A 72,089-nucleotide genomic window follows, 5' to 3' on the forward strand; every position below is an offset into this window, starting at 1 on the left:
TGTTTATTGTAAGATCTACCATGTTGCCAAGCAGCGGGCCTCCACTGTGTTTGTGGCGAAGAACGTGATGGAGCGGCAGCCGTCGCAGTCCGAGACCTGCTTTGTGGGCACCGCCAGGACTTGCCAAAGAAAGGGAACCAGCTGCGGGAAACCCCAGTACGAGCTGGACAGCCCGCCACCTGCGAAGCGACACAGCTCCTCCAATGTAGACAGCAACAGCAGCAGTCACAAGAGAGGAGAGCTGGATGATATTGCCTTAGAGGAGAGGAGCTGCGAGATAAAAACATCCTCATCATTTTCTTCTTCACTCCGCTTCCCCAGGAGAGCCGGCGGGAGGGTGAAAACAGAGGAGGGAAAGGACTCTGAGGGTACAGCAAACAGGTTGAAGCCTCCTCCTTCCTGTGCCTCCATATCATGGGCATCATCTGACCACTGCTCCCATCACTTCCTCCTTTCTTCTCCTGTGCCTCTCCGTAGCCGGCAGATGTCTCTGTCCAAAAACAAAGTGGCGCAAATGAGGGAGAAGCGCTTCACGTTTGTTCTGGCGGTGGTGATGGGGGTTTTTGTTCTCTGCTGGTTCCCGTTCTTCTTTACTTACAGTCTCCACGCTGTCTGCAGAGAGAACTGTACGATCCCCGACACACTCTTCAACCTCTTTTTCTGGATCGGTTACTGCAACAGCTGCCTGAATCCCATCATTTACACTATTTTTAACCGAGACTTCAGGAGGGCCTTCAAGAAGATTTTATTCCCAACTCATAAACGAACATAAGATGTGAATGTACGTGTGTGTGTATGTGTGTGTTTGTGTGTGTGTGTGTTTGTGTGTGAGTGCCTTCAGCTCATTCACATACACACACACACACACACACACAAACACAAATGTGTGCACACGGTTTTAATCCTGTTTTCCACTGTGCTGTCATACCGACATTAAAGGGCTTGTCATACAGCCTGAGTATTGATTTATTATTCAACTACTCTCTAATGTATTAAATAATCACTTTCTATTCTAGTTTAAAACAAACCAGAGGAAGGTGATTATGACATTGATGCTGTGAAGGCAGGTCGATGCAATAATGGTTCAACATTACAACTTGTGTTTTGCAACTTGAATGTTAATTAGAGGAAAATAGCCACAGGGCATTGAACTATGTCCCCGCGGAGCTGCGAGATGTCTGTGCATATAGTAAGGAGGCTAACTGGTTCTGCGAACCCACTATTGACAGAAAAGCTGATTTATATGAAACTGAGCTAAACTGGCTGCACTTTGTAAAATACACAATGAGTTCTTAATAGATTTCTGCGCCTCAGAGTATTTAAACACCAGCAGCACCTAAACTTTAACATAAAGAACAGAGGCAAATGAAAGTTACCAGTTTTTTCACACAGCAGCAATGTTCTGTTGACACTGCACAGCTCGGGGGCAAAGACATTAAAAATTCATGTGCAGCTAGCAGATGGGCTGAGCCGCTATAAACAGAAAGAGAGAGGACAAAAGAGAACGAAACGGAGAGAGGGAAGAAAAGAGAGAGTCTAACTATAACCGAGCCTCTGAATAAATATAATCAACCTCGGGCTCAGACAATGATGGATAATTATCCTCTGACGCTCAGGATGAAATAACTGGGCGGATCTTCGCGGGCTGGATGACCCAGAGCTCACATCTCTACCGTCACTGGAAAAGTCGCACCTGACGGGACCGAGCGCTGATCCATGACCTGACCGAGCACAACCTGGACTCAAGCTACAAGAGGAAGCATAAATAATTACTGATTTAATCATTCACGTAATGTAGATTGTAGAATAGTTTGTGCAAGGAAAGTTCATGTGTTGCTTTTTCTTTGAGAGGAGACTGAGATAATAATCAGGCATGATGCATCTTTTCAAACACAAAGATACGAGTATCGGCAGCAGTGGATGGAGCAAAATGTCCAAGGCCACAAGTGATGTTATGTCATTCTGGTTGCTATGCAACACCACGTTTGACAACGGCTCAAAAGTTGCGTAATTAATAATCTCACCTTAAGTAATAAAGAATATGTGGCTGGTGAAAACTAACAAGGCCAAAAAAAACAACAACTGAAAGACCACTGCTCAGGATTGTAGCTTTCATATTTGTGAGGTCGAGCACAAAGTGAAGAGAAGCACATCGTTTTACAAAGCAACTAACTACAGTAGGATGCTACAGATGCTACAGACGATGCTCTAATGTAAATATCACAATATTACATTTCTAACCGCATATCTCTGTCTACTCTCATGTTTTCTATCAGGCTTGAGATTTTTTTTTGTAGTAGTTATCCAACTGTGAATTCAGAGATGCACAAAAATGAACTTTTCCATCCAACATGGTTGTTATTGTAACCATGACGATGAGCATCCCCTAACCTTAAAGCGCCTACAATCAGTATTTTTTTAATAATACCAATGTATCAAATTACAATGTGTAATATTTGAGGTGTGTGGCTCGTACTAATGAACCTACAGAGAATTATCAGTGACTCTGCAGCTCTGCTCGGCTTTACGGAGCTTTATAGTGAGTTTCAGCTCATTGTTTAACTGTCACTCTCAGCGCTCTCATAGCGTCGTTTGCAGTCGCAGCAGGCAGCTGTTTTCAGAGAAAAAGCTCTAAAAAGCCTCTGTACACTACCTGCTCGGCACCAAATGGCAAACAGACACAGTTAGCTGTAGACTAGCTGGTGAACATAGTGGAGCATTTAGCAGCTAAAGAGCCAGATATTTCCCTCAGGAGTTGGTAGAGAGTAAAAACAGAGTAAGAGAGCAAAAAGAGAGTGAATATTGGACTTACATTCACCAGATGGACAGAAACATGACTCCGAATGAATGGTAATGTTGCTCCGTAACTACTGGATGAGGAAATAACTGTTTGCCAACAAGTTCAACATATCATCTTAAAAGGTGACGATATGTCAGTGTTGTACTTGTTTCTGCTTGAAACAAGTGGCCAAAAAAAAGCAGGTTTAACAAAAAAGTAGTTTGACCCAAACCATAGTATTTCTGTAAACCTAACCAAACCTTCAACATAGCATTGTCACATCATAACTTTATTTTTATTTATTTTTCAGCAGTGATTTCTAATGGTTTTATAAGGCACAGACAAATGATATCATCCTGTAGATCAGAACGCTTCTATGTGTCGTTCTGGAGTTCATAGTTTGGAAAACGTTTTGCCAGACTACTAATGTTTCTTGTCCCGTCTGACTTCTTTCCAGGGAGGTCACTGCCCTCCAAGATCCCAACTGCTAACTTTGTGAATAAAATGTTATGATGGCCGACAGAAACAACGGCCAAACCTTTGACAATACACATCACTGAGCCTGAAATGAAAACATTTGCTCTGAGCACTTAGAGAGTGTATGAAAGCATTCATGTGATGTGTCCTAACCTTGAAACTGTGATCACTCAGCTCTCGTTTGAATGCATGCAAGAAGAGCTGGTTATTTTTAAATCTGGCTGTTACTTGGTTTGCTAGTTCGGGGGCACACAAACCACAGCGAAACACACAATGGCTCTCCTCCTGCCAGGTGGAGCGATGGAGACGAGATCCTGGACTCTGTCCAAGGGTTCACACTGTTGTGTCTCACAGAAGCAACACAGCTGTCACTCATTGTGTGGGTGTCAATGAGGCCAAAATGAGAATATGTTAATTTACTCTTCATATGAGAAGTTCAGTTGGAAGACTGAAATAAAGCAGTGCAGTGTTTCATGTGCAATGGTTGTAATATAGTTCTGTAGACTTGTTTAAATAATTAAATTCACGTCATCACATTATTCATCATCAATCCATCCTTTGGGAACCATTAATGCGTGTGCCACATTTTGCGCCCATCCATCTGGTAGAGGTGGAGATATTTCACTGGATAATTAAAAGTCTTGACTTGGTGCTAGATGAACAATCAGGGTAGTGCCAGGCTCATTAGGATTTATCCTCTGGGGACCTTGAATGCACCAAATGTTAATGGCAATCCATCCACAGTTTGTTCAGATATTTTAATCTGGACCAAAGTGATGCCCCTAGCGTGTTTTAAAGAGGACACACATTTACACATCTATATTTATATTCTGGGGCTCCACTGAAATATCTTTGCATGATTTGCAATTTTAAAAAAATCCTTATTCATCTTATGCAGCCCCTCAGTTCAGCCTCTGTCTGAAACAGGCCGTTTAAGCTCCTGTCCCTTTAAGGCCCGCCTCCTGATGACCCCACTCTGTTCTGATTGGTCAGCTTCAGGAAGCTTCCTCCAGCTTTGGAGGCTACTTAAACAAACTAAAGTAGCAGGATTTCACTTCTTTTTCTCGTTCTTTCCTTGATATGGAAACTTCTCAAATACATCCCTACATATTGGAGCATGAATCCGATTTGAAATAGTGGACAACGTGAACAACACATTAGCAACAAAGACTATTGAACAGAAAGTATTTCATTCACATTCCTGTTTGCATGCTACAGATCAGCACCCAGTTGTTTAGTGAAAGTATGTAAAATTTGTTGTCACAACTGATGTTGCAATCGAGTTTGTTCGAGCTTCAAATTTTGCAAAAACACTGCTCTCGGCTGTTGCTTTTACAGATAACTGAGTTATACAAGCATAGAATCTATTGTCAAAGTGTTTGATTGCTGAATGTGTTGATAAATGCCACAAAAACACCAACGGTTATTTTGTTTAATTAAGATGTATCCATGAATCTGTTATCACACTCCATTTTAACTGATAGTCACATCTGGAGATTTGGGTATTTATCCATTCATATCATAAAGATCACACGTCAAAACATATTTTTTACTCGTTTTCTGAGTCGCTCAAAAGAGAGATAAGAGTCGTGAGAGCATGCAGAAGGACAAAGTGTGATGCTTTGTGTGCATACAAATAGACAAAGTAACCAAAGTGGCAAAGAAAAAAAAAGTGCAGTGATCACCACAGAGCAAAAGCAAAGAAAACATCAACCCCCTGCAGTCTGCTTCACAAAGACCAACTCTCTCTGTCTCTGTGAAGCATCTCTGGTGAATAAATATGTTTGCCACAGAATGGGTTGAAGTTCTGAACTTAAAAAACACAAGATAAATGTTATGACCGGGGGAGAGCAGGGAGCTCAGAGAATACTAATTTTTGTTTTGTATGTGGATGGAACGCCTTTGTGATTTCAGCACAATAGACAGAGACAAGGAGCACATATTTGAATAGAGATAAATATACAATGTGTCCCCGATAAGTGCTGAATATGAGAAGATTAACACCAAACACTTTGATTAACAAATGCAGTGGTGAAGTAACAAGTACATCATGCAGACTGAGTTTCTTTGACATGACTGTTATTGCTAATGGAGCTCTGACTACCTACAAGGATGTAATTCCCACTAAGGATGGAGAAGAAATTTCTCCCCCTTTTTAAGGTTTCAGGTTGGTTTTCTTACTAAGAATCTCTCTTAAACAGCTTACTGCCCATCCACAATAATCCAGATGAGAGGAGATGCTAAACTCATGTGAGTAGCTTTCATTTATTACCATGCTAACTCCACAGGTTTTCCATGTCAATGTGTGTTTCCAGGTTTTGAGCAATACAACTGCATATGTGAAAAAGTCTCTGCTAGCATAACACACCCAAATCTCTGTCTGCAGTCTAGTTGCATTGTGGGTAATGTAGGCACCAGTACTGGGCTGCACCAGCTGTTCATAAATCCATCACTTTGATTGTGACTAAAGCCCGTCTTAACTTCTTTACTACTGGCTAGTTTCAAACTAATGGTTTACTTAATCAGTGACTCAGCTATCTTTAGCACTGATGAAGTCACATGACCAGAGAGAGATCTGAGGGGAGTAGACTGAAGGGGAAGTCTGCGGAAAAGCATCATCTCAGCATTCACAGCACTTTGACCTCGTTATTGTGATAATGAGGTTTGAGGGCTTTGACTGACTCATTAAGAGTCAGTAAGACTGTGTTATGTTTCAACTAAAACTTGAATTATTTGCTGCAGATACAGGCGCAAAATTAAAAGTTTCTGAACATTTCCCATCATTAAAATATCAAATTAGGAGGACTGTGCAGCCGCGTATGAGCTCAATATGGTATCTAATGTTTGGGAGTAATTATTGTAGATATGATAATACAGGGAAGGAAGCCCTGATAACTCAGCTGGATAAGAAGCAGATTTGATAACAAAGTGGGTGTTTCAAATAACTTTACATCCTCTATGTGTTGAAACAGTGAAAAGTTCATTTCTAAATAAGAGTCTGACAAACCTAACTTTTTTTATTAATGATTTTGCTCTGGTGTGTGCTACTTACGCCTAATGCTTTAAAAACAATGTAAATTCAATTGACGTCGTTATTAAAGGATATGTCTGGCGATTCATTCAATTTTTCTTATTGTCAACAAATATCGTGTGCAGAGACAAACCAACAATGAACTGATGTTGACAGGCATGCACGCAGTCATAAAGCCTGACAACAAAGAAACAGCGCCAAGTCAAACAAAAGGAGTCCAAAACGGACTTCAACCCCCATCATGCTTTGCTCAACCCACACCTAGCTGTGAAATCCAGCAGATGGGATTCCCCCTCCCGGCTGTGACATCACTGAGAGTATAAACACCTGAGACAGTCTGTAAACTGCGCCTCCAGCTGTTCGCACAGCCGACGTAAGGAAGTAACTCCCGTACGTACGTAACTGTAACTAAGCCACACAATCTCAACCTTGCTGGACGAGTAGAGATTTTCTCCGTGTTCAACCGAGCACATTATTGGATCTGAAGAAGAAGACGCTTCACAACCCAGCGCTCTTCCACGAACCTCTGTGCCCCACTCGCCTTTAACTCAGTCGACTCTGCTGTTTTCTCCGCTCCGCCGCCGAGGATCAGCTGCCGCAAAACCCGCTGACAGAGCAAGACGACGACCCCAGTCAGCATCCGAGCCCAAGGAACCAAGCCGGACCAGAGAAATGAAGTGAAATACACCCTACTCGCTCCCTTAAGCGACACAAGTAAGAAGTTTAAGTCTGGGCAGAGATAGGTTATGAAAGTGTGTGTGTCAAATTCAAACCTTCACTGGTCATCCTATAATGTTAATACCTCTCAGATGTTGACATTCTTGGATGAGCACCCCGTCTTGAGACAATATTCACTGTTTGATTATTGGTCCCTGACCTCAGGGTGCTGCCCTGTTATTCCTTCAAGAATTTTATTGATTATCTTCGATAATTAGTAACTATTGCTAAGAACAAAATCTGCTCCTACTAACAAGTATTGTGGCTGATATATTGTTGTGGAAAAAATCCCTCAGATAGGCCAGTGAACCTTCAGGTCACCTCCAACAAATAATTACTTAAAAATGGTTAAAATTCCCCAAAAATCAGAAGACTAAGTCAACCAATCAAGAAATACACTGAAACATACATTTTCATTGTTATGCAGACGATACCCGATTATATTTATCAATGAAGCCAGAAGAATTCAATCAATTAATGAAACTACAAGAATGCCTTAAGGACATAAAGACCTGGATGCCCTGCATTTTTCTGCCACTAAACTCAGACAAAACTTAAGTTATTGTGCTTGACTTTAAACACCATAGAAACATATTTTCTAATGATATTGCTACTCTGGATGACATTGCGCTGGCCTCCAGCACCACCATAAGGAATCTGGGAGTTATCTTTGATCAGGATATGTCCTTTAACTCCCATATAAAACAAATTTCAAGGACTGCCTTTTTTTACTCACATAATATTGCAAAAATCAGGCACATCCTGTCTCAAAAAGATGCAGAAAAACCAGTCCATGGATTTGTTACTTCTAGGCTGGATTATTGCAATTCCTTACTATCAGGCTGCCCTAACAAGTCTCTAAAGACTCTGCATGTTAATACATGTTAATAACTTGGCTTCTTCCCTGGAGTCTTTGTGCTCTCTTGTCTCAAAGGAAAACCGGATGTCAAGGGTTGCAGTGATGGTGGCGTGGTTCTGTGGATTTCCTACCTCGACACCTTCTCCTACTGTTATTGCTATTATTATTACAAGTCATATTATTATTATTATTGTTGTTATTGTTATTAGTGTTGTTATTATGCTTCTCTGTGTCTCTTTCCCCCCTCCCTCTTTCTTTCTCAACCCAACTTGTCAAGGCAGATGGCCGCCCACCTAGAGCCCTGTTCTGCTTGAGGTTTCTTCCTGTTAAAGGGGGATTTTTCCTTGCTGCTGTCACAGGGCCGCTCCTAACCATTTGGAGGCCCTAAGAATAATTGGTCATGGGGGCCCTGAGTCGAGTCTGAGTCGAGTCCCGAGATGGGCTCCAGTCCTTTAATCTGGCACGGTCAAAGAGCTGACATACAAATAAAAAAAGTCTACATTTAACAAAAATGACACAGCTGGGATTTCATATTAATATTAATGATGCACTGATTGCAATTTTATTGGATTTTTGGTGATTCTGATTTTCTTTGTAAGAATTAAATAAGTTTTTTTTTTATTTTGGACTTTAAGGTATTACAAATTGTAAGCTTTGTGTCTTCTTCACTCACGCTTAAGAACTTCCATACCATTTTTATATACCTCTTTTTATATATTAGGTAAAAACATCTAATTTGCCTGAATTGAGTAAATACAATGAAAAAAACAATGTTGGGCCTGTCCATAACTAATTTAGATATTTTTTCAATTTGTGTTAAAATGTAATAATGTGATAATTATCATGACATTTTTATCAACCTTAATTTTGGGGGCCCCCGTCTGGTACTTGAGGCCCCATGCGCTCTGTGTACTCTGCGTATGCGGAGCGGCGGCACTGTGCTGTCGCTAAGTGCTTCTCATGGGGGGACGATCTCTGCTCTATGTGAAAAGTGCCCTGAGATGACTTTGTTATGATTTTGCTCTATATGAATAAAATTGAATTGAAAAAAAAAAATTAAAAAACAGGCAGAGTTCAGTGTAATAACAGATTTATTGTGTATCAAGTGCAATACAAGTAAACTGAGGGCTAGTTCATGAAGCAGCACACTGAAACCAAATCTGAAAGCTTGGTCTTATCAATTCAATAAAATTGAATAAAATAAAATAAAATTCTTATTCAAAATCCAGGTATTTTCCACTATCAGTTCTGGCAATCTGCCACAAATAACTTCATAGGTAAAGAATGCTGGAAATGATTCAACATGATTTTTAATTAGCTACTCTCATTTCTGAGTCAGTTTTTACAGTTAAAATTAAAAGGTGGCCCATTCACTTTTAATCACACGTTCTGAATCATACATTCTGACCTTTAACAAGTTATCGTCACTTATCAGACTTACTATCACTATGGTACATAATCTCATGATCGGTGAGTCACTGGTGAATCAAAGTCATACCCTGGTGATTTAGAGTTCCACTTTAATATCTTGTAATTACCAACTTATTGACAATATCTTATTCCTCTGTGCCGTAGGTCTTCATTGTTTTCCAAAAACTATTAAAAACACATCACTGAGTCACACCCCTGCACTGGGTGACATGTTCCTTCGTCCCCAAAGACGGTGGTTACTAACTTGTTTAGAAATGGCTCCGAAGAGTAAAAGAAACAATAAGATAGAAACCCTTAGGAGTGAAGCTCCTAGTACGGCAGGCAGACGCCACGGCGCATGCATTAGAACGCAGGTCTACTCACGACCTCTTGACTTTGTACTACTTTATAAATTTCTCAAAGAACTTTAGTACAAAGTCAAGAGGTTGGGTTATGTAGCATGACAAGCTAGTGAAGCTCTGTAAACAGAGCCACGTGTCTGTGCATGCGCAGTGGCCACTGGTTACTATCTTATCACTATTTTTATCTTTGGAGCTGTTTCTAAACAAGCTACAGTAACCTCTGTCATCAGAGATGAAGGAACATGTCTCCCAGTGCAGCGATGTGACTCACTGATGAGTTTTTAATAGTTTTTGGACAACAGCGGAATAAGATATATCAGACTTTGGATACACACATTGCACATGAGAAAAATGTAGAAAATCTCCAGCCTTATCCTTTAACAATGTACTATTTTAATTATAAGGATTCATTTGTTCTGGACATTTAAGCAAAAGAGTGAAAACCCACTATCCTCTACATGTCCATGGTTGCCTGAAATGCTAGTCCTACTAAAAATGAAATCCAACTTTATAGCTTGTTGCTGCTTCCAGCACATTGTTTGGTTTGCTCGACCATATGGTTGAACCCCAGCAGCTCTCAACCCCCCATGTAGAGAGCATTAGAGCTTATGTTCCACTGATATTTTATGAGTCTTTCTGAGAAGTTGAGAAACATGTCCCTGTGGTTTTTGACCATATGCTGAGCCTAATGGGTAACATATGAAAAATCTTTAGAAAAACATTTTACTTTTGTTTCATTGACAGAAACATTCTAAAATTAGTTTTATTGAGGTCCACTGGTGTAAGTCTTGTATTATTTCCTGTTAGTACAAAACTTTTGAAAAGTAAGCAATCACAATTAGTATAAAGTACACACCGTATTTTATTCATACATAATATGGGACACAACATGAGAAATGACTGAATGCTCGGGCCCGTCAGAGAGCCGTAGTAAATGCTAAAGAGCTGGATATTTTTCTCAGAAGACCAAATCAGAATAGACGAAACAGACTCCAATAGTACAATACTCTCTGCTACATGTGTAAGTGGGAGTGTTACTTTTACACTTGGTTGTATGCACATAGAGCGTGCACAGTTTTCATCTGAGTAACGTCTTTACAGCAGGAAGTGACTTTTTTGGCGTCATGCTCCATTGAGCAACTTTCATGGGAATGAACGGGGCCCCGCCTCCGATGCTGTATCCCGTTCTTTTTATATATCCATGCTACATTCAGGTGTCATCTGATAATAGTTTCGTTCAGAGCTGGAGGGTGTGTGAATCATGCAGCTGAGGTCGGGAGTGGTAGGTGCAGCGTGGTAGGTCTTAAACATCAACAACAACAACATACATACTCATAAAGACCATGCATGTATGTACACAGACACACACACACCTATAAATATTATGCACATAAACACATCATTGCCACATGTGCACACACACGCAACACATAAATTGATTGATATGTGATGTAAATACTGTTGTTATTGAGAATGTCACTATTTATTATGAGCTCTATTTAACTAATGTATTTCTGGTAATGATATGTTATGACTATTTTTAAGTAGAAAAGCCTAACCAGGGACAGGGGTTTAACCTGTTGCAATGTTTTTTGCATCGTCCCTGACAAATAACCTAATAAATAAATAAATAAATAAAAGTCCTGCCACCTTCAAATGCTGCGGAGATTTAATGAACTGTAGGAGAAACTTTTCATACGGTATAAAGCAGCTGTGGACAGCAGATACTGCAAGAATCACCCGCATTCATTTATAGATCACTGCAGACTAATTTGCTTTACTTTCCTGCTTTAACCTCATTAAACATTATTTTCTGTGCCGATTTCGGTTGGAGAATGTTTAATTGAAATAAATTTGACATTTTCAGCATTAATCCGTTGTTGCAGCACATCTGCAGCAAGTATTTACTTTGAAACAGTGGCAGATACTGTATCAGTAGTAGTGACATGTAGCCTACAATATCTTAAAAATGCCAAAATACACTGGAGGGAGGCTTTAAGGAATCTGCAAAAGAAAGAGAAGAGGTGTAAGATGGAGCTCAGACAGAGGGAGGCAAATGAAATAGATAGAGAGAAGACCAGAGCCATAGAGGCAGCTGAGAGGGAGGAGAGGAGACAGCATGAGGCTGCAGAGAGAGAGGAATGTTTTTTTAAAGAGATGAATGAGAGGGAGGAGAGGAGAGACAGGAAGATTGCTGCCAGGGAGGAGCACTTCCTGACAGTCCTTGAGAAATTACTAAACAAATGATAAAAAAAACCTCATTATCTGCTCTGTCTGTCTGTTATTTGTATGACTCTAGATCTTTAGTCAATCACACATAAATGTTCACACACATGGCGAGGCAAATTTATTTGTATAGCACATTTCAACAACAAGAGTGCTTTACATAAAACATTAAAAGCATTAAGACAAAGTGCAAAAAAACACATTAAAAAAAGGCATTTAAATACTTCTGCTCCATAGATGGTGCCTTGAGGTAGTGGTTCTGGTTGGTCCCCTGCTGTTCCCTCCACATCAACATCTTCTGGCTCCGACTGGTCCCCATTGCTGAGACAGATGTTGCGCAGAACTGTGCAGCAGGCTATGACCTCCAGGACATAGAGGACGTCCAACTCCAGCGCCTTCAAGAAAATAGACCTTCACCTGGTCTTCAGGATGCCAAAAGGTCTCTCCACAGCACATCTCGCTTTAGACAGGTGACTATTAAAATGAACCTGGAGTTTGTTATGAAGAGACTGTATGTAAGGGGTCATGAGGGTCATGGATTGATTGAGGCAGGGGTAGCCACCATCCCCAGTGATATAGAAGCCTGGTGGAGGGTATCTCTGTAGATAATAAATGGGCCTGTGCTTTAACACCCTCGTGTCACGCCCTGACCCAGGGAAACTAATGAACATATCGATGAACTTGGATGTGTGATCTGAAACTGAATTGGATAGAATAGTTTTCTATTCAGGTAACACGGTGCATCCTCTGTTGGTGGCTTCACGTGGATGCGTCAGCCATCAATGCTGCCAACAACCCTATTAAAGGCTGCTGAGGTCCTGCCGAATGTGCTAAACCTGCACCCAGTTGAGGCAAATCCTCCTCAGATGGAAGGCGGATGACCTTGGGGAGGAGAGAGAGGACTTTTCTGTTGGTCTTGTGGACTGCCCATTGCATGGTGGAATGGGACATATCAAAGGCTCTGGCCAGAACACAATATGAGGTACCACTGGCCAACTGAAATAGGAACACAAGGGCCTCAATGACGGGTCACACAGAGTTGTTGGAGCGACTGCTCGCCCTGTCCATGGTCCATGGTCAGCAGGGGGGATGCACTGCCAGTATTTATGATTAGGCGTTCCGACTAGGCTACCTCTGTTGTCTTTTGGATTACAGTTAGAGTTATGGTTATGATTAGGGTTAGTATATGCACTAAAAAGCAAACACTTTGTAAAAAAGTATCAAGCGTTTGCACATCTTAATACCTTAAGATATTAAGGGCAAAAAATGGAAGTGTGTAAGTAGACCATTTAACCGTGCTGGCAGCGTGGATCTAGTAAAGGTAATATCAGTTTGTTGGTCCATCCCTTTTGTCCAAACTGAAATTTGGTCCTGATTGCTCTGGAAATTTGTGCAGACATTCATCTGTGAGATATTTCACTGTGAAACAGTGAAATATCTGAACAACTATTGATGGATTGCCATGAAATTCAAAAGGAGTTAAATGTCCCGAGGGAATACATTTTTGACAACTTAGTTTTTGGTTTTCCTGCTGCAAAAAGACACACAGGACCAGGATTAGTAATCTGCACCATCCTCGGTGCTTGAATTGGTTCTTACAAAACATTATCGGTGCATAAAATGATCCATGTCATTATATGTGTAAATTTGAACATCTAAGTTTGTTAAGGAAGCAAGTCAAAAAATATTTATGGAGGAACATTTTGAAAAGTGACATATTTCAAGGTGCCATCAATCAGCTGTTGTTTGACCTTTCTGGTATTAAGTGCCTAAGACATGTCAGAGGCAATAACCTCACTTTCATTTGATCTTTCAGATGAATACACTGCTGTGTGATTTCCTCTGACAGTTAAACTCAGCAGTCTCAGAAGTCATTACAGCGTACTGAACCAACCGCTTTGAGCACCCTGCCTTGAACGTTGAGTGTCACCTGTGGGACACAAGGAATGAAAGCCTTTCTATTTGTTGGTTCAGTAAAGACTTGACATGATTACACACATTTTCTTTTAAAACTTTTGACTGCAGTCTGTTTTGTTGTTAAATCTCACAGTCCATTTTCATCAAGGCTCTGCACTTTAGCCCTGAGTGTGGCAGATTAGGTTTTCTCCTTTTTTCTGGCCCCCTAATTTGTCAGCGGGCTGGATTCAGTGATTCATCAGTGCCCTAATTACTGGGCAACAGTGTTTAGAGCTATATCTAGGTGGTGACTGCTTCTCAGATGGACGTTTCCTACTTCCTACTACTTCTTCACAATCTGGCTTCCCTGCAATTGTAAGATATGCATTTTTATAGTTTTCCTGTATTGCATGCACTAGCATGTGCCACTGGCATTATATCTGCCTCTACTCCCTTGCTTTACAGCATAGCTGGCTCGTTTCCTGGATTTGCCGATCTGGAGTAATATTGCCCTGATTTGATCCCTTGCTTAACGCAGCTTTATTTTACTAACTTTTGGCAGCTTCTGTCTGGCCTCCAGCTAAACATAACTCTTTTTTTTTCGGTCACTGGTCTGCTGTCAATAGTGATTGAGCTGCAGCTTTAAGGCTTTCACCTTCCTGCTGTTTGGGAAGCTGCACCTCCACTCTGGTATGTATATGCAAGTTTGCATTACTTTTAATTCAGATGTAGTTCCCAGTTGGTAATTTTAGTGTCTTCATGCACCCTGCAGGTACTTGTAGGCCACTGTGCATCATGGTACCTGGCCTCCGCTCCCTGGCACAAGTGCTGTTTTGTCTCTACGCCTCTACTTTGCAGTCATTGTTTGTATATCTAATGATTTGTCTTATTTTGTTTTCAAAGTGATGAAACTTCCTAAGAATTTTCTTGGAGTGAGAGACTCCTGGGGTGGCTTTGTTGACACCATAGACTGTATAAAAATATGGATGTAGTTACCATGATGTCACCCGTTGGTTTCTGAAGAGCGGTTTTGAAGCTCAAAGTGAACCGCTCCGGCCGTCACCATCTTGGCAGTACGTGACGCTGCCTAACTCCCAGCCAATCAAAAATGGGCAAGTAATAACATAGATATTACCATGGTATTACCGTCAATACGGAGCTGGAATATGATGTGGTAACAGTCACTTTTCATTGTGCTATTTGGTTAAATGTCTATTTATTAGCTGTGCTGTATCATAGTAAAATGTACTTTATACATTATGAAGTCATATTTCCATAGAACTACAGAATAACTGAATAGAGTAGTGTAAACCTTTAATAACTGTTAAGTGGTTGTGTGATAGTATGTGTGATGGATGTTATAGGCAAAAGTTGGAGGGGCGAAAGAAAGAAAGAAAGAAAGAAAGAAAGAAAGAAAGAAAGAGAGAGAGAAAGAAGCTCCAGGACAAAGTGAAAGCTACAAGAGGCCTTAGCAGCTGAAAAAAGAGAAAAGAAGCGATATATAAAAAAAAAAAGGTTCCAATAGGTGCTGATGAGGTCAGGGTTTCCAGCAACAAAAGTGAGATATGCAAGGCCAAGAAACACTCCAAGTGCAAGGAAATCCCTGTATCATGACGCATTGATTGGAGACCTGGACACCCTGAAAAACCTGCACAAGAAAAAACTGATTTCCTTGGAAAATCTGCCAAGTATTTCTTGGCAGTATTTCAGAGAATGGTAAACTGATGCCCTACTGGGTGGTGCATCAAACACTTTATGATAGAGAAACATGCTTGTGCAAATTGCATGAGAACTAGGTTGTAGGTGAAAAGCTTTGAAGTTGCTCCACACCACTGAACTGGAAAAGTTGATGACAGAGATATGTGACCAAACCAACAAACAGTGCATGTACAGTGACTATGGGAACCGCAAAGAGAGGGATCTTCCATTGCTCAGGGAGTGAAGGCTCCACCCAAGTGGCGTACGTGCAGTGGGTCCCAGAGGACACGAAAGGACAAAGAAAGGATAACACTGAAACAACCCTCAATAAGACAGTCATACTAGATGATCTCATCAAGTTCTTCAGCAGCATGCTTGTGAAATTCAAATACCATTCATTCAACATCTGACAACAGAACAGATACGGCAGGGAACTGAAGAGGAACATGGCTAAGAATTAATGTTTCATACATGTGTGACTTCTCTGAGAATTACATATGTAATTAAAGCTGCAAGCAGCGTTGGTCGGGACCTCGCACTCTGGCCCGTCGGGATCAGATCATTTTGCTTTTTAAAAAATGAGGGATATTTCTTACAAGTGTGGTGTGCTTTTATTTTGAAAGTTTGATTGACAGTATGAGAATTTTCTGCAGGGTGAGACATGTCTGTCTTGCTCACGTGTGTCATCAAAATCATGTACGTGTTGGGCCCATTCACTTGAATTTCATTTAGTAAATTGAAAACTCTTGATGAGTTTGTGTTTAAAACAAATTCATTTCCTAATTTTTATCAAGTCTTTTTTTTTTTTTAGAAAAGTAAAGACTTTTAACCCACATGACCTGGTCAAAGTTTGATTGACATGTGTACTGTCAGGTGTGTAGAGACAATAAGTAACTGCAGCTGGACACAGAAAAATACTCATATTTGAATGGAGAGTGTGAGCGAACCCACATCTTTTGGAACATTTACTGCTTCCACATAATTTTAGATACAGACTTCATTTGAACTTTAAATGAGTCACGAGACTTTGACCTACAAATTTTGAATTTACATGTGTTTTCTATCTTTTATTGTTTTTGAGATATTAAAGTGTGAGTTTTAAAGTCTTTTCTTGCTCCTCCTGTGATTTTATAATGAGTGTGTATTGCGGAATGTTTCAAAGCACTGAGGGAGTGACATCACCAGGAGCAGTTGGAGAGGAGGATTTTAGAGTACACTTTTTGTGAAATCTCCTCATAAATCCCATGACTTTGGAAATCTTACATTAAAAGTCATATTTTTTAGTAGGGAATTTCGTGGCGAAACCATTGATACAGGTTTAAAAGTGGTCAGACTTATAGTTTAGATGTCAGAAGCCTCTGTTTGACACAAAGTTCATGCCCATAGATTGCCTCCCCATTGTTTTACATTGTAAGGGTGATGTGGCACTGCAACTTTCAGGGCTTATAAAATCCAAACCGTTCAAGTTATTAAAACGTTTTTAACAACTTTTTTCAGCATAGTGTCATAAGTCACCTATTAAAGTTTGAAGCCGATACCGTTAACACCCTCAGAGGAGATAGCGTTTGCTTGGGGGCCAAAGTTGGGGCAAAGTCTTATTTTGAAAGGCTAAGTGCAGACTTCCTGTTGGATTTAGGTCAGGGGTGTCAATGTATGATTTGTAGGTCTTGATGAGACGAATAATTGAGTTTTGGTTTGATCTGTCTATGACATTCCTATGGGCCATGGTGGCCATTTTAGTTACATAGGTGGTGCTAGAGAGCACAGTTTGGCACCTTGGGGGTTGATTTTTACATTTTATCAAATTTTCACCAGACCTGATGTGCGTGCCAAATTTGGTGAGTTTTTGAGCATGTTTAGGGGGTCAAATTTAGGGTTTAAGTGGCATAATAATAAAGAAAGAAACAAACAAACAAACATGCGAAAAATAATAGGATCTTCTCCTTTAGGCAAGGACTACTGTTTTACAGTAGTCCTCTGCCTTTTGGGCTCGGTCCCTAAATATGCATCTGAGATTCAGGCAGTGCACGTTGGTGCATCCCATGAGCAAGCAACACTGCACACTGGAGTTTTATATGTAGGACCAGATGCTGAGTCAATGTGCTTCAGCACCTTTTCGCCCTGTCTTTCCTATGTCAAGAACCTCTTCCCTGCTGTCACAGTGGTCCATTTACTCAGAAATGGACCTTGTAGTCTATGCAGTACTGCCAGAAGGGGAACTTCTACTTCTTCACCTCCCTCCTCCACAAAAAGGGATTCCAAGTTGGGACGTGTTATTTCTACGAGGCCAGCCATGGAAAAGGGGTGCCAGATGGGGTTGGCGGTGTTATGAAGAAGAAGGTAGATTGGTTGGTGAGCCATAGCCACAACATCCACAGTGCAATGTACCTGTTTGAGGCCTTTGTGCACACCAGCCACCACTCTTAAATTGTTCTACGTAAATGAAGTGTCCATTGACAGGGTAATGAAAGACATGCCAGACAGCATCCCCTAAGTCCCATCAACAATGAGAGTACACCAGGTCTTCACCACATCTCCTGGGCAGATGTTGTACCGGGACGTGAGCTCCATGTGGACTGTTGACAAGATTCAGTGTGCATGCTTTAACACAAAGGCATTCAGCGTCAACACACCAAGCACACCAACAATAGAAGGGATTGAATGGGGTCCAGAAATCATTCAAAAATGGTGCGTCATAAAATATGATGTGGACCTCTACGCAGGCATCATCACCACCATTGATGAGGTTCAGGTGCAAGTGAGATGCATGCACCATGTGGGAGTGAACTGATTCTTCTGGCCCACCAGAGAGGACATAATCTGGTACATATTTGAGGATGTCATTTGTTTCATTCCACCTCCTCAACCTGCAACCACCCGTCACCATGAAATCCAAAAAGACATTTGGGCAAAGCTTGTGGAGTATAAGGATTAGACTACACCCGCGCACACGTAGCACAAGCAGGGGTTTTTGTTTTCACTCTTGTCTGTGTTTGTGCCATTCTAGTCATTCATTGTTATTGTTATTGTATCTGGCCATGTTATTGTTAAATTAATTTTGTCTAATAAATTGTTAATTGAAATATGTTTTTACATTGAAATATTCCAAAATTAGTTTATTGAATTAAAAAGATGTTTGAACTATCAGTTGTCAGTCATATTCTAATGAATTAGGTCCTTACTATAGGTGCTTAGCTGAACTTTACTATATTAGTCTAAAATTACATCAACATTAAAATTATAATAATAATTTAAAATAGGAATGTTTAACAAAACTTAATTAAAGAACACAAAACACAACTTTTACTGCATCAACAAAATCCATAAAGTCAGTCCTGTCACACAGGACATTATGACATAAAAAGTGAGAAAATATCGATGAATTAATCTCTTTAACTGTGTAGATGAAGTTTGGGGTATATTACATTACGTTTACGTTACATTTTTGTAAAAATCTCCTGTGTAAAGGTAGGGTTTTTTTTTTTACAGCTGTATGAGTGCCTGGCGGTTATTCTGTGCTTACCATCCACTGTCAGTGACCGAAAAGTTGCTTATATTTCTTATAGGAATTACAAAACCATGTTAGATACAATCAGGGACATGTGGAGTAAGAAAATACTATTTGTATCAAAGAAATTCATTAGGAAACAATTCTGACATGTACAGATTTGTCTGTTACAGGGCCTGACATTTTAGGTGTGAAATGCATATAAAAATGTATTTTATTCAGGCATAAAAACATCCTGAGATGGTATGATATGTGTTTCTCATAGTTTAACATGTCCTCTATACGCTCAGAGTCAAGAATCTTTTTTCCCAAAGTTTTTTAGAAGTGGAAATTTATATTTCTAGTAGAATGTCCCTCATGTTTACTTGAGAGAGATGAAGCTGGTTAATTTCACTGAGCTAATGAGAGACGGAGACTTAAAGGAATCTTAATCAAATATGGATCAAGATTCTGTTACTGCATTGCCTATTTCTCGCCTCAAATATTTTCAGAAACATATTTTAGTGTACTGTTTAGCTGTAATATGAGAAAGTTAGTGACCCAGCCGCCATGTTGAAGACGGACTCAAGGAGGCCAGGAAGGGACTCATGCACTAACATGCACTGACATGCACTAACATGCACTGACATGCGGCTGTCAAAACAAGCAACAGAGAGGCTCGGATGACAACACACACAGAGGTAGTGTGACTTCATTCTCTTCTCAAGTCACCACTCCGTATCTTTGCATAGCAAATAGTTGTTTGCTGACATCTGTGGGGGCTGAATGTCGTATATTGCACCTTTAATTAAGCAAGGCTGAAAATACTGAAGACAACACTGAAATATGATGACTCATCTTGTCAGCTGAAGAAAGCTTTTTCTCTGTTTTCTCCCATTTTTGGATTGCTCAATTCCCTATGCTTTCTGGTCCTTGTCACTGCTGAGTCTACTGTTGCAATACACTTCTTTTCACCTGTCAGCGAGGAGCTTCACCAAGAGGGGAGCAGGTTTGCAGTAGAAATGATTTTGCTAGATGTTTGTTATATGATCTTTATTTAATCAGGTAATCTAAATGAGATCAAGATCTCTTTTTGTGAGAGAGGCCTGAGACCAGCAGAGAGAAGTAAAACAAGCACAGCCAGATAGACAAAAGAGCATAACAATTACAGACATCACTACACAGACTCAAGGTTAGGTTTTAATGCTCTTGTATTGGGTGGAAAGATGCTATCAGGCTCAGTGTGACCAACCTTTATGCAAAGGTTTGATTTGCTGTATGTAAATAAGGACTCCAGCTACATATAAGTGGATGATGGAACGGCATTTTATTGAAATAATGTAAAACTAGGGGGCGCCATCATGAACTCAGAGAATTTAAAATATAAATTCTTCCCTTTTGATCTTTACAGAGCTGTAGGAGCAGTTTGATTTCAGTTGGACTTTAAGGGGTAGCAGTTTTACTCTCAGCTCCTTCCAGATATTCAGCTGTTTGTATTCACTATCTGATTATTCCAGTCTTGTTCATAGCTCATGACCATATGAGGGTTTGAACATAAATTGAGTGTATCCATATAAGTCTCAGCACAAGGGGTGTGCCCGAATACAAATACATTATTCGGCAAAGCACAGATAATGGGTTTTTTTCTTACAAATATTTGTTTCATACAAATATTTTTTAAATTATTTGTTTTCTGGAAGAAAAAAAAAAACATGTTAAATACCAGCGCGCACGTCGGTTATGTCGCTATCTCAGTGTCTCTCCTCTGCTCCGCTGTTACGTCTATCAGCAGGTCTCAATGAGGGGAGTCACATCCACCTGCTACATGACGCACATTTCCTTATTTGGACATCACTCCTGGAGTGTGGGGTGTTCCTCTGAGATAAAGTTGAGCTACCGACACATGTGAAGTGTTCCCAAGAGACTCTCCGTAACCAGTAGTTCCTCTTCTTTTGTCTGCAGTGAGGCGATGAGTAAAGTTTTAGCTCAGTAGTCAGCGCAGTCGTCTATGATCTGAGAGACTCCAGTTCGAGACCTGGTGTGGGGGACCTCCTTCATAAGGTAGTTTATTCATGAACACTTATTGTAATACTTTAATTTTCTAAAATTAAAAGCGTAATAAAAAAAAACAGGATTTTTAAGCTTCTTTCCACTTTTATTCTAATACAAATGCTCAGCACATGTGCATTGTGGAGACTGAAGTTTCATTAGTTCTCATTTGAGATTCCAGTGTTCAATACTTTTTAAAACTTTGGATGGTTAATTCATTTCCTGTCAGATAAAGTTAGGGACCAGTCATGTCACGTCAAATGGTGAGTGCCTGCCGCTGGCTCTCCGGCCATCTGGTGACAAGCCATTATTTTGAACATGACTTCTTCTTTGTTTTGTGGATTTTTCAATCACATCTTGGAAATATTGTGACAGGTGGTTATGGTTTGATGATTTGACAGATAGCCATCTATCCTATTGTAGTGAATGTGTGTGTGCATGCAGAATCTAGATTTTATTTGACATGTGCAAGTGACACAATATGGGACTCGCCTTTGCTGTCTACAACTGTCAGCGAGAGAAAACACCTGCTCACTCTGCAGCTGACAGTCCTGTGGTTATTATAGAGATGTACTGTACCTTTTTCAGTTTGATGGTGCTTCAGCCTGCGGTTTTCTCAGTCAGCTAAATGCAATTACATAACATAATTACATAACTTAACGTGTTTATATAATGTACTCTAACTTCAATCTAAATGGTTTTGCATGTTTTAGCCCGTTGACAACGTTTCTGACCCCTCTCTAAATCATCCCAAAGGTTTTTACATTGGTTTCCTACCTTCCACCAAGCCATTCATTTCAGTACACTCGCAAAAGGTAATTTATCACGCTTGGTGTACTTTAGATGGGGTCCCCAGTATATACAACCCGTTCACTCATTGGCAATAAAAAACAATTAATACATGTAAATTGCTTACATTTAGAACCTTTAAATGTCAGCATTGTATTATTTATGCATCATTTGCTATGATCCTAAACTTCATACAAACCTGCTTAAAGTAAGCCCAGCAGGTTTTACAGAAAACCTGAAATGTTTTTGTAATTCGGGTCCTTTATAATTCCTTTTCCCATTGATGCCGGAACAGGCAACAGAAATCAGATCCCAAGTGGTTTCTGTTTTGTTAAGACAGCCTTTGGTTGACAAAGGTTAGAAATTCAATAGTTGGTGCTTGTGTGAGATGTGTGGAGTGTCTTGAGTCTGACTGGCGGTAAAAAAAAAAAAAACAGATAAAAAGAAAAGAAGACATGCACCCACACAAAGAGAGAGGGTATCTAATACCCAACAGAAATGACAAGGACTGTGATAGTGGCTGGCATTGCTGCCTTCTTTTGTCTGTTAGCTCTTATTCTATATCTTATTTTTTCTTTCACTTTCTTTCCACCTTTGATCTTTGGGCCTTCTTCTGCCTTGTTTGTTCCTTTATTTTGTTATTTTTGTGTTGCTTCCCTCTTTCTTTTGATTCTTATTTCTTTCTCTTTACTTTTTCTTCTTTCCATATTAATTTCTTTTTGAAGAAAACAGAAACCAGCTTCTGAAAAACTAAGGAAGTCAACCTGGAAATAAACAACACACATTCTCCCTAGCAATGATCACTTATTATTTATTGGGAGAATCACTAGGAGGAGGTTGTTTATTTTCCAGTTTCCAAAATGCTAATTTACGGCAATAGACAGTCAATAATTTGACTTTGTCCCAAGGACACGGAGCATTTTCTCATATTGTTAGATGGTGACAGGTGGCGGTTACTGCTTAAATTGAAGAGACAAGTAAGACGCCAGCCACTTTGAAATTCATATAACCCAGATTATCAAAGAAATCATCATCCCAGTTGCCTGGCGGAGCCTTTTTGCAAACTGAAGCAACGCTGAGACTTTGAGAGCTGAAAGAGGAAATGTTCATAAACACAGTTTGTGGAGGAAGCTGGAGGACTTCAAGCACTTCACCTCTTCATCACCTTGTGGTTATGAATACATTCAAACGACATGTTGATGTTGTTTAAGTGGCAATAGAGGAAGCCCATTTGCGAGTATTTGGCAAATAATCAGCAAATTTAAAACTTTCATCATTCACACTTAATGGCAGCTTCTCCCACAGGAAGCAGCTGCAAGCTTTCATCCAGTCTGAGCTGTGTAGAGCAAGACAAGCTGCTCCATACAGTAACTCAGCTTAGAAGAACAAAAAATAAAATAATACATACGAATGATCCTTTTTGGATGGATTTGGATTTAGATGAAACAATTATGTGAGGAGATGGATGTACCGACTCCACAACTAAAAAAGAGCTCATACCTGGAAACAAGGCTGCACAATCCTCAAAATGTGTTAATTTAACTTCAGGAAATGTTTCTAATAATAAAGTAGAACAACAGTGTGATGTATAGTGCAAATTAATATGTTACGTGGAAAGTTGTTTAAGGCTGTAGGAGTTAGTAAAACAATTGTAGCTCACATGAAAATGCTTCTGTGTGATTTTTCAAAGGTTTATGTGGATGTGCCTCCACCCACTGAAGTAATAAAAATCAGAATATCAATGTGTAGTTTTAAAATGGCCTGAATAGAGCTGTAAAATGGGAAGAGTTATTTCGGATGTCCCTGGTTGGGGAAAGCTGCTCCGTTTTCTGCACAGACAATGTTATATGACTGACAAGACTCAGACTCAGCACAAAAGATGAACAACTGTGTGAGAAAATTTCTGGATGCTTGATAAAAACCTCAAAGGTGCAAGACTGTGTGCACAAGAACTATGAATCCAAGGTTACCACCATCAACTGTCAAATTAGTGGAATAGTGTGATGGCAGGATGTGAATCGTGTCACCTGCACACTCGTACATGTGCATCCTCATTATTGTGCAGGATGTAAACAAAACAGGGACCACTACTCCAAACTGGTGTAGTGGTCAAAAACTAGATTAAAAAAATAATGTCCACACAATCAGGATACCACGTTTCTTCATTATATATTTCATTGGCATCGTTTGACCATCTTCAAAATGTCTTTACATTTTAGTTTGAAACATAAAATTTAAATGTAGGCACCAAGCGGCCATGCTTTAAAGTACCACTGGCGGCAGATTGCTCTAACTGACCTCCATTCAAAAAGGGTCAACTTCTCTCTAGAAATATTAAATAATTTTTTTCAATGAGTAATTATGGTCTTAATCTCTAAATTCAGACCCTCTAATAAGTGTGCTGGTGGTCATTTTTCAATTATTGCTCCATTAATAAGATTTAAAGACTTATAGTAGCTTTGATGTCTGTTGTGTGGACGTTGATTGACAGCTGTGATTGACAGTTGGCTCACCTGCTGCTCTCCGTGGCTCCGGGACTCACACTGAAGCTGTCTCAAATCACATACTTCTGTCAGTACACTTTCATGCAGTACAGTGTGTACACTATGTACTTACTGGCGTAGTGCGCAAATTTTGACAGGGTAGTGTTGTCTCAAATCAAACCCAGCCATTGTGCACTTACCCAAAATTATGGTCGCTAATTAGCATTAGCTAGCGTTAGCATTCGCGCTATCAAATCATTACAGACTGCTAAATTAACCCAAAAAACATACTGATGGCTTATATCCGACAACAGTATAGTGGTGCTTAGTGCTAAAAACACATGTATAACTTAGATTTGTATAATGTGGCGATGTTCACCGTAGTTACAACGTAAAGTGGTCCCTTCCATTCCGCTATGTAGCCAAGATGGCGTCCGTAGTGCCACACTCAACTTTTTGATTGTTTTGAGTGCACCATCCGGGTACTCACAGTGCACTGCATTTTTCCATACTTCTCAGTGTGAACGCACTTATGCACTCAAAATGTTAAGTGTAAGTACAGAAGTATGTGATTTGAGACACAGCATGAGTCACACTATTGTCACAATATTTCACTAAGTTTAATATTACTTGTTTATGATGCATGCCCTGTTAGCAACTGTTAGCTAAAGTAACTAACGTTAGCCCAAGTGTGCCGCACTCGGTGTTCCCAGTAAGCTAGCGTTAGCTTGGGTCCGAGGTAGCAGGGGCGTGTTTCCAGAGCGTGAAAGGCAACACCCTGCACTCCTTATCTGGAGGATCCTCATTCCAAACGGAGAAGATGGCGCCAACCATAAGCTGCAACTCTGGGCTTCAAACACACTCCAATGCAAACCAACATTACACCACGCTTACAGACTGTGGTAGGCACTCACCTCATGAGTTTCCCTCTTGTAAATACACGTAAACCACCAAGTGCTAACTACAACTGGAAAAATGGGATTTTTCTGAAAGCTATGAAATATTTGACATGATGCTTAGTAATTCAGAGGTGCCAGAAAACCAAACAAACATGGACGTCTCATATCAGCCTGAGTCTGCCACTCAATGAAATTAAACCCAAATATAATGGATATAATGTAATTTTGTCAATGCACAGTATTTTAAACCCTCATACAACCAACTCAGTTATCAGTCAACCTTCCTGAGTTATCAGATGACGTGAACCCTCGCAAATCCTAAATGTAGGAATATTTACAAATCCGATCCTTCCCATCCTTCCGACATAGCATGAATGCAAGTTGGCGCGGAAAGCTTTTCGAGGTGGTCCGAGTTTATGTTTAGCTGTGATTGGTGCATTCACTGAAAGGGGCAGTGCTTAGGATCGGTCTATTGGCAGTGACAATTCACATCCAAATACCAAATACGAAAAACTGGGCTAAACCACCTCTTTTTCTGTTACAAAGATAAATTCCAGTGAGTCTCATATTTAATCATTCATTATATTTTGTTGAGGAATAAGAAATGTTTTATCTCTGGTAAAATTAAAAGAAAAATTAAAACAGCTAACAAATTAAAAGTTTGCATTAATAATGTCACATCATCTCCATCCTCATTTGATGAGGCGTAAAAATAATGGCATTTTGGAAATAATTAGGGAAGCTACCGAAATCTATTAATTTTCATTTTTTACCCATTAAAATAATTTGTCTAAATGTGGTGAGGATAATGAATTGGTGTTAATCTGTGGTTTGTGATCTTATAATAACAGTAGTTAAACTGAAAATGTCTCTCACACACACACACTCACACACACACACAGCAGCAGCAGCAATAATGAGCTGATAATGAGCCTCGTCTGCTGTAAGTTTGGTGACAAAACAAGATAAAATTATGCCCTTGAGGTGAACTGTGCATTCCAGTTTTTATCTCTGATAGGTTGACTTTAATAATAATAATAATAATGATAACTTTATAGCACCTTTGATACAAAAAATGCTGCTCAAAGTGCTTTAAAACAAAAGAAATTACATGCAGCAAGTGCTTCACATGAGAAATGACGTAAATTGAACATAAAAACATGTAAATGTACATAAGATGGAAAAAAACCCCTCTTGATAATAATAAACGAGATAAAATAAAGTGAAAACAGAATACGTACAATAAGTACTTCGGTGGTGGTAATTTGAGACTTCATAAGTGAAAGCTCAGACAGTATTTTACCATGTATGCACTATATGTAAATCAGTGCCTTGGTCTCTGTAGCCATAAACATAACTGAACTTCCCTTTTCCCAACGGACACAGACTCACCAGCGGTCTTTATTAACCAAAATAAGCCTCTTCCAGTTTACCCCAGAATGAGTTTAATCTCACTGATCTTATCTCTCGGTCTTTTTTCTCAAACCTACCAACCACTGACTTCAGCACCTATGTAACATAAGATGTAAAAGAAAACCCACCTGATAATAATAACAAATATTAGATAAAATAATTTGTTTGGGGAAAATGAAGCAACGCCTGCAAGCTAGTTCAGGCAGCCCAACTTGAGCTGCTGCTCCACTCACATGCCGTGCTCTTGCAGTGGAAAATTGCTTGATCATTCAATAAACACACAAAGGGAGCATTGTCAGGTTATGAAATAATGTAATCAAATAATACAATCAGAAGTACAATGCATCATATTTCTGGAGACAAAGATTCATACCGCCTAGCTATATTTTCTTTGTCTGAAAAGTTGGCACTCAGCCAGTCCTTTAAATACTATTGTACAGAATTTGAAGTAAACAACCCTCAGATAGAAACAAAAGTCAAGAGTTCAACTAACCTTGGAACAGCCTTTCTTCACAACCATATATGACAGCCCACAAGCACCAAGTAACATCACAAAATAACATTGCTACTATATTAAATTGAGAACAAACAACAAACAACACATAGAAATCTACATAACTATGATGTATCTTACCTCTGGCTGTAAACTAACTGTTTTAACTATAAACACTCAATTGTCTCATTCTACACAGCATAAAGGCATTTGGAACAGATGTGGAACACAAACTAACACTAACTTGAACTTAAGAACACTATTTGTAACATCTAGGGGTGTGCCCAAATACAAATACATTATTCGACAAAGCACAAATAGTGTTTTTTTTTTATGAATATTTGTTTCATACAAATATTTTAAAAATTATTTGTTTTCAAGAAGAAAAAAAAAACATGTCAAATACCAGTGTGCAGGTTATATCGCTATCTCAGTGTCTCTCCTCTGCTCCGCTGTTACGTCCATCAGCAGGTCTCAACGAGGGGAGTCACATCCACCTGCTACATGACGCACATTTCCTAATTTGGACACCGCTCCTGGAGTCGGGGGTGTTCCCCAGAGATAAAACTGAGCTACTGAATCACGTGAAGTGCTCCCAAGAGACTCTCTGTAACCTGTCGTTCCCCTTCTCCTATCCACAAAGTTAGGTTGCAAAAAATAGGGAATAAATGAAAAGTGTAAAGCAAGAATCACCTTTGAAGATTTTCCCTACATGTTACACGCTGTGCTGTCTCTGTGTTATGGGTGTATAAATAGGTAGAGGTCTGTCTGCAATGAGTCGATGAGTAAAGTTTTAGCTCAGTAGTCAGTGCAGTCGTCTATGATCTGGGAGACTCCAGTTCGAGACCCGGTGTGGGGACCTCCTATGTAAGATAGTTTATTCATGAACACTTACTGTAAAAGCGTAATAAAAACAAAAACAGGATTTTTAAGTCTCTTTCCACTTTCATTCGAATACAAACACAAATAATTATGCTGCCTCAACAAATACAGATACAAATACAAATACTGGGCTCTCTGCACATCCCTAGTAAAATGTATGATATATACAAGAATTACATCAAGTGATAACCTAATATTCAGTTTTCACTCACACTCTCCTCACTGTAACATATATTCAATGCACCCTTATAATCACGGTGGTGTATTTAAGCCGTCAGTGCTCTGCTCACACTTCGCTGCATGCCTGCTGCCACATTGCTACATGTTATGGCTGCTTCTGCTGCCATTCATAGCGTTTTAAAAGCCACACCTCCGCCTCAGCATCCACCTGTAGGCTCTGAGGCTATCATCCCGTAGGGGGGGTGAGTTAGTATTGTCGCTCCCCACATCCTGCTGTGTGAGATCAGCGTTTCTTTGCGGGGAGCGACGATGTCAGAGCCTAGATGCCAAACACTAATGCTGTACGTATTCTACATTTAAATGCGTGAGTTGGCTGACTGAACCGATGAAATAATAACCATTGAAATGACAACCTCTGAATTATCAAATTTTATTCTTTTTAATTAAATATAGATTATAGAGTTTAGAAACAGAGAAGATGACGTATTTGATTGAAGCTACATCAAGCACAAAGGCTCTCGGAAGGAAGCAAACTATGACATTTAAATGAGATGATGATGAGATTCATGAAAGCTACCTCATCGCTTTCTGTCCTGTTTTAATCTCTTTGTCTATCTCCCATTCACAATATCTAACCTTCCCGTTCATAATGCTCCATCTTTCCCTCCCCATCTATAGACCTGATTTTTCTCCACCTTCATCTGCTCCTCTAGCGCTTGTATTTCCTTCTCAGCTCAACTCTGTTTCCTGCTTCTTTGTTTTTGTCCTTGACACAGATATGCAGGAAAATTAGTTTCTGAAATCCCAGATTGTTGCATTAATCAGTTTGAGTTTGTGCATTCGGGGATTGTTTACCGAGCTAAAGTGGTTGTAGTGTTAATGATGTATAAGTGCCCTAAATGGTGGTGTTTGGTTTTTTCTAGTTTTAAATCAAACTGGCCAACTGTAGGCTGAATGCAACATAGAGGTGTATTGTGTCACCCCCCGAATGAGACAAAGGAGTTTGAAATGTGATTTGAGACCCAGACACACTCAAGGAATTTGATCTGAATTACATTTCAAAACCACATCTTAATATGATGTAAATGTGATTTGAAAAAAATCAGTTTTTTGCATAAATACTTCAAAAACGCAACCAGATTAGTATGTAAACACCAAGCGGCAACCTCCAGGGCTGAAAAATGAAGCCTATGCAGTCCCTTGAATGGCCACTTGAGGCTCCAAAAGCAAGTCAATCCCCATAGACCCCCATGTTAAAATGCCCAACTTTACAGCAGAAATAAACATGTTTACAGCCTGGTATAAAAAACAGTTTTGGTCTCTGTAGGTAAATTCCCCTTTCATGACAACTGTACGGGGGGTGAATTTTTTTATAACTCACCCGTTTAAATTTTATTAAGCCGTAAAGTTGTGCATAATGAAAGACATGGCTGCTTTGAGTGACAGGTCCGCCAGCCTCCAGGTGGCTTGTTTCAGCCATTCGGCCCGCCCCTTTGCCCATTTTTGATTGGCTGGGAGTTAGGCAGCGTCACGCACTGCCAAGATGGCGACGGCCGGAGTGGCTCGCTTTGAGCTTCAAAACCGCTCTTCAGAAACCAACGGGTGACGTCACGGTAACTACGTCCATATTTTTATACAGTCTATGATAAACACACCAAATGATGAATGGTTCAATGAATGAAACAATCACGGCTGACAGATGGACAGGTGAGGAAACCAACACACAGACAGTCAAAACCATACACTTTTTGTAGAGATTGGTGTGGAAATGGACAGAATTCAACACTCTGGACTATCAAAACAATTTAGCTACATTTGTACCTTTTCAAACACAACTTTAATGGCTAATGAAGCAGATTAGATCAGGCAGAGCACTGAAGTTGTATGGGCTAATTAGCATCAGTTGTTTCTTTTATGTCTTACAATCACAAGTTCATTTGTGGTTCTGTGGTTAGTAACATCCAATTATATTCATGCACGTGTGCAGTGCCGACATTATAACCTGACACTTATCACTATCACTCTGTTAATCATGCTCACGCTGCAGCAGCTTCCTTCGCCACTTCAACCTCCTCCTTTTGAGGGATTTTGGTGTTCAGGGGATTAGTTACAGTGCTTGTCACAGGATTTTGTGAGACTGTGGTGGGTGGACCTCAGACCCTGTAGCGGGATCTGGGAAAACTTTGTACATTTTAGAGTTAAATGCATCAATCTGGTGCACTTTGAGAGCAAAATGAAGAGGCTAGAGATCTATGAAGAACTTTGTGCAGAAAAACATTGGTTTGTGTTCACTACTTATTTCTGCTGAAAACAGGAAAAGCTGCAATGATTAATCAATTAGTCAATTGACAGAAAATTAATTGACAACTATTTTGACAACCAAATAATATTTTTTTAAATGAACAATGCCAAAAATTTAATTGTTTCAGCTTTAAAATATGAGGATTTTAAGCTTACATGATAGCAAACATAAACACAAATATATTCGGATTCAGACAAAATGTGACATTTGAAGACATCACATTAAATTTAACCAATTATAACTATTTGCTAATTGTGTTGTGCTCATTACTTGTTTCTGTTTGTTTAACAGGAGGGCAAAACATCAATTAATGCAGGTTTAATGTTTTTGTGCCACTGTGCTCAGAGAAATCAGTTGAACTAAAATTAAAAAGGACTGTTTAATTTGACTTCCAGGGTGTCACTGAACATGCTGTCAGCTCAGAGGTGGTGAAGCCTGTCAGTTACTCCAGATACCCGGGCAGTGGTCGAAGAACCGACCACACTGGATGGCAGCAGAGGAGGCTGCACTGCTGTCTGGATCAAAAGGAGTCCAGCCGACTTTGCTGCACGGAGCACGGAAACAGAAATGAGCCGTTTGTTTCCAATACAGCTAGTTTTGCTCTTAGATAACATTAAGACAAGACTTTAACGTTTATATTCAGTAATGTTATTGCAAATCGACAAATATTGAACCATTTTGTAGTTTTTTTCCCAGATTGAATGAAATACACTTATAATGGCAGCATACTTTAGAGGAAGCGGTCTTGAGCTGGTGACAAATTCTGGAGTGGTTCATTTACAGCGGGAACCTGATCTGACCACAATGTGACCCAACTACAGGACTGAAAGTTTGAGCTAAATGGCTCCCGTAGCCAGGTGTGCTTTGCATATTGGGAAGTTGCGGATGAGTGAAGTCAACTGTTGCTAACAGACAGCAGGAGAATGAATCAAGGTCCGTCCTGGACTTCCCTCTTGATATTTGGGCAGATAGGAGCTTCCTCAGGACGTTCTTGCTCCCGCCTCAGAAACATCTGACCAATGAGAGGAGAAAATGTTCTCACGTGGCTTTTGGAGATGAATTTTGGATTGCTTTACCAAGTTTACAAATTCATTCACTGATACAGACCAGAGCAAACCAACTACGAGTTTGAAAATATCTTTAGTTTTTGGTTTTCCTGTTTTTGGTCCCACAGGTTTTTGGCATAGTTAACATCATACATCTCTGTCTGTTTCATGACAGACTTCACATCACCTCTGCCTTCACCGTTTTGAGACATTTTCCACCCATTCTTGGCCAAGCGGGTCTTTACAAGACACAAGAAAGTTTTCTCGGAGTTCGTCTCGCCCGCCTAACTGTCCTCATGTTCTCATAATACAACAATAGCATGTGGCGGTGTGTTCAGCTAACTCAGCCAACCCTGAAGTGCTTATTTTGGGAAGAGTGCTGTCTAAAAAGACTGTGATTGGTTAGAAACAGCTTTGTTTCTGTGATGGGTTTGGGTTATTAGTTATGTCAAGCAGTCTAACTTATCAACTGTATATCAAAGTTTCCAATTTTCTTACTGAGGAAATGTCATATCACCTGTCAGGCCTGTCCTGTACCAACAGTTGCCTCCAGCTTGTTGCCCCACCTTTGACAGAAGGACGAATTCACTTGCTTTTCCTTCAGTCCAGTAAAGCAGCAGCACATTTTCAAATCAGAACCTGAGCGACTAATCTTTACACCAGCGACTTCACTGCTGAACAAACTGAGAGAACTCCTCAGCACTGCGCTTTCAGATTGAAGCAGAATAGCGTCTGTTTTGATGTCAAGTAATAAAGTTTTCACTAAAGTCCTTGTCAAGGCAGATAACTGATTGATGAATGGACCCATCAACAGGCGGACAGCAGCAGAGGTACACAAAGTGCCTTTCCATTTTCAAGCATCTTCTGTCACAATAAAGCATGGTGGCTTTCAGTTTTCCGCAGTCTCTTATCTGCCATGCAGCTTAAAGCGCTTTCAGCTTTCAGAATCCATTTCCCCACATACCACCAACAAATTGGTAGGAAAGCGTCACTCCATTGATGCCATGTCTTAAAATATTGATGTTACAATCTGCAATCTATGAGTCCTGCTTCTTGTGTCTATTTGGGACAATTTTGGAGATGAATGACAGGAAAAACACCCACTTTCGTGCATTTATCTTTTATTCAGCTGCACCACCTATTCTTCATTCTTCTTCTCTTCTTGGATGGTACATTATCACCAACATTAAATTAATATAAAAGAAATACAGTCTACAGTCACAGCCCACCTGTTACTAGACCATCCCTCACACACTGTAACTTCAGACAGCTGCTTCAAAAGCATCAAATGGAAAGGAAAGTAGATCTTTCAAAGAGAAAGTAGGTCAGAGAGACCAGTGAATGCAGTATGACGTTGAATAATGTGAAAGCAACACAAAATGCCCCCTGAAGGCTTCTTGTCTAAATTCTGGCGTGAAAATGTGGGAAATAAGCTGAAATATATAATTAAAGAGCAGAAAATGACAAAAACAAGTCACTGATTTCAAACTGATCAAAGCCACATTACTATATCAACAGAAATTGTGGTTGCTTGATGACATTAGAAGTTAGATAGATTAGCTTGATGGTGATTGTTGATGAAGATAAATCCAGCATTCAAATGGTTAAAGATGACCCAGTCTCATTAAAATTGTGTTCATTTACAAAGAAGAAAGTGTGGTTTGGAAGAATAAAGTCCAGGAATACCCAAGAATGTTCATATGTATGTCCATATGAACAGTGAAAGAGGTTTTCCTCGCTGTGATCATTCCTCCCGTTCATACTGGATATTAAAAGATCCTTCAAATGTGCTTTCAATGTAAGTGATGGAGGTCAAAATCCACAGTGTGTCCACACAGTCATTTAAAAGTTGATGTGAAGCTTATATTCAGCTTCAGCAGTCTGAGTTAGTCATATCAAGTGGATATCTGACACATTTACAGTCTTTTTACCATCAAATTCCCTCTTTGTGTTTCCTCGGACAGTGTTTCCCTGTTGAGCTGTGGTGGAAGTATAGTAACAAAAAGAGGGACTTTGGCACTAAAAAGACTGTAACGTTGAAAGATATCTACTTGATTTGACTCATTTGGACGCTGAAGCTTCATATTAGCTTCAGATAAACTTTTAAATACATGTTTGTCCCCCATCACTTCCATTGTAAGTGCATTATGAAGGGATCTTCTAATGGTCAGTATGAACAGGAGGAATGATTACAGCAAGAAAAACATGTTTCAATGTTCATTCGAGCTCCTGACTGTTGTTTAAAGAAAGCATAAAAGAAATCATAAAAGCTTAAATCATATTGTCAGTAGCAGATCATGTACAAACATATATAAACTTTTCCGATGCGTTCAATAATGCTTCCTCATCATGTTGATAAAAATGTTATTTGGGGGAACATTGCATTTCTTTCAAGACATATTTGTTGTTTCAAATTAGTGAAATAAATGAACACATCTTTTTGGAGGACACACTTGTTATTTCACTCAGTCCGAAGCTTTGTGACTTCTGAACAAGAAAATTCAACCTGTCTTGAATTATCTGAAAATATTTTTTGATGCAGCTCTGGTTTTACCTTCACAGAATCTCTCCATGTGCAAGCATTGTGTCATTTGAAATGAACACTCCTTTAAATATTGAACCACTAAATTTTATAATACCTTTCCTATAATACTTATCTGGCAGGAGGAAGATCTGATTTGCTTGACATTTTTATCAATTTTAGTTTTGCATTTTACTGCTATTTATGTATATTTATGTTATTTTAAACATCTTGTAATTGTTGTTTTGAAATCTGAAAGAAAAGACTATTAAGATTATATTAATAAACAGCTGGTGGCCCCTGTGATAAAGGACATAATTACAAATATCTGATACATGTTTGTGATTTCTGAGTCAGAGATACTTTGTCTTTACTCTCTTGAGGCTATGGCAGCCCACCATCACCGCTGCTGATGGATCCAGGAGAAACTCTGGCTCCTGGCCATCCTAAACCTCCACCTCCTCATCTGTCATAGGTGGGGAGCTCTCTAACTAACTCTCACCGTGCTCTGAAAAATAGGGGAGGATGGCCCGGAGCGAGATAGACAAAATCCTACAAAAACAACACAAGATGATGGAAAAGCGGCTCAATGGGTTTAAAGAGCAAGGCAGCGAGGAGGAAGGCGATATAGACTGTTCATGCTTCTTTTTTTTTTTATAACCAGCTCTTGTAAACAGTTTGGAAAAGCTGAAAACACTTGATGCTAAATGCACAGAGCCAGCAGAGCCTCGCTGTCAGTACTTGACTCTGTTACCATGGAAACACATCCTCGAAACATCTTTACACATGTTGCATTTACAGTAGGTGTTAGGTGATAAGTAGCCACAGGTTGAGAGTAAATTAGAAGAATATAGGAACATTTTTCTATCTATCTATCTATCTATCTATCTATCTATCTATCTATCTATCTATCTATCTATCTGCAGGGGCAAGAAAAAAATATATGTATAAATTTGACATAAAATATGGTCATATCTTCATCTAAGTTACAATTATGAACGAACACATACACTTTTTTAATTAATAACACACAAATCATTGTTTTGTTCTTGTCCATATTGAATACATGATTCAAACATTCACATTGTAGGTTGGAAAAAGTATGAACAAAAGCTGAAACGCAACCTGATGTCACCTGGCAAGATGCTACGCAGCTGTGGCTCAGGAAGTAGAGCAGGTCGTCCACTAATCGGAAGATCGGTGGTTGACATGCCGATGTGTCCTTGGGCAAGATACTTAACCCCAAATTGTTCCTGATGGCAGTGCCCTCAGTGTATTCATGTGTGTGAATAGTTTCCTCTGATGGGCAGGTTGGGACCTTGCATGGTAGCCCCTGTACCATTCAGCGTATGAATGGGTGTGAATGGGTGAATGTGATTTGTAGTGTAAAAGCGCTTTGAGTGGTCGGAAGACTAGAAAGGCGCTATACAAGTACAGTCCGTTTACCATTTACGTTGGCCGATCACTTACATGCAAGCACAAATTCCTGGTGGATGACTTTGTAACATGAACGTCGTATCTGACTGTTTACCTCACGATCGGTCTGTTAGTTTGACAATTTGTTTGTTAATTTTATGCCAGAACTACAGATGAAACTCAGATTAAAGAACACAGCACTACATATGGCGTAAATATGGCACTGCATACCAGCATGAAAAGATTATAATTGTTTTTGTTATTAGCTTAAGCACATTGTGTTTGTCTGTACATGTGACTTAGATGAAGATCAGATCATATTTTATAACCAATTAATGCAGAAAAACAGGTTATTCCAGGGTTCACTTACTTTTTCTTGCCACTGTATCTATTCATAGCAGTCAGTTCAGTGTATCTGCTGACAGTTTTTTTGTACAGTGGACATAAACTTTAAGAAACTAATAATTTATCATCCACTAATTTATTCTGACCCAGTAATATATATATATTTTAATTAAGGCGCAGCTTTAACTTCATTCAGTGAAGCTTAACAAAATCCATTTCCATCCAACATTACAACTAATATAATGACATGAAATCCTGGCAGTGCTGAGTCATTATTTTGGAGGCACCGCTCCTCCTGCTCTTGCAGTAGTTATTCAGGAGGTGAAGCTTTACTTTATTGTTTTGCTCTATTAAGTTGTTTCCAAACATAAGATAACATAGATTAAATCTATACATTTGGAAAAGTGCAATTAAGCTAAAAGGCTCTAAAACACACACACACACATATATACAGTTGTGCTCATATGTCTACATTCCCTGACAGAATCTGTAAGATATGTACCATTCATAGTGTCTATAGTTGTGACCATAAAACTCAATTTTGGTCTCCTCACTCCAAATAACTTTGTTCCAGAAGTTTTGAGGCTTGTGTAGTTGCTGTTTGGCATATTGTTAGCAGGCTGTTTTGTGGCGTTGGCACAGTAACGGCTTTTTTCTGGCAACTTGACCACGCAGCCCATTTTTGTTCAAGTACCTCCTTATTGTTCATCTTGAAACAGCCACGTCCAACTTTCAGCTGAAGTTCCGTGTGGGTTTTTCTTTGCAATTTGAACAATTTTTCTGGCACTTGTGGCTGAAATCTTTGTTGGTCTAACCCTTAATTTTCTTCTTCTTTATCAAAGCTTGAACACTACTGATTGGCATTTTCAAATCTTTGGATATCTTTTTATATCCTTTTACTGGTTTATAAAGTTTAACTCCCTTTTCTCATAGGTCCTTTGACAGTTCTTTTGCTTTCCTCATGGCTTAGTATCCAGTACAGTTAGAGCAGCCCTGGATGAAATGTGCAGGGGTCTCTCAAGAGCTGAGAAACTCATTGATTATTTATACACAGACACTAATTACAATCAAACAAGTCACAGGTGTGGAAACTTACCCTTCACAGCCATTTAAACCTGTGTGTGTCAACTTGTATGTATATTATCAGGTCAAACATTCAAGGGTATGTAAACTTTTGATCAGGGCCATTTTGGTGATTTTAGTTATAATTATGATGTAAAAAGGGCAAAAATGGCTTCATCTGACCACTATCCCTAAATAAAACAAAAGTTTTCAGCATGATCAGTCATTTTTTCCAAAAAATGGCCGATATTTCACAAATTCTACCAGAGTATGTAAACTTATGAGCACAACTGTATATATATATTCAAATGTCATAGTACAAATAGCAAAAGTAATACTGATTTCAACCCCTTCAGACCCAGCATCCATTGCAATGGGCGTCACATGTTTGGTGGGTTTTTTTTCTATGTCAATGTATGATTTACATAAATGTCTTCTGATTGGTTATTTAGTAGACCCTAACTAACCAATCAGATGCAAGTATGGCCCAACTAGTTGACATTTGAAAAAGTTAGATCAAACTGAAGTGAAGCATGGCTGCAGTAAGTAACTTTTACAACAGCATTATATATTTTTTTAAACATTAATTTCTAAATTTGATGCGTTAAACATAATATTTAAGCATTGAAAATGTTATTTTAAGCATAAGCACAAAAAGTTTAGACACAGGATTTTTTTAAATGTCATTGTCCATTATAATGGACATCAGGTCTAAAAAGATGTAATCTGAGCAAGTCTATTTATATTATGAAAATTATGTTTTGACATAAAAAAAAAACCAATGTGTTGGAATAGTATAAAAAGTTAATATTTGTCCAAAAAAACTTTCACATTCAGGGTGTGCAGTAATAGAGGTCCTGGAACTTCTGGCTGATGGAAATCTGTCAGAAATCGAGTCTTTGGATAGTGCAGTGCACTGCATTTCTCCATACTTCTCATTGTGAACGCACTTATGCACTCAAAATGTTAAGTGTAAGTACAGAAGTATGTGATTTGAGACACAGAGTAAGACTCAGACCTTCAGAGTCAGAATGGAAAGAGACAGAATCCGAGTTGTGGATGACTTCGATGTTCGCTATGTCAATTCTCCTTGATCAAGTACTTCAATAGACTTTTTCAGCTTTAAGACATAAAAGGCTCGTGTCCACCTTTCTCCACTGAGTTGCTGACCATCGCTCAAAATATCCACAACACATATTATCTATACATTTTCATTATTCTATCCAGTGTATATATAAATAATATAATACATAACATAATAATGTATAATATAAATAATTTAAATGATTAATTAATGGACATATAGATAGACGTGCAGGCAGACAGGCAGGTAGTCAGACAGATATTTTTTTCTACTGATTTCAGGGACACAATGATGAGGATGAGGTTGTAGTAACAGAGGGTCAGGATGAGGTAGCAGATGAGGATGATGAGGAAGACGAGACTGAACAGGAGGATGGACCACCATGTTTCGGATCTGACGATGACCGTTTCGACTAGCATCACTGGCAAGGCAGAAATCAAGTGGAGTCGTAATCCATTCAACCCTGTAAACACTGCCTATGAGATTCCTTCATCTCAAACAACTACAGTACTCCCCTCATGAAACCACATGAGTACTTTGAAAAGTATATCTCAATGATGTGTTTGATCAGACAGCAGAGATGACCAACATGTATGCACTGCAGAATGCCACGAGCAGCTTCAGGTATGCCTCCCCATGAGAAATTAAAGCCTTAGTGGGCCTCCATGTGTCTATGGGAGTGATGACTTTGCCTTGAGTTCAAATGTACTTGGACTCCACCATGGATATCGGCTTCTTCAGAGATACCTTGAGCCATGACAGGTTTTTCCAGCTGCGCTCAAACTTGCATGTTGTCAATAACTTGGAGAGACCAGATGGAGACAAGGATGTCTTCTATAAAGTGCGCCCACTCTATGACTCCATTCAGAAGTGATGGTTGGAGCTCTCATTGGAGGAAAACTTGTGCATTAATGAAGAGATTGTGTCATCCAGAGGAGCACTCTCTGTGAAACAGTATGTGAAAGGAAAGCAAACCCATTGGGAGTGAAGTTTTTTCTTTCTCTGTGCTGAAAGTGTTCTTGCTTATGATTTCATCCTCTACCAAGGTGCTACTACTGAGTTCTCTGAACAGAGCAAGAAGCGAACATGGAGCTGTAGTGGTTCTTCACCTCAGCCACAGAATCTGCGACCCCAACCACAAGCTCTGCATGGATAATTACCTCATGACCTATAATGTGTTGGAGGTGCTGGCTGAGATGAAAATTCATGCAGCTGGAACAGCACGGGCCTTCTGCTTCACAAAACCTCCTCAGATGGATGACAAGGCGATGTCAATAGAGTAGAGGAGGAATTATGACCAGGTCACAAGCATCAATGGGAAAATTGCTCTGGTCAAGTGGTTTGACAACCGCCCTATCGCGCTGGCTCTAACTTTGTTGGGGTGGGAGACAGAGATCAAGTGGTGAGATGGGACAAGAAAGAGAAAGTGCACGTGACGAGACGCAGCACATGCTGGTGTTCAAACAGAGAATGTGCTTGACGTCCTGCACCTCAGGTTGAATGTGGCAGAATTCAGCGGGTCAAGCACCCCAACCTCACCAGCTGAACAGGAGCAGCCACTGCTGGAACAAATCATAGAAAGATGCCCCTTGCCAGAGGTCCAGATGGACATTATGGACCACGTGCCCAACTATAATGACAAATTGGAAGGCACCAGATGTAAGCAGCCATTCTGCTCAGGGAAAACACAAGTGTATTGAAACAAATGCAAGGTGCACCTGTGTTTTGTGCCTCTCAGGAACTATTTCAAGGCTGCTCACCAAAAGTAGAATGAGAAAAATGAGCATATGATACTTCTGTTACTGTGGCCATTAGTCATTAGTTAGTTAGTCACTGTTAAAATATGGCATCTCCTCAGTCTTTTCCAGTTCTTTATAAGAAAACTACAAATATCAATAAAAATCTATTTGTGAGATTTCACAACTGTTCGGACCTGAAATAAAGCAAATAAAGAGTTGACTTTTGATTTTTTTTGTTTGAGCCTCATTTCTACATGTAATATGAGTGAGAAAAAAGAAATAATTTTTCCCATGACTGAAATTATTCAGGTCCGAAGGGGTTAAAGTTATTACTATCAAAAGCAGCACTTGAAACACTGCTTCCCTCGGGGATGCACATTGCTAGCTCTTGATATTAGGAACTATTGGGGGTCTCCCTAATCCGCCATTGTAAAATAATTGCCTTGATGAAGTGAATGGAGTTGACACAAGTCTTTCTGTCTCAGTGGCTCTGAGTAGAAGCTACTTCTCCCATGCATAGCTCCTTCTTCCACAGGGGAAAATCATTTTCCACATTCCTCTTTTGATATATTTCCTTGGTCTGTTTCACACAACTTCCTACTTTAGTCAGAAGTATGTTTTGAGACTTGGTCTTTGAAAGCAATGGAAGGGAATAAAGAGGGGGTAAAAAAGAAAATCTTCAATAACCAGGCAGCGACCACAGAAACTACTGATAAGAGTGGCAGTACAGTACATGGACTTCTATCGAGGTAAAGACAAAGACACAAAATCAAGACATAACGAATTCAAATGAGATGTACAAAAGGTTTGCAAATGTAAACATGTCACTCCTTTAAATGAATATTGTGTGGTAGTTTGCCTAGAATTAAATGCGTTTTCACAAATTGTAGTGCAAGACAACCTGTCAAAAAGTCAAGGCAAGTAAATATTTCACTGTATATATCTTGTGGTGTATTTACATCTATTTTTTCTGACAAGTGTCACTGAGTCCAGGCTCACTGAGACCATGAGAGCTGTTGATCCCTTTGAGAGCCTTCTTTGTCGACTCTTCTTGAACCCCATTCAACGGCAGTCATACTCATTGTCCTTGTGGCACATAGATGGGTATCAAAAACTAATTCAGTGAGTAACTCTTTAAAGCTCCTCTATTTTCACAGTCAGTATCCATGCATAGCTGACAGTATTGCAGGTATTTATTGCAATTTACCCTCATTTCTATATTCAGATTGTCTTCGTGCTTTCTTCAAGGTTGAGATTTGTCATTCACGGGGGCACCGATGGCTACAGCAGAAAGATAATGTACCTCTGTGCCTCTAACAACAATAGGCCTTCAACTGTTCAACAGACCTTGATGGGAGCTCTTCAGAAGTTCAGTTTACCACACTGTGTGAATGTCAGAGTAGAAAGATTCAAGCTGGAACATCCCCTGGACCCGTGGACCAGGTATCTATTTGTTGACTCATGCAGTCCCCTACTCAATTTCAATCACAGAATAGTCTGATTATTAATTGGCTAATTAGTAGCCATGGTAAATAGTTGATTCAGTTGTCAAGTCCTTTAAGCTGCATTGACTGAGATTCTTTACATTGCTGCTACATGAAATAACAATGTGATATCTGAAGATATTGAATACAGACAATACATAGAACACAGTGTCATGGTAGTCCAGTTGGTTGTTGGACCATCAACAGAGACACAGTTAATTCAACACTGTTCTCATTTTATCAGGCCACCCAGGAGACCTGGGTAGTCGTGATAATGCTGAGATCCTTGTGGTTCAGGAGGAGTTTTGCCTATGCTCTCTACCACACATTTTATAATTGGAGCTGGTTCTATATGTTTTCACTTAATTTTTTTTTCTCTCTCTCTCTCTCTTCTCCCAATTTGACATGTCCAATTCCCTGAGGCCCTGAGACAGAATGATTTTTAGAAAGTTGCAGACATAAATTGCAGCCATGTGAACTCCTCCATCTTGGGCCGCTGGAAGCTGTTGGCATCTCCAAGAACAACTTAAATCAGATGTCAAGCGTTTAGTACGTGTCGTGCATCATGGCTACTGTTAATGTTTTTGTAATCATACAGCACTTAGTCTATTGTACAAGTAGTAAGAGTGAGAGTGGCTTTTCTTGTATGATACAAGTTTGCTACTGACATAAAAAAGGAAGCATAATGCTCGCTCGTCCTTGACGTTCTATATAAATAACACCATCGGCAAACCACCCAATGTCACTACCATGATCCATTTTGCTTTCTGTGCAATCTAGTAAGCAACAACATGTCAAACTGCAAAAAGTAAATGAGTCACTGACAAGGAAGTAGAAACTATAAACACTGGAGAGAGGCGTTGTTACAGTGTCTCTGCTCGTTTTTGATGCGACTACCTGTTTTACCTTGTTTTGGCCGACTTTAGCAAGTAGCAGGCAGGTTCAATTAGTGTCATCCAAAATCTGGGATATGAACCGGCCTTTTATCAGTGGGAAGGATGAATCATTCCAAATTCTGTTGCTAAGCTATATTAATTCCTCATATTTCTCACTGATTTTCTTTAACATGCTAAACTAAAGCATGAAGAGGTTGTAGCCTAAGTTTTTACAGCTATAGCCAATCTCATTAAAATATTATATTAAACTGCAGCTTGATTAAACACCATGCCAGTGGTGGGTAATTAATTACTGAGTTAAATGGCATTGTGAATAAGCAGTCACAATAGGCCCTTCTCACATTGCCATGGTAACAGCTAAACCGGTGCATTACAACTTCCTGTGGCAAGTATCTTTTTGTGAATTATTGACAAACCAATATAACTAAAACAAAAATGTAATGGTTAATAGCCCTAGATATATAATGCAACAATTCTTTTTTGTTTGTTTGTTTTTTGTGGAGTGATTTAGTGAAGGCCATAGCTGGCAACAGGAAGTTGTAATGCACCAGTTTCTCAATGCAGAAACACTGAACAGCAGAACGTGAAAAAGGGCTTATTGCCAGAGATTGGGTTGTGTGCTAACATTAAGCCCTGTTTGTAAAAGATATATACTTATTGCAGCTGAAATCTACTTCTCTATTAAGCATTATCCTTAAGAGCACATTCAGAATCTGCATCTGTTATTTTTCTTTTTTAGAGAGGAGTTGTTTCAGCCGGTGTACACAGCCAGAGGATTGAGAGGCTTTGGCGTGATCTGTTGCAGTCAGTGGCTTATAATTACCACACCAGGAGCCCTGGATCCTGATGATGAGACCCACATATTGTGCCTGCATTATGTAACGCTGCCCAGGATCAACATGCACTTTAATGTCTTCAGGCAGACTTGGGACTGACATCGTGTTTCTTCTCCAGGAAACAGATCACAGCAGCTTTGGATCTCTGGGCAGTAAACAAGTGAAGAGCAACCAACTCACCCAGTATGATCTGCTTGAAATTTCATTTAGTTCTTGATAACTAAACTTTGCTTTTACATGTTAAATGTGTTTTGTAAACTGTTATTGCCATTGTTTTTTGCATATTATTTTGTGATACAGTTTCTTTATCTGGTGTGTCACCGGGCCAGCCTCGCTGAATGGGGCATCGAATGGGAGGGACTTGTACCTGCCTCTGATCCTAACGACATTACCATGCCAGAACCCCCAATGCCATTAGCATGTTCTGTCAATGTACTGTTGAGAGACAATTTAGACCCCTTGGCAGGAAGCTCCTGTTTTGGGGAAGACGTTTACCTGGAAGCATTGAGGCTGGTTAATGCTCTCAGACCCTGATCGTGCTGTTCATGTGAGCCTGTCTTGGTGCACCTATGTTCATTTCAAAATTTTAAAAATGAGCCAATAAGCCTTTGGCCAATAATCTGTCATGTCAATCCATCTTGTGCTGTGAGTTGTGTTAGCCACTTAGCTGTGACTTGTGGTGCAGTTTAGCAAGACTGAAAATTATGTGAATGGTTGAACTTTTGAGATTATCTAGAAATGTATGCTATATGGAAAATCATGTTAAGTTATTATGTTGGATTGCATCATAGTTTGAAATGCAATATCAAATACATTTTAAATCAAGGTTCTATAGTAATTCCAAAATTTAACTTAGGGTGTTTGGTTTAGACGGGATGCATGCAACTCATAGAATGAGGAAGTATAATATTGATTGATTACCTGGCACTGCCCAATGGTTACACAGGTAGTTACTTGCCAGAATTGAGCCAACTCCCCTGTTACGTTACAGTGTGTTGTGTGCATTAAGCAGCTTTTTTGGGTACTTGTACTTAAGAGTATTTTTCAAAGTCAGTGATTTTACTTATGATGAAGTACTGCACCTCACTATATTTTAAATCACATCCATTACAGAGTGCACATTTTGTGGGTCTCATAAGCAACAGAAACTGAACAATTGAAAATTGACAAATTGTGGAGCCATTCACAGTGAACCGTCAATCAGCAAAGAGAAGAGTAATAGTTCTCTTATGTAAAAAAAAAAAAGTATCTTGTAGTGTGAGTACATTTTAACTGAGTTGCTTTTTACTTTTACTTAAGTAGATTTGTACACCAGTACTTTTACTTCAACTTAGGTAAAATATTGGCAAAGTAACAGTAACAGTTTTGTCTGAGATGCTCCAGCAGCTGTGTTGACTGGCTCAATAGACTTACTGTGTTTATGGTGACATCTGTTGACAGTTAAACAAAGCTGCAGCTTACATGTATTCCAATGCAGATCTAATGGATTACTGTAATGGTAGGTTTAAACATAGCATTTTCTTGGCAGGTGTTTGGTCTGAAATGTAGAGTAGCCTACAATTCAATATATTTTGAAGTCAAAATATTTTTGCACGTTCTAAGCAGCAATGTTGCACATAAATTGTCAGCAAAGGAGAGTCGGTGACTACGCTGCCAGAAACGGAGGAGAAAGAATACTTTTTTTTCAGCTCCGGAAAAAACTATGTGTTTAATTCAGAATGTTATTGATAATGACATTTGACAATTTTTTGACATTTGACAATTTTGACAATTTTTGACGTCTTCTGGATGCGGTCTGAAGAGATATATGATATGAGTATATACGGTGACTTGTATATACATTACATTTATAAGCATGTGTGAGACATACATGGACATATTTTGACAATCATATCAGCAATGTTACTAAAACAGCCTTTTATCACCTGAGAAACATCGCAAGAGTCAGACCATACCTCTCCCCGGAGGATGCAAAAAAACTGACTCATGCCTTTGTACTCTTGCGGTTAGATTATTGCAACACACTGTACACTGGTTTGCCAAAAAAAACTATTGATAGACTGCAACTCGTCCAAAACTCTACAGCAAGAATTCTAACAAAAACCAGTAAAAGAGGTCACATTACTCCTGTGTTAGCATCTTTGCACTGGCTCCCAGTAGCATTGAGGATAGATTTTAAAATTATTTTACTTGTTTTTAAAGCTCTGAATGGGCTAGCACCCTCTTACCTGTCAGAGTATGTTCCAAATCGCTCCCTCAGATCGCATGGTGCTGGTCTGCTAAAGGCCACCTCGGTTGACAGTTTTAAGAAGCAACTCAAAAACCTACTTTTATGACCTTGCCTTTAATTGATTTTGTTTTACCCCTATGATTTTATCCCTTCTCTAGAATTTGTCCTATACTCCTTTACTATGTCTTAACTGATATTTATCCTGTTTAATATGTATGTCTGTGTGTATATGTATGTATATGTTTATGTATGTATGCATATATATATACGCATGCATATGTATATGTATATATATATGTACGTGTGTGTATCTATGTGCTTGTGCATATGTATATATCTGTATCTATGTTTTACATTTCTTTAGTAAAGCAGTTTGAGCTGCATTTTATGTCATGAAAGGTGCTCTATAAATAAAGCTTATTATTATTATTATTATCATTATTATTATTATATACACTGTATGTAGTTTACATATTTTGTCATAGATCAGATTCGGGTATGAGATTGTTCCTTATGGAGAAATAATCTTTTTAGCCACCATGGCATGAGGAGGACAACATGCTGATATTTACATTGCACTCATGTTACCTCCTGAGTGTTAGGCAGTTTTACACAAAAGATTGATTTTTGATTGATATGATCATATCATCATCATATATTTCATCAGACTGCATCCAGAAGACGTTAAAACTTGTTTTAAAAAAAAGTCTTAATCAATAACATTTTGAATTAAACACATTATTTTTTCCAGAGCTGATGATTGAAATAGCTAATGAGTGAGCCATCTCACTTCCTTCTCATCTCTGTTGAGAGTTGGACATGCTAATGACCAGCCAAGCCAGTAGGTGATCTGGTGAGTTGCTAGGTTAGACGCATGAGTTACCACCTTGGTCAAATGAATAGTCGGCTTCTCATTTCCCATCGCTGGCTTATCATGGGCAGGTTAGTAGCTGACCTCAGCAAGGATATAGACTCTGTTGACTCCTCTCAGTCTTAATTTTGTCCCTTACCCTGTGCCATACAATAGATGGCAAACATGTTGTCATCCAGGCTCCTGCGTCGTCTGGGTCACAGTTCTACAACTATAAAGGAACTTCCTCCATCTTCCTGCTGGCTGTGGTTGACACCAGGTACCATCTGGTGGTAGATGTTGATGCCTATGGAAGGAGCAGCGATGGAGGGACTCTTGCTGTCTCCCCTTTTGGAAAGACTCTCCAGGCAGGAGAGCCTCCCAGAGGACCTTCCTCTCCTGAACGCCAAACATCATCCAACACCACATGTTTGTGGGGGATGAGGCTTTTCCTTTGTGCAAAGACCTCCTATGACCTTTTCCAGGATGTCGGCTCTCAAGATAGCAGCGTGTCTTGATCTACTGTTACGAGCCAGGCGGATAGTGGAAAATGCATTCAGAATCCTGGCAGCACAGTGGATAATATACCACGGAGTCATCAGAGTGTGTCCAGAGAGCGTGGATAAGCTGTTGAAGGCAACAGTCATCCTCCACCAACTTCCTCTGATGGTCTGATGCAGCTCCACCAGACCAGCACCTTCATCCAGAGCCTGATAGGCCTACACCTGTCTTCCAGAACATCCCCAGCACTCTCTGTCTCCGCTGCTGGTGAAGTTTCATGGCAGCACAACCCGCTGTAGCACGTCTTCGTTTCAGTTCATACACTTAATTTATACTGCAAGGGATAATTAACACATCACCCAAATCCCAGCAGAGGGTAACTGCAGTTGTTTTTGAAAAGACCTTATCCATTTTGCATTAATTTGTGAAGTAGTGCACATTTAAAATAATGCAAAACATTCTTCTATCCATTAAGCTATGAGTAGAGAATAAATCAGTAAGTGTACAACAATTACAGTGTGCTTTAAGCCTCGTCAGTGAGCATTCTGTTACGATTTATCAGACTTCCTCTTTTAACAAACACTGCCACAGATTTAGCACCATAAACTGACAAATAACCCCATTAGTGGTTTGTATCTGTTACTGTATGTCAGACATTTAAAACAATGAGCCAAAGAGTGGAGATGTTAATAAATATACTGAGGAAGCATGACAGTGACAGAAACTGGGAACTCTTATGAGACACTGAATACAAATAAGGAACTGACTTAAATATTGTGGAAACTACAACTTCTGAGCTCAGGGGATGAGATACTTTGCTAGTGGAAGCTTTTCATTTTAATTACGGTTATAGATATTCAACTCTGTGTTTCCACTTTCAGATTTTGTATATGGATCACCCCATGTCAGCTGATTAAGGTGGAAAACTGTTGTAGCTAAAATGGCTCACAGATTGTTTTTTGGACATGGGAAGCACAGCGTGTCATGAAAGACAGACTACATAAATACATTTGCTTCGGATGATACTCTTTTCAGTTGTTGCACAGCTATTGCATGATGTACAACTGAAGCTTGTGCTGAGATCCCGCTGTTATTTATTCTTATGCTGGTATATAAACAGAGACCAACTAATGCAATGTTGACGTTCCTTGAAACAAGAAAAATCTATTTGATATCTACATTAACTTGAGAATGAAAATCCTGCCGTGTTTTTCTCAATCAATGAGATAAAAGTTTTCATAAAAAATTCTGCTCTGTTTTGAGATAATTATCTCCCATTAATCTCTATTGAAAATCTTTTGTGATTTTCTATTCTTTCATGTCATGTTCTGTCCTGATTACATCTGATTAAATTAATTTTCAAATTTTTGCTGTTATCATTTCATTGCATCTCTGTGTTATTGCAGTAAAATTATCAATTTAATATGATGTAATTGTGTTTAAGGCCTGAGTCTATACTATTATAGACTACTGTATAATGTACTTTAGTATATGTATTATAGATATCTTTACAGTACATCCAAAGTCTGTACACAGAGACATCAACGGACTCAAAACTTTTTATTTGTAACAAAGTAGAATGGGAGCCTTCAGCTATCAGGCTCCTCTCATGTGGAACCATCTTCCAGATTCGGTGCGGGGTGCAGACACCCTCTCTATGTTTAAGAGCAGGCTTAAAACTTTCATTTTTGATAAAGCTTATAATTAGGGCTGACCAGGCTCACCTTGGATCAGCCCTTAGTTATGCTGCTATAGGCCTAGACTGCCGGGGGACTTCCCATGACGCACTGAGCTCCTCTCTCCTCCTCCTCTCCATCTGTATGCATTCATATAACACCCATTCATGTCACTAACTTGGCTTCCACCCCAGAGTTTTTTTGTGCTTTCTGATCTCGCAGGAAACCCTGGGTTGCAGGCCAAGCCTTTTGCGGTTCTTCGCAGTCCTGTTGGCATCCTTCCCTGGCTTTTGCTACTGCTGTTGCTGCTGTCAATTTTTGTTTCACCTCTTTTTTTCTGGGGGTAGACGCCTTAACATTAGGACGAGACTCAAGAGGAATATTTCCTCTGGGTCATGTTTTTTATTTAGCACAGACATGAGGCTCTCTTCAAAATAGTTGTCTGGACTTGGATGTGCCCTTTTTGCTTTTTTTGCCTGCAGGGACATGAAGTTGGGAAGGTGTCTTGGGAGGTTGGATATGTTTATACACTGCTAGAGGCTGAGCTGCCTGCTGGGTTGTTGCTTGGGAGGAATGGCTAGTTGTAGAGCTTTGGGCTTGGTAGGGTTTCATGGAGGGCTGGGGGGGGGGTTACCTGCTGATCTAATAAAGGGGTTTGAAATGCCTGGAGTGAGGATGCTGCAGAATATGAGGGCCGAGCTGAGGTGTTTTGGGGAGACTGAATGTTCTGCAGTATCTGGTCAGAGACTGAGGGAGACTGGAACAGTTGGGAGACTCACTGGCGTCAGATGCTCTCTGGGTCACTGGCGTCAGATGCTCTCTGGGTCACTGGCGTCAGATGCTGTCTGGGTCACTGGCGTCAGTTGTAGCACCGCAAAGTCAATGTTTCCACTGGTCGGCCTATCTTTTAAATAGGGGTTGAGGAAACTCGAACTGGAGCTGTGCATCCATTTCTTTCTATCTCCTCCTTCAGCATCACTCTTCTTTCAAGAAAAATGGTGCTTCCTCAAGTTTTTCCATCATTTCTTATATTCTTCTTCTGCAAAAACAAATTTCTATGTAAAAACATGATGGGATTTACTGTTGCTAAGCTAACGATTTCTGGTCACCGACAGTTTATATAGCTATGCTTGTGACACGAAGCATCATTATCACAGTTAAGCTAACTTTAGCATCGGATTTAGCTAAGTTCATAAACTGTATAGCTATTCACAAACCTGGTAGCCTCATCTGACTGCTGACATTTTGCCATGCGTTACTTTTTTCTGCCAAGATCATGGTATGTTTTTAATGTTGTGTTATAGAGTTTGGGAAACTCTCTACCTCTCCTGCTTGCATATGTTGCTTCTGGCTAAATCACATACAGCTGTTATCTCATTGGTTGCGCTTTGAAAGGTCAGCAGCAACCAAGGTCAAAGTTGAAATAATTTGAATTTTTTGCGCAGTGCTTGGTGGCAATTTCAAGCAGTGGGCCATGCCAAAGGTAGCGCCTCCACATAGATGGGCGACACCGTTCTCGACATAGCACAGAGCGGTGCTGATCATGTGTTTGGCAGCTTTAGGAGGCCAAAGGCTCCAGGTCTACTGTGTGGCAAGTCTGTTAGTTTGTGGTAATTTGCTTAATTTCTCATTTGTGTGGTTACACAGTATACACTTCAACAAAATATAACCTTAAACGATAGGAGCCTTAAACCTGCAATAACTGATTTACTGTACTGTGATATGTTGAACTTGTTAGCAAACAGTTGCTTATTTCTACATCCAGCAGTTACAGAACAACATTATCATTCATTTGGAGTCGTGTTTCTGTTCACCTGGTGAATATAAGTCCAATATTTACTCTCTTTTGTCTCTGTTTTTCCTCTCTACCAACTCCTTAGAGAAATATCTATCTCTTTAACCACTAAATGCTCCACTGTGTTCATCTATCTTGCTGTTCCCAAGATTCATAAAGTTATTGTGTCTGTACACACTGTTACATGTTGATGTTTGAAGAACGTCCTCAAGTTTGCCTCCATAAATTAATAGTGCACATATCAGAGTGTGTAGATGAATTTGGTGAGCAATAATCTTTTAATATTGGACTTAATGCCATTTAGTAACAACTACCAGATCTTACAAATTCAAATAAATATTTTTAATTTACTTCCTTCTTAAATCAAGTCTAGTCAATTTTATTTATATGGCCCAGAATATAAATTGGACCTTTTAGACCCTCGATTCAACCCTCGCAGGATGTCCCGCACACATTTGGCTCTGGGCCTCGATAAGAAAGCTTCAGTATCTTTGCAGATGCAAGTCAAACACAGATCCATCACTTTCATCTTCTTAGGCTTCTTCTAGGTAAATAAGGATAAAACCCTACCTGATAGAATAAGTCTCTCCCCACCTTTGCTCTATTTCCGGACTAATCTGAAAAAATAATTTAATCCATGTTAATAAGAATGAATTATTCATACACATTCTAGTAGATGTCAGAGGTTGACAGCTGAAAAAGTTGCATCGAAACTCACTGAAAATTAAAATGTTGGAGCCAAAGTAGATGTGATGACTACCATCAGTGTCAAACAGCCCAGAAATGTGGTGTGTTGACTGTGTCCCTCATCACTCCTACACTGTTTAACAAGCTTTCAGCAGAGTAATTCAGTTTGATTGAAAAAGCATCCCACCGATCAACGTTTCCCACAGAAACATAAATCAGGAAGTGACAGTGTTGCCTTGACAGCTATAAACATGGATTTTATTATTGAAAATGTGCTGTAAGATGTGTCCATCAGTGTAAGATACAGTATCTTTATTACACAAGTAAAAACTTACTCAGGTTGATGCTTCTTTTACCTTGACATTTACCCCTGAAAAGAGCCCCGATATCAAGAGACAGTTAACAGGAAAATCCTGTGTTCATCTTACCCCTGCTTCAGTAGTCATCCCAATCTTTAAAAACGATGATGGAAGATGTGAGAGAATATTGAATAATAGGTTATTATTTTATAAATCTTTTGTATATCTGTTACAAATGTTTCCAAACTAAGGGGTTAATGTTTTCAACTGAATGTGACGTAATGTCATTCTGGTACACATGTTGATGAAGAAATGCTACTCCTTGGATAGTTCAACTCTTGAACTTGTTTCTGTTTGAGGGTTGTTTGCTGACTTCTGGGGTTAGCTAGAGATATCTTTGCCTTAAGTCTACTGTCTTAGAAACTGTGTGGATCATGAGGTACCTAGACAAGCTAAATTTGCAGCCTGGTCGCCAGAATAAAACGTCGACATGTAACAGTTCGTGAAAGTGTCCTTTTAGGGAAATGACTGTTTTTAGCTTTGCTTCTGGAGACGAATAAAGCTGTCTGGTTTGGGTTCACAATCTTTAGAGAAACGGCTGTCTGAACGATACGCTTTCTTTCCAAAAATGCAAGATGATTGTATTTTTGTTTTGTGTTTGGACATTTGTATAATTGTTACTGATGGTGTGATGGATTTGTACAGTGTCTACAACTACTTTCTTTATGTCTCTTTGTGGTTCTTGAGCAATGATGAAAAATTTCCACGACAAAGATCAGTTGGAAGGTGGTAGTGGGAAGGCAGCTGAAGGCATTGGTATGTATGCTTGTCAAACAGCGTCCGGTGGGGGGCTGCATCTGAAAGTTCATGTCCCTTTCCGAAATCCACAATCACGCCAACTTCACGCAGCGATCGGACAGGTCTGATCTTCTCTCTCAAACACTTTTCTGTGTTTTATGTTTCACCTGCTGCAAGATAAATTCCCACTTGGGATAAATAAAAGAAAAGTAAATTTGAAGGTGAAAAACTTGCACTTCTTTGTCTGAGCTGTGTACAAAGACGTTCTGGAAAAATAAAGGAAATCTTCCACTGACCGTCATAAATCGATGGTATAGACCGGTTTTCTCGAACCTCCCCGGTGGACGCTGTGAGCAGGGGGTTCATATTCTCAGCACATCTAAAAGTGAAATCATTTCGAAGGCTGAGCAACCAGCTGCTCTGCTGCCTCAGCCTTGGCACCAAAACGCCTTTATCTCGGACTTCACACACGTATTCATCCACATAAAGTAATAATTATCATCGACTCACACTCATTTAATGAAGCAGAGCTTTGTGGCGTTGGGATCATTAAGTCTTTTTCTTTTAAAGCCAATTCCCTGGAACATTGATTGGCGATGCGAGCGTGCGGTGAAGATGTGAGGAGAGACAATACTAATGAGCTTTTCAGCTGTAGGGCTAAATTTGACCCCGACAGACTCATCACACCTGATCTACACATAATCCATCACACTCTTCACTCTGTGGACACATGTACAAACAACCATTATCTGTTTGTTTCTTTTGTTGTTGTTGTTGGGGTTTTTTTTTTTATATTTAACATTGAGTTGGGATTTTACAGTATATAGAGAATAGACTTATAGCACTTTTTCCATCACTTGGTAAATTTTTATACTGTCAGTCACTATCTGGTGACTTGGGGTTTACATAAAGTATTGATTGTTCCTTTCAATCAACTTGATATCAGAATAAGAAAGGGCTGTACTGTACTAAAATACAGACTTTATCATGCAATTGTGTTTCATGCTTCTTCTACATATTTTTCGCACTTATAAATACTCAACGTTCTTACTGATGTTTCTTCAATACACCTGACCTACGATTATGTGAAATGTTATTTATGTCTCCGTCTGGTTACAGTACAATCCAGCTCACCTGTAAAGCAGCTGCCCCACACTACTGACCTCATGCAGCAGCCTACATGAGTCTTGTGTTTTACCTGTAAGACCCATAAGAACCCACGATGACACAGGTGTCACCAACCCTTTCAATGTTCTGGAAAATTCCTTATACAGCTTTATCCTTGAGTTTAACTCATGAAGTCCCCTAAGTTACATCCACTGAACATCCTGGTGCAGTCATGTGACAATGTGTGAATCTGTGTACCTGTGACATCACTTCCAAAATGGTGGTGTGCCCGGTCAGCAAATGTGACAGAACTAGCTCATTTTAAAAAGCTTGTTTTTTGTTACTAAAGGTAAGTTTCAACCCATTTAACAATTCTGATGCTTTAATAAGACGTCCTGTGTTACATTTAACCTGTTCTGACCACATTTCTTGAACAAATTGATATAAAACAAGTTGGGGATCTTTGACACTGAAGGTAGAATTTAAAAAAAAAAAAAAAAAAATTCAGAAATGTGTTCCTTGTGGTCCATTTGGTTTGTTTTATATTCCCCATAATTTTCCTTTAAGGAGAAATGGGTCCGGTTCTTATGGGTTAAAGCCGTAACGTTAGATTTTCACACAGCCAGAGAAACGAAAAAGTGTGCATCCTGGTATTAGTTGAATTATAAAATCCACAGCGCACCAGAGCGTCTCTCCTGCCTGGCTGCTGCCAGCGCTGTCAGCCGAAGAGTCAGTCACACTGGACAGTAGAGGAGGTCGTACCAGTGTCTGGTCCAAAAGTCGTTAAGTGTAACGACTCAGAACCTCAGGACCCAAAAGCACGACCTCAGAGACAGGAGCAGAGTCCAATATTCTTTAATCAGTCAATAAAAACAAGCAGGGGTCACAAACCAGGCAGACAACTCCAAGGGACTAGGCAAATCTCAAGACCAGGAAACAGGCAGGACCTCAGGTAACAGGTGAGCAAATAGGTAGATATAGAAATGCTGGAAAGCTAGGCAAACATACTAGACAATCTGGCTAGGAGCATGCGAATGTGGACCATTATATATAAGGAGTGACTGATGAGCCTAATGGGATCAAGGTGAGGAGATGGGTGGGGAAACTCAGGTGAGGGGAATGAGGTGATTGCAGGGCAGATGGGTGTGGCAGGAGAGTTAGAGATCAGGCAGGTGAACAACATGAAAAATAGTCACTAAGACGGTGAACCCGTGACATTAAGTTGATTTTGGTAATATTCAACACCGGTTCTTTATAGCAGCAAAGTCGGAGCAGGAAACACAGTCTTTCTGCTCATTGTCCTCTGTTTCCATCATCCCTCTTTCTGTTTCCACCACAGTTATATATTTAGGTGATTTATTTTGAGACAAGACTCTATAAAAGTTTACAGCCTGTCATGCTGTCATGCTGTCATGCCGCGTTACTCTGTGTACAATGATGCAGCTAAAAAAAAAAAGGCAGTGATTTGACTGACAGAATACGAGTCGACTGAAGGGCTTCTCAGCTGATGATTTGAATCATTGACATTTGTGCAGCAGCCCCAGAATGAGCTGAGCACACCTGACCAGTAAAAACAAGGGAATGATTAGCCCATAAAGATGATGTTCATTTGGTTGGCAGACTGCACCATAACTACAATAACTCAAAAATGGACGCATTCATATTTGTGCAGTAGAGGCTACGAAAGGCAAGTCCAAAAGTAGCAGGTTCACTGTGGATCAATAGATTTTGTTAATTAATTGATTGTCTGCACATTTGTTTGGGAATTTGCACCAATGGTCCTGCATTATTAGGTAATATTGAAGATTTGTTTTATAGAGCAACTGTGTTCTAGTTTTAAGACTTTTATTATGATGTTTTTCATCAATTTACCACAAATTACCTGGAATGATGTTTTATTCTAGCATTTTATTTATTTATTGTATAATGTTTGTTTCAGGAACCATGTAGTACAGTCAGTATGAGGGGGGGTCAATATAGGGGCTTAAGAGCAAATATTTGGCCTCCTATCAAGTAAATCCAGACATTAATCGGGGTAATTATTCTTCATCTCACACATTCTTTAAACCACCAAGCAAAGTTTTTCTCCAAACTTTGCAATCTCACTCCAGAATGTGAAAACATTTTTCTGAATCTCACATTTTATTCAGCGCTTTGCATCTTCCAAATAGAAGTCAAGAGAAATGTTTCTACCTTTTGCCCTTTAGTGACACTCTCTTGACATTTTCTTTGAAGATGCCAAGGTATTGTGACGTCCTTCTTTATTCTGTGGTGGCTGTGTATGTTTGGTGAATCCAAAAACTTTGGTCAGTTTGAGAGGCATAAGAACTACTAGTCCAGAGTCCAGTCAGAAAACCAATGAAGCAACATAAACTGGTGCAGCAATTCAAACGCTTTCTGTCAGTCTTTCCTGATCAGAGGCTGCAACAGCTCGACACAGAAAGCACAAGTACACGGGCTGTGATTGTCAGCTCAGTGTATTGAAGTTGGAGTAAACCAAAACAAAGTCACAAAATCTATTTCAAAATAATTGGATCTGCTACACAGATTTCTTATAACATGGTGTCTGTCCACACGCAACCCAGTGTCCCACAGGCCTATTGCTTCTTTCCATCTATGGAAAGAAAAATACGTGTTTTGCATTTCTGCTTACTTTTGAGATGATGCAGATAAAACCTATTTTGGTGCATAATTTAATTGTGATTTAGCAGCCTACAAATCCCAGACACAACCGCAAGATTAAGGGTTAAGCTTAAGCTAAGGGCCAACATTTAAGAGTCATGGCTTGCTACTGAGGCTAACAATGCTCATACTACTCAGGACAGATTACAAACCCATTTAAACTCAGGCAGGTGATGAGCTCTAACACATACATGGAGTGAACCCTTTTTCTGTTAGGAGTATAATTGAAATGACAGTGTACCAATGATGACATGAGAAGTTTTTTAACAGAAAAGTCGAAAAAAGCCTTGTTCTGTGAAACAGGAACTTGAGTTTTCTGGCACATTTTTTATAATATTTTAGCAGCAATAGATTCACAAGAGAGTGATTGTTCCAATATTCCTTAATGTGAGACACTTGTCTGATATTACTGGACACTTATTATTATTTAACTGTTATTGGAAGGGAAAAAGAGAATATTATTAAACTGAAATGTTATTGTACTGGTATGATATCAGATATTAAGCTGTACTGTACAGCGTAGTCCCCGAGCATCCACATTGTACATTACACTCAAGTCTAGGAAAAGTACTGGATTGTAGAAAATACTGATGTTCATCCCAACGATGAATTGTGCTGACTGACGCAACAGTACATCTCTGTGACGTGTTTTAATCCTTCTTTTTTGACAAAAACAGCGTTCTATGACTTCTGGATATGAGCTGTAATCTGGTTTTGGCTAGATGGATCATACATGAAAGAAGGAGAAATACATTGTAGGTTTTGGTCTTTTCATAGACTACAACTAGACTAGAATTAGCTACTATTCTCTCTTTTCCAATCAAGTTTTGAACATCTCATGATACCAAATGGATTGTAGAGCACTTGAGTTAATAACATCAGTAGATTAGTTGGGTGCAGACTATATCTCTAACGTTTAGGGACTTGAGGATTGAAGTGGTCGGACCAATATTGGCAGCACTTGTAACAAAAGACCAACACAGAAAAACAAATGAATTATATCCATGCCATTTTAAACTTGAACTTGCCATCTGTACGCTACAATAGAGCGCTACTGTTCTTAGTTTCAGCAACATCTAATTCATGCAACAACTTCCAATCAATACCATTATACCAGTGGCAGTATGTTGAAGAAATGTAATTTTTAAGGACAGAACAGCAGCGAGAGAAAAAACAAGTAGAAGAGGAAACAGCTGAAGAAGTGCATGAGGAAGTAGTAAGGTGGTTGTAATAAATAAGTCCATTAATAAATAAAGAATACAATTTATATCACTAGAATTAAGATACTGAATTGTAAGGTGGATATCAATGCAAATGTCTTGACAACAGGGACAGCTTGAGGAAGTACTGAAACTGGAAAGTGAGGGAAAAGGAAAGATGAATGCACAGCTTCATAGAGAAAAGTCCAGCAAGAAGAGACTGAAAAATAGACTGTGAGCTTATGTCAAAGACCATAAAGCAAAGTGAGCATTCCTTACAATAGAGCCTAGGTGTAACTACTTGGTGTGTATGTGTGTTTTTTTTTGTCTTAACTTCCTTCTCTTCTTTAAAAATAAAACCTTTGTTTATTCTCTCAAGGCTTAAAGCTGAAGAGGCAGAAAAAAAACTCTCTGATGCCCTGAAAGTTCCTCCTCCAGAGACTGCAGAGTTTTTATATCATCAAATGAAAACTTGCGGCCGAAAACAGAGAAAATTCCCAACATTGATCAAACAGCTGGGTGTGCAGATTTTCCATCATAGCCTGAATGCCTTCGGGACGCTGAGGAGGCGTTTTATTCTTCCATCCCCATCAACTCTTCAACGGTTCATAAATATCAATGCGGGCCAGTTCCATGCAAGAGTAGTTTCACAATCTCATGGATCACAATAAAATATAAGCCTAGACTGATGTGTCAGCAGTGCATAATATAGTTCAATAACATATTGTAATATTAGACTTTCTGGACTATTACCATGTTTCTGTTCTGCTATTACAAATATATGACAATGTCAGTCCATTCCACTAACAGGCTACTGCTCCTCATCTTTACAGCCAGGTTTCCTTGATCCAATCCTGAACCAGATGGCACAGCAGGTCATAATAACGAAGCCATCTGAGCTTGCCGTTTCATTAGTTTTTGATGAGATGGCGATCAGAAAACATTTCGATTACAGTCAGGCATTGGACAGGATAGATGGACTCGTGGCCAAAGGCGAGGTGGCTAACCAAGCCGTGGTATTGATGACTGGAGGAGTGGCGTCAAAGTGGAAGCAAGTAAGTTCATTAGTTTCATTCAGTACTGCTTAGAGCAACTGAACACTACAGATACAGGATACAGTTCACTTAAAGGGGTCATATTGTAGGAAAGATACACATGGTCTGATATTATGGAGTGATTATTGTGTGTTGAGGATAAATAACTGTATACACTTCCATCTGCTCGCTGCAGATTTAGGATACCTCCTGGCCAAAGCTACTCTCTCTGCAGGAGAAACAGCAGAAATACTGTCAGAGGCTGTGAGGTGTTAGTTTTACAGTAAGTCTGAATAAAATCCAATTAGAGAAGCACAACATATTTTGTGAATACTTCACTTGAATGTAATAGAGGTTGTGTTAACACACAGTGTGTACACTGTGTCTCCCACAACAGGTAATTTCTGTGGTCTGTGACCAATCGTCTTCTGACATAAAGACACTGAGGCTGTTAGGAGCCAGCCTGGACTTTACATTTAAGAAAATTCCACTGATATTTGATGTGCCTCATCTTGTTAAGTTTGTTCATAGCAACCTTAAAAAACTTGGCCTGAAGGTTAGTTTCATTATCAAATAAAATATGTTGTATCATACATGTCATATGTATGTATCATATGTAATAATAATAATAATAATAATAATAATAATAATAATAATATCTTTATGTATATAGCACCTTTTAAAAACAGAGTTTACAAAGTGCTTTGACAGACAAAGCAAAAGCAGCACAATGCAAAGCAAAGACATGAAACAGAAAACATTAACAGATCTGACCTTAAAAAGATGGCGGCCAAAGGCAAAGAAAGACAATAAAGAGATGATAAAAAGTTTAAAAGAAAGATGAAAAGTAAAAAAAAAAAAAAGAAGTTTAAATGAAAGATGATCAAAGGACAACATTACATAAAAGCAAGAAATGGGTTTTAAGAAGTGATTTAAAAGAAGTCACTGAATCTGCGAGCCTTATCTCCTCAGGCAGGTCGTTCCAAAGCCGAGGGGTCCTGATGGAAAAAGCACGGTCACCTTTAGATTTAAGCCTCGACTTTGGAAAAGCCAGAAGGGCCCCACCTGAGGATCTAAGGCTGCGGGCTGGCTCGTACGGGGTCAGCATATCCGTTATGTAGCTTGGAGCCAGACCCAGTAAAATCTTAAAAGCAATTCTAAATTGAAGAGGGAGGCAATGGAGAGAAGCCAGAATCGGGGTGATGTGATCTTGTCTGTTAAAACCAGTAATGTTGTACTGTGATGTACTGTATGTATGTTTGTTCCAGCCTGCTTATCACTTAGTATTAGTGAGAAGAATACAAGTTGGATTTCATCTGGTCTGGACTGATACACCAGAGCCATGAACACTACACAAGCTAGCTCTGTATTGGGTGTGAACACATTAAGAAGTCAACATATAGCTTCCCCTTGAAAATGGCCATCAATCAAGGACATCTGAATTACCATGGTGATGTGTTGTCTCTCATCCCATAATGAATTCATGGCACTGTACTCACATTAAAGTACTGGAAAAAGCTGATTTCTCTGTTTATCTGTGTGTGTTACCACAGCAACTGGGTGTGAACAGGCTTGTTAACAGTGAGGAGAGCTGTTGACTAGTACTGAGAAACTGAAGAAATAGACTATTCCTCACACTTTAATGCGATTGATTACAGCACCAGGAATTCATTATGGGATGGGAGGTAAGACACCAACACATCACCTTGGTAAGTCAAATGGACTTTATTGATGGCCAATTTTCGTTGGGAGGCTAATTGTTTACTTATTGATGTGCCACATCCAGACAGAGTGGAGAGCTAGCTTGCGTAGTGTTCCATGTGTCATGTGACGGGTCGGACGACATCTGGTCCAATCTTGCTGTAAACCACATGAACAGTATCAAACCATATGGATCACATCACCTCCTACTGTCTTGTGTTACACATAGGAGCAAAACAAGCCCAGTGGAAACACTCGGAGATGTTTGATGATACTGATAGACTGAACTGAACTCCACATGGCTCCAAAAATAACTATGAAGCATGTAGCACTGCTGTCTTTCACAAACATGCCCCACCAATGTTTGGAAATGTATTGAATCAACATGAACAAAGTTTTTATGATGCATCTGTGTGTTTAATTGTATTTGAATGTCTTTTTTTCATTGCCTTGTGTTGCTTTTATATTCTGTCTTGATGCCTCTTATGCTCTATGTAAAGTACTTTGAACTGCCTTGTTGAAATGTGTTAAACTTGCCTTGTGTTACATAAACACTGTAATCAGAATTCAATCTGATTGATGCTGGATCAGATTGTCAGGCTTGCGTATTCCTACGTTTTAAATGATATCTCTTCACCCTTATTACAATATGTAATGTAATAATTGTACAATCATATAGGGATGAAGACCATCATTGACTTAAAAAGGCTACCAAGTGAGGCTACAGCGGACTTCCTCGAGGATATGAACAGGTTGTTTGACACACTGGATTCAAGGTATTAATTATGACTCCATTTGACATGCCTGCTGGTCAGCACAGATGGTTTTTGTTTTTTAATTTTTGGCATTGAGAGTCAATGTAGGTGAAATTTTGATTATCAAGATTCATTAGCAAACACTTACTTCTCTGAAGCTACTCCGATACTAATCCATGGCGCCGGCCCCTCGGACTAAGAAATGCTCAACAGATGAACCTCCTCATGGACAGCCTTCACTGGATCTCATCTTGAACCTTCAGGTTGGCTAGTTGGTCAGAAAAAGGCAACGGGCAAATGACATTCTCTTTCATTCACATAAGATTCATTGATTGTGCGCTATGAGTGAGTGAAAGTATGCAGGTCAGAATGTTTCCATGCTGCAGTCCTCAGTAGAGTTCTGAAAACATCTAGACATTTGTTTAGTGACAGTGTGCATTTCAACCAACAAAGACAGTATGATTATGCTCAGGTTTTTATCTCAAATAATCCAAATATAAGAAGTTGGGAGGGACACAATAAAATGCAGGGTCTGGGGATCCTCCCTCAGGAAAAAAATGTGATTTGAATCCCATTTTTCTGGATTTCTACCAGGGGTGTGCCCGAATACAAATACATTATTCGGCAAAGCACAAATAGTGTGTTTTTATACGAATATTTGTTTCATACAAATATTTTAAAAATTATTTGTTTTTGGGAAGAAAAAAATGTCAAATACCAGTTTGCAGGTCAGTTACATTGTTATCTCAGTATCTCTCCTCTGCTCCGCTGTTAACATCTATCAAGGGTCCCAAGGAACTCTCCATAACTTATTGTTCCACTTCTCCTTTCCACAAAGTTAGGTTGTAAAAAATAGGCAATAAATGAAAAGTGCAAAGCAAGAATCACCTTTGAAGTTCTACTACATGTTACACAGTGTGCTGTCTCTGTGTTATGGGTGTATAAATAGGTAAAGGTCTGTCTGCAATGAGTCGATGAGTAAAGTTTTAGCTCAGTAGTCAGCACAGTCATCTATGATCTGGGAGACTCCAGTTCAAGACCTGGTGTGGGGACCTCCTTCGTAAGGTAGTTTATTCACGAACACTTATTGTAACACTTTAATTTCTAAAAATTAAAAGTGTTATAAATACAAAAACAGGATTTTTAAGTCTCTTTCCACTTTTATTTGAATACAAATAATTTTGCTGCCTCAACAAATACAGATACAAATACAAATACTGGGCTCTCTGCACATCCCTAATTTCTACATATATTTAGGGACTACAGTAACGTATAAACTACCTGCAACTCAGTGCTGCTTCTCTCTGTCTCGTCCTCCCTGTCTTCCATCTGCACCCCAACCTTATCTGATCCCTGATATGAAAGCAGAGTCGAATTATCCTGTTGAGCTCCTGTCCGACAAGCACTCAAAAGAGCCTCAACGCTCAGAAATGCATCCACTGCAAAACATACAAACAATATAGGGAGCAACTGTCTGTCTAATAATGGCACCTCTTTGCCTTTTTGTCTAAACACTTGTATCAATACACACATCAGCAAAAACTGATTAATCTTTATAATAATTAGGCATTGAACTAAACTGACGAAAACACTGTGGATCATAATAAAAGCAGCCATTCATCCAGCTTTACTGCACAGACACTAAATAAGAAATTATTAAACAGTAATAGGTTTTCATTGCCATCATCATTCATGCAATAGATCGATGGTTTCTTTTTAATACGTTACTACAGGCCTGGATTCACTCCCCTTCGCCAGCGTGATTTCATCCTCACAATCTGCAGTGTGAGGGCATAACTTTGGTTTGGGGAGGGGGGGGCAATAAAATGTCAGTGCTGCTTCTCTCTGTCTCGTCCTCCCCATCTTCCATAGGTGCCTCCACCTCATCTGATAACTGATATGAAAGCAGAGTCGAATTATCCTGTTGAGCCTGTGGTGTGTGAGTCTAATGTTAAAGTAAACTAGCAGCTAGAGAGACTCTGCGTTTCACATGTTGTTGACGGACACTTGCTGCGGTTTAAGGTGGACTCGTTTTCAAGTTACATAGGTGAATAGAAAAATCATGCTGTTTTACGATCATCTTAAATATTTCAATCAGAAGAGACTCAGTTTTACGTAGTGAATGGTTTTTATTGTGAACAGCATGATAATGAATGTAAAAGTCTTTGGCGATTAGACTCCATTGTGATGTGGCCTAATATGGAGGGGGCGATGAATGCATGAATAGGATAACCCCCCGATGTAGTCTAGACACTGGTGGCGGTGATGGAGAGGCGTGGATCAGGGTGGTGTGGTATCGGCTTCTGGAGACTTGGGGCCTTGCTGGAAGGTGAGGTTGGGCAGACGATTAATGATCTGGGATGGAGAGGCGAAGAGCGAGCTCTGGTGTCGCGGCTGAGGAGGTGGATGGGGTGGGGGTGGACGCGATTATTGCCTGAAATGACAGCTGACAGCGACAGAGAGGGAAACGGTTTTAAAGTGTGACAGCTAGGCTGATTGGCTGTTTAGGGATCGTGGTGAAATCTGATTCGTTAACTAGAAGTGAAGCGACTAACAGCTGATGTGAAAGCGGGAGGAGCCGAGAGAGAGAGAGGGAGAAAGAAGAGTGAAATTATGAATGAACGAATGATTAAGAGTCTTCCTGCCTGAATTTAATTAGTAATAGTTACGTTACCTAACAAGAGTGTATCGATGCTGGCTTAGTCAACCTTAGCCTGACATCAACAGAGAGGAGAGGTGAGTTGGAAGGGGGACTGGGAGCTTGAGCGGGGCCCGTTTCTCCGTGGTCCTTTTGGGAAGGCAGGTAGGGGTAGCTGCTTTCTTCAGAAATAATTTAAATATTTCTTGTATTGACTTAAGACTGTTTTCCTCCTTCGAGGCACTTCCGTTTTTATTTAAGGGGAATACCCAGCATCTGTGCCTTCTAGTCAACAAACCCCCTCAAATCTTCTTTTGGCTTTATGAATTAATTCTCAGAGCCTCTATCTATAATCCTATCCAGATATGACAGGATTTTAATTTGAGGTGATTTTAATATATGTCTGCTGCACCTCTACCAGCAAAAGTGCTTAATTTTTATCTCTGATTGATTCCTTTCATTTATCTCTCACGGAGCGGGCCCACTCACTGTCACGGCCGTACTCTTGATTAAGCTCTATCTTACGGTCTTATATTATCTGACTTGACTTGTTCTGATCCTTGTAATTCTGATCACTTTTGTATATGTTTTAATTTGGTTTTACCTCCTTGTTTTAGCAGCTCACGTACGCAGTTACGGTCCAGAGTTTTTAATTCTACCTCTGCCGATATGTTTAGTAAAGCATTTAACACCATCCCTTGTGAGATAGAGCCCCTTTTTATCAGTGGATGAACATCTATCTAAATTCAATATCATCTGCAATTCCATCCTTGATGAAATTGCTCCATTTAAAACCAGGAAAATTTAACACATGTCCCAGCCATGGATAAATGAAAACATTTGTACTATAAAAAATAAATGTTGTTAAGCAGCGTGTCAGTGAAAGGCCTTTAACCTCCATGGTTTGACCACCATGAGGACCTTAAGGCTCTGATGAGGCTCTTTAATGCTGAGGTTAAAAACTCTGCCCTACTTTTTCTATTTTGTTGAATCAAATATTTCTAATCCCAAGGTGCTTTTTCACATTGTAAGCCGTGACACTGTAGATGCTACTTCTGAAACCTGCAATGAGTTTTTGAACTCTTTTACTCAAAAGATCTTCCTCATTCATGAGAGTATTACCTCACCCGTAGATCCCCCATCAGTTTGTTTAAAAGTCCCTCTCCTCTCTACAATTAATTCAAAATACATCCACTAGGATTTTAACAGGTACCAGAGAGCAAGAGCGCATAACACCTATCCTTTCATCTTTGCACTGGCTGCCTGTTAGTTTTAGAGTTGATTTTAAAATCTTATCACTTTTTAAGCCTGGAACAGTTTGGCCCCGAGCTATAATTCTGGTTTTTTAACTCCTTATATGCCGTTGCAGACCCTGAGATCTTCAAATGCTGCTCTCCTCAGTGGTTCCTAAATCCAGACTGAAAAACAAAGATGACTTTGGAACAACCTTTCAGAAGAGATTAGGAGAGCAAAGTCTTTCTCTTTATTTCAGTCTCCTCTTAAAACACACTTCTATAGTCTAGCCTTCTTGTGATCCTTCTATCTAAGGATCACTGTCTATCTGGTTTTTTTTAATTATGTTTTATTACAGTTTCTACAGTTTCTTGCTTTATTATATTACTGTTTTATTGATGATGCTATTGTTCTTGTTTTTATGATTAACACTTTGATGATTCCTGTTTGTTGTTTTCACCCTGGAAAGCACTTTGTAAACTTTAAGGTGCTGTATAAATAAAGTTTTATTATTATTTTTAATTATCAACGAAAGTCGCCTCTGTATGGCTGCCTCCCATCTGCACATTGACAACAAAAGTGGACATTTTCTCTTCCCTCTGTAAACTGTACTTTCTCCATTTTATTTACACTAATCTGTCAAATTTCTGTCAAATTCTGTCAAAATTAATAATCTCTAGTTTGTATTGCTGCACTGCACTGTTTACACCCGGGTACATTGCTGCTCACCATGTTTATATTTCCATATATGTATATTCAGTATTTCCCCCTTATTGTTATTCACTTTTTTATTAATTTCCCTGTTTGATGTATTTACATCTCCTACCTTGCAATGCTGCTGTGATGCCCTAATGTGTATGTGTTTGTGTGCACATGAATATGTTCACTGAGATCTACGACAATTTATTGCCGATAACAACACGCAACAGATTTGTTTACGGCAGAGTCCAAATATTGTGATGCGTTTTCTGAAAATATTGTGAGATATTATTCAAATCTCTATGTCTCCCTTGGAAAAGAGATCCTTAATCTCGATGGTTCTTTCCTGGTTAAATAAAGGTAAAAAAAAAAAATCACGTAGCCCTACTTGCTGTCTATCATACTCATTACATTAAAAATTTGGTCTAACTCATGTTTATGTTACATGCAGTGTGTTACAGTGTGAAGAACTCACAGAGGAGATGGAGATGGAGGAGACTTTGGTGTCAGACTGCATCCAATATGAAGTCTTGACACTCACATATCTGGCTGGCTGATCAGAGAGATGAAGGTGGACTCCCTACTCCTGCTGCAGATGTGAGGGACTGCTGGCTCATGTCAATCACACCGACCACAGCTTCTCTGCAACCCCTCTGTGACTTGAATATTTTCGCTAAAGAGAAAAGACACACATATGATTCAAATTTAATTGAAAAGTCTTCCAGGAAGCAATCATTAAGATGGAGGTCAAGCTAACAGAATCACTGTAAGTGCACTGGGCAGAGAGCAATCTTCACAAGACCGAGGCAGAAAGTAGAACACTGACGTTTCTCCGTCCTCACAGAAGCACACTCAGAGCATGCAGTCACTCTGCAAGAAAAAATAATAGATAATTACATAATGTGCAGGATAGGAGCAAAATACAAGAAGACGTTACAAGAGCCAAGAGAAAATTTAAATGTTTCACAGCTAGACTGATGGAATCGTCCAGTATTATATGCAAATATTTACTACAGTAACGTACAGTTACTAGATTATTTTGGTGGGACAAAAGAAATTAATTGGCTTTGTTTAATCAATTAACGGTAGCTGTGCTCCTTGGAGCCATGAACTCAGCCTTCCTTGTATTGACCAGTTTGGTCATTTTTTTTAACTCTTGGGTGTACGCAGACCGGTGTGGATGTTCGCAGAAAGATATTTAACGCAATAAAATAAGGCTGCAAAAGCTATACTGAATTTGTGCTTCTGTTTTTTTCTATACACATTTCAGAGTAACGTTATTATATAATAAGAGGGTTCCAGGAGTTAAACTGTCATGATGGGCATCGGTCAGGATGCATATAAAGGAGAATGAAAACTTGAATTCATTCTCAAGATATTTATTTGATAATGTGGATTGTAGAAGTGTACGGGGAAAAGTAAGGGGGGAAAAAACACACACATGGGTCTATATCTGAAAGAAAAGAAATACAAAATTAAATGAACACAGAAAATTATTCTCATATCTTTAAAAAGGAAATATTGTTTCAACTAAACTAAGGATGAATTGTGATGCAAAATAAACTTCTTACCAATTCTGCCGCCACAGTGTAGAAGTGAAAGAATGAATGACAGTGAGGGGATGTGTTTAAATAGGACTAAAGTGCACAGGTGAAATAAATCAAGATAATGAAGTGTGAACCAATTAGTGAGAAGGAAAAGGGACGGCAGGAAGTCAGGTGATGGAAAAGGAAGTGGAAAAAATAAAGCAAAATTAGTGAATCTTTACAACAGTTATTTCCCACACGTGTTATCTTGTTCATAACCAAATGTTTCTAGCCTAGCGTTAACGTTAGCTAAACTGTGTCAAAATTTCGAGCTAACATCAACTAACTTTTGCAAGCACCCTAGCTAACTTACTTTCGTAAATGTTTCGTAAACTGTGTAAACATCTACTGTTAGCAAAAGAAAATGAAAATGAATGAAAAATTCATGATGTAAATATGACCTAGATACATATACTGTAAATTCTGACATTTATTCGTAAGCCCACTTACCACGACTGATAACATCATGCGACACACAACTCTGCTTTCATCCATCCACATCCACTTAGGAGACGGGAAGTGTACACCATTTCATACCATTGCATCATCCTTTGTTATAGAGCATCATTGTTACAACTGTACCCTCTCACCCAGTGCATGCTGGGAGAGGCTCCAAAAACTGAAACCCTGTAAATAGAAGCTGGTAAAGAAAATAGATGCAGATCAAGTTAGTTTTTATTTATAGCCCAGTGTCACAAATCAAAAAATTTGCTTCAGGGGGCTTTACAATCTGTACAGCATATATCCTCTGTCCTTAGACTCTCAATTCAGACAAGAGAAAACTCCCTAAAAAACCTTTAACTGGGAAAAAAAAGTAAGAAACCTCTGGAGGAGCAACAGAGAAGGGAAGGCAACTTTATTTGTGCTGCACATTTCAACAACACGGCAATTCAAAGTGCTTCACATAGAGCATAAAAGGCATCAAGACAGAATATAAAAGCAACACAAGTAAAAAGACATTTAAATACAATTAAAAAGTGTTAAATTTGGAAATAAAAAGAAGCTAAAGACAGATAAAGTGTAAGGATGAACTAATATGTATTGGATACAAGAGTCAAAGATGTGGATACTTAGGTACATTTCCATCCACTGGTTTTTAATTTACAATTTGCGCATAAAACAAACAAACAAATAATAAAAACAAACAATGAAAATTTAAAAAAAAACTTGAAATATCTCTAAAAGGTTTTGGCTTGGCTGACGTGGAAAAGTTGTTGTATTGATAAAAGCAAAATGTGACAAAGTGCAATGGAAACAGTTTTAGCAAATAAATGATGACATACGTGACTTCAATGTCCACTAAAAAAAAACATCAAATCTGTGTGGAGAGACTGTACCGTTCCTCAACTTAATACATGAAACAAACAGAAATGTCATATTTCCATCATGTTTTTAGATTGTTTTTCACAATTTGAGCTTTGACTACCACTCCTTTAATGATGTCATCTTGTTGTGTCCTTTTCCTCTGCAATGGTTTAAATGCCCCCAACTGGAGAATTAGCACCACCAGCTGTTAACCTCGACAACCCGGCTCAGTAGTGGATACGAACATGCATTCATTTGAATGTTTTTTTTGCTGATATTCTGGAAATTTAGTTAAAATTCACACTACATTTGGATGACTATTGACACACAACCACAGATCTGACCCAAATTCTGCTCACTCTCTCTGTCTAGACTCCTGCGCTCCTGTACCTCTTGCTTCAAGCGATCCGCAACATTCCTACACTGAAAGAAATATCTGTTCCACCTTTTACAACACAGTCTGAAATCTTTATATAATCATTTAGTCTTTAACCTCTTAACATCCACCGGGTTGCCAGCGACCCGCTTAAGCCAGTTGTAAGCAGTAGCATCACGCAGTAATGAGTAAAAGCAATTGGCACAATTTGGCCAATTGGAGATGGTTGGAGAGATTCGGGGACACCAGTGACACTACAAACAAAAAACTCCCTAGCTCCCAGAAGGAGGTCTGAAATTTTATACAGGTTGACAAAATGTAGAAGGTATATGGTGTTCTGCATAGTTGTGGCATAAAGCATGTCCTAATTAGTGTTATTCAAATATGACTCATTATAGATGAGGACCAAAAACACTTTTTCATGCTAAATAAGCACATTTCCAGAAACTAGAAGATGTCACTTGTCAAATGAAGCCTAATACATGTATCGTGGCCTTACAGCTCTTGTGCTATAAGCTTTTCCATTTGAGTGTGCCAAATAGGTGAAAATTCTATAAAAAGGGTGGATGTTAAGGGATTAAATCACACAGTGGTATCATATAATCTGCTGTGGCACCTAAAAGGTGACATGCACCGGCAGTAAAATGTGCAGAGAGGAGCAGTCAACACAAGGCAGCTAGTGTAAGACAGTAAATGGGAAATCATATTGTGGGAAGTGTAAAAGTGACCTAGGTGCTTGCCGTAGTTGAGAAACTGAAGAGTTTAAAAGCAGCTAATGCTACTCCTACTGGGCGTCTCCAGTTTCTCAAGCTACGTCCTGATTTATTTTCAGGAACCTGCTTCCATACAGCGTTATTTAAAATTACGAGTTCAGCAGGATGTCACTGACTCAGGAACAGGGATTCATCCTACTTACAACTAACAAGTTATCCAGTAGATGTTAACTATTGTTTGTGTGGCAGAAGACAACAAATAGGACAAAGTCTCATTCAGTATTTGACAGACAAGCGGACTAGAAATATCTCCCATTGCCAAGTTGTATCTAAGGTTCATCCTATTTACTGGACAATGTTTTCATTGCATAAGAACCTTATGGGAAGGTAATGATTGTTCCAGGTATTAGTCAAACCCTTATGTGTTACCAGGGAAAAGGAGATATGACTTGTGAAAAACTTAAGATTTTGATTGCAGAACACATGAATTAATGGTCTTAATCTTTTTTTTATTTGGCAAGTGACAGTGGTAGAAGCAGGATAACGCTCCTCTGAGGGACATTACCCCTTACATAAGATATTGGATTGTGTATCTATGTACATATTGAACTGTCTGAGAGGGAGAGATACACAATAATTGTCAATTATTTTGTTCTCTGTCTGTAAAGAAAAAAAAACTGAAACACACACGAACAAATAAACAAATAACTGTTGAGTAAAATCTTTCAGTATCTCTCCCTCCAAATACACAGCCCAATATTACTAATCTCCTACCAAAATAATGAAAGGACACTGGTAATAAAGAACTGTCCAAATATCAGCAACCTTAATTTATTTTAATACATGTTTTATGAGCCTGGCTTCACAATGCTACTTTGTCACGGTTTTATACTCCATCATACATAAAACCAGCTGGCCCAGATTTAATGGAATTTCCAATTTAAGGCTATTTTTCAGTGCAATAATGGATGCCGTCAGAGAAATCACAACCTCATTAGTAAGACACATTACACAGCTGAGAGCTAGGACTGCCAAGGTGAGCTTAAGAGGCTTACAGGCTGCTTAGCTCTGCATTACCTGCAAGCTCTGGTACAAAAAATTACACTTATACCCTCCTGAAACCCGTGAGCATGAGCCACAGCTGTTCAGGCTTTATTTACACCATAATGGAAAACATGGACTCATTTATGTTGTGACTTGCACCTTTATTCGAGTAGTTTTTCACTTCCAGTGCAGATTAATGAGGAGCAGGGATGTTAGATGCAGCAGTTTGCATCAGGAAAAAACACACAGTCACAATGTATATGTGTCTCTGCTGGGAAAGAAAAAAAAACACTGAGAGAAAGATTCAGCCTAGTTTCTTGAAAAGTTGTGAATAGAAAACAATGTCTTAAACAGAATACAATCAGCTCAGTGTGCAAAAAGTGAGAAAATGCTATTCAGCACCATGAAAGCAGTGTGCGGAGGAGGCACAACAATAGCTGGTGGGGACAGAATTCAACACCAGCTCCTCGTTTGCAACAATGAAGTATTCAGTATCTTATCAGCCGGGTAGAGCGGCGATGAGAGTAACACATACTGTTTATTTTCTTGGAAGACAAAGATGATTGGCAGCTTATAGAGTGTGAAAGCTTGTATCCATAGGTGATTTATTAATTTTTAACAAGGGGTGGATGGTCCTATGGGAGCCAAAGACTGCAGGATTATCATTCAGGCCTAACTTAATTCTTGATATTATGATTGCAATTATAATTTTGATTTAATAGAATTGCTATTAGGCCGATTCTTTTACTGGATGTGGACATTAAGCATCTTAACCCTCCTGCTGTCTTCATGCAACTTTTGTCCTCCCGGGTCAATTTTGACTCCAGAGGACAAAAGTCCACAGATGCTATAAATTTTAATAAAACACCTAAAATTCAATGAAAGTAGTGATCATTACTTTTACTTGCAAAGTGTGTGGTATGGAACCATCCATGTGATTTTCAGGCAATTAGATGAAAGAAATCCATATTTGTGATATAAAAACATTTGAAAATGGGTCAAATTTGACCCAAGGAAAACATTAGGGTTAAAAATGCTTATTTTTTAAAACACACCGTAGTTTTGGCGGTATAAACTTTACCTCGAATTATGTAACTGCAGCAGCTGAGCGCATTATTATAAGAATATTATAGGCAACAGTGTGTCTCTCACTCTTCTGCAAATACATGCTGCTACTCATCACTCTAATCACGATGTGTCCTCGATGTGTGCATGATGTGTGCATGTGTCCTCAACCTTTTGTAACTTAACTAAAAATTTCTGAGTACCAGCTTCCCAAATAAAAGAGAGAAGAAAAAACCCACAACATGACAAAAAAAAAAAAGGAGAAAAAATAAACTGGGCTGTAAATATGTATTATGCCACCTGTCAGCTGTAATGACCAAAATAAAACATTCTGCTTTCCCTTAGTGAGACACTTGGGTTTGCTTCTGGGAAATAATGAGATCAAGTCACGGTGTGATGGGTGAGCGGCTGACACGCAGAGTAGCATTCAAAGTTACTGTCATTTTGTTCCTTGCCTTTGATTTTTGTGACAGTCACGATGGAAAACCCCTGACTTACATAAATAGAAAGGTGGTGAAAGGCAACAGAAATCTGATTGCCTGTTTTGACAGAGATGGATATTGACTGGCGGCCGGCATCCAGAACGAAGCGAGAGGTCAACATGTGTGAGCTGAAGCTTCAGGCTGCTGTCTGATGATGGTTCCATCAGTTCATTTTCCAACACGGCGGACAGAGCTGCGTCTTCTGAGGCAGGATCCATAGAGAAAGGGTCCAAAATGGTCCAGGTATCATCAAATAATTCGTAATTCATTTGTAATTCAAAAACCAAGAAACAGTAAATCTGTTATTTGTTTCAAAACAAAAAACAAAGAAATGTTTTTGGTGTCAGAATCAAATAATGAAAAACAGGGAGAAACATTACCTTCTGGCTGACTGAGTGTAGAGATAGATATCTGAAGGTAAACACTTATTAACTAACTGCAAATAATGAGTAGGATACTGGATCTAATATTAGCCCAGTTCAACCTAAACCATTAGAATTTACAGTGGACCAGTTAACATCTGTGTTAGGAATAGAGGTGCACCATAACACCTGTAGAGACGCCGCTGTCTGAGCTTTTGCTTCCACTGGACACTAAGACGAAGGATGTGGGCTGAACAGAGAGATGTCAGGTGTTGCCATAGATATTGTTAGTCATCAAATTGAGCCGACATTTTAAAAATATATAATTATTTACAGCAAAGCGTCCTGACATTAGCGCTTGGCATCAGGACCGATATCCAGGTGCTCTAATGTGTCAGAAACATTTATAAC

At 39.3% G+C, this 72,089-nt stretch overlaps 2 protein-coding genes and 2 long non-coding RNA genes across 5 annotated transcripts in view; all 4 read left to right on the forward strand.

Annotated features, from left to right (window-relative positions):
* LOC121891798 (alpha-2Db adrenergic receptor-like) overlaps window positions 1–952 on the forward strand; it is an 8,194-nt gene extending 7,242 nt beyond the window's left edge. The window contains exon 3 of the mRNA XM_042404411.1: window positions 1–952. This exon is cut by the window's left edge and continues 374 nt beyond it. Within this exon, the coding sequence (XP_042260345.1) occupies window positions 1–772 (772 nt within the window). The 3' untranslated portion in view covers window positions 773–952.
* A 10,876-nt stretch (window positions 953–11,828) lies between these two features.
* On the forward strand, window positions 11,829–14,763 carry LOC121892056. The gene is made up of 3 exons (XR_006094293.1): window positions 11,829–12,331; window positions 14,384–14,447; window positions 14,530–14,763. It is a non-coding gene; the product is annotated as an uncharacterized LOC121892056 (long non-coding RNA).
* Window positions 14,764–40,058: 25,295 nt separating this feature from the next.
* Window positions 40,059–43,039, forward strand: LOC121891856. Of its 2 annotated transcripts, none has more exons than XR_006094232.1 (4): window positions 40,059–40,767; window positions 40,894–41,088; window positions 41,552–41,678; window positions 42,765–43,039. XR_006094232.1 is itself a non-coding variant. In XM_042404530.1 (4 exons), the coding sequence occupies exons 1-4, from the start codon at window positions 40,288–40,290 to the stop codon at window positions 42,958–42,960; spliced, it is 642 nt and encodes a 213-aa protein (XP_042260464.1). In that variant the 5' UTR covers window positions 40,059–40,287; the 3' UTR covers window positions 42,961–43,039. The 2 variants fall into 2 exon arrangements, 1 of the variants encoding a protein (XP_042260464.1); XM_042404530.1 differs by lacking the exon at window positions 41,552–41,678 and having other exon boundaries at window positions 40,059–40,394; window positions 40,624–40,767.
* A 13,183-nt stretch (window positions 43,040–56,222) lies between these two features.
* Window positions 56,223–58,258, forward strand: LOC121892012. Its single transcript, XR_006094259.1, has 5 exons — window positions 56,223–56,707; window positions 56,816–56,949; window positions 57,065–57,740; window positions 57,916–58,002; window positions 58,117–58,258. It is a non-coding gene; the product is annotated as an uncharacterized LOC121892012 (long non-coding RNA).
* The last annotated feature ends 13,831 nt before the right edge of the window (window positions 58,259–72,089 follow it).

Source organism: Thunnus maccoyii, chromosome 1 (assembly GCF_910596095.1).
Source record: "Thunnus maccoyii chromosome 1, fThuMac1.1, whole genome shotgun sequence".
NCBI classification, from domain to species: Eukaryota; Metazoa; Chordata; class Actinopteri; order Scombriformes; family Scombridae; genus Thunnus; species Thunnus maccoyii.

Coding starts and splice junctions, on each gene's coding strand:
- LOC121891856 (XM_042404530.1), top strand. CDS start 40,288: ATGGAAGGGAATAAAGAGGGGGTAAAAAAGAAAATCTTCAATAACCAG. Junction 40,395..40,623: donor GTACATGGACTTCTATCGAG/GTAAAGACAAAG, acceptor TTTTCTGACAAG/TGTCACTGAGTCCAGGCTCA. Junction 40,768..40,893: donor GGGTATCAAAAACTAATTCA/GTGAGTAACTCT, acceptor GCTTTCTTCAAG/GTTGAGATTTGTCATTCACG.